The sequence below is a fragment of the Apus apus genome, chromosome 4 (genome assembly GCF_020740795.1).
Source record: "Apus apus isolate bApuApu2 chromosome 4, bApuApu2.pri.cur, whole genome shotgun sequence".
NCBI lineage: Eukaryota > Metazoa > Chordata > Aves > Apodiformes > Apodidae > Apus > Apus apus.
In genome coordinates, this window is record NC_067285.1 from 1233843 (window position 1) to 1305771 (window position 71929).

Here is a 71929-nt window from a genome sequence, read left to right on the forward strand (position 1 = left end):
GGTGGGGTAAGTCTGCTGTCAGCTAAGGCACAGCACGAGTACCAAGATACAACACATAACAAGAGCAGGTCCTCTGGTTTGGGGCAATATTGAGGTTCTGAAAGACACTGAAAAACCTGCAGGTAATTGCAAAAAATCAGAATCAGGAAGATTTTTTTACTGCTTTCACACTGACTTTCTCCTTTGATGTTCTGATATCTGGTTAGTGTGTAGTATTTGAAAGGAAAAAAAAAAAGCTCAAAAGGTACAAAATAACAAATAACAAACCACCAAACAACCCCATCAACAGAAAAAGTAGAGAGAAAGAAGCCAGAAACGTAAAAGAAGAGATGAGAGAAGAGTGAAGACCACATGAGAGAGAAACAGGAAGAAGTGACTGATCAGGTTGCCTTTGTGGTAGTTTTAGGAAGAGAAAAAAGTGTTGTATAAAGGATCAGCCAGACTACCTGCACTTCTGATCAACCTTCTCTTCAGAGAGACTACAGCAAAACTCATGGCATTAGCAATTCACTCTGTGCTCTGCAAGAAGCCTAATTACACTCACTGCTCCAAAGCAAGCTGGCTCTCCACCCAGCCTACCCAAGGAGCACTGAAACTCCTCCTTGCACGCAGCAGTTCCTCAGAAACTGGTGCAGGGCACCACTTACCTGCACCCACAGCCACTCCCTGGTCTTTTGAAATGTGGGTTCCTCAGCTCAGTTCATTCCTGTTGTCTTGCTTCAACAGTAATAGTTTCATTACTGCTAAGCTGACAAAACCAAATTGTGGGGGGAAACAAGGGCACCTGCATCACCAAAATGTTAGCTTCATGAATGATACTTAGCAACCACTCATTAAAGTCCCAGTTGTTTACATCCTAACATCTCACCCATCACCTTGACCTGACACAGCTTCTTCCTCACGGTTTCTCAGAACCCTTCTGCTATTTCTCTTTCCGTTTCTGTCCCGTAACCATTTTTTCCCTGGGCCTTCCCTGCTGCTGTGCAGCACATCACTGGCCACCAAAGAGCCCCAGATCTCAATCTGGCAGAGGAATATTGTCCCTGCATTGCCAGTGCCCTGACAGGGCTTTGAACTGCTGAGGGGCTGGCACACCCTGTAACATCACTCCTGCCCAAGAGCTGCTCGGCTCCCACCCCAGAATCCCCCGAGTCCAGCAGGTGTTCCCCTGAAAGTACATTTCCCTCTGCTCTTTGCTGGGTGTTTCTGTTTTTGACAAGAGTCAAATCCCTTCTGAAGTTCCCCGGCCCCTCCTGCACTGTCCTGCAGACCAGTCGCAGCTCCAGTCTTCTCTCCCAGCCCTTTCTGAGCTCCCTGGTGAGAAGGATGTGGACAAACACAGAGGTGAGGACAAGAGTTCCTTGTTATTCTGCCCTTCTCCATCCAGGTAAGTAAAATGCCTTGCCCCTAAAGCCCCTGGAGAGCTTCAGAAGTCCCCAGGGGAGACACACAGAGAAGCAATAAATTGAGCAGTTGTTCAATACCAACAACCCTGAACTCACCAATACATGATTCATCATCATTCACACCTGACCCTCAGTTCCTTCACTTATTTATTCCTAGTCTTCTGCCAGGAATAAAGTGCAAACGTGCACAGATCTCAGGAACTGCAATAGCTCCCTCTGTCACACTCCCTCAACACAGAAGCCATATCATTGTTCTCTAGAAATTAAAATCAATTAAGAGACAGCAAAGCCTTAGGTATTTTTGTGTTTTCTAGAAGTCAGAGAGTTTAGTCCCTCTGAGCAGAAAGGAAGAATAAATGCAAGTGGAATTAAATCCCTCAGACTATTAGACAAATGAAATGTCTTTCCCTGCTGTCAGCTGTGGTGGCTTTTCCTCCTTCCCACACCCTGCGTGCCTGAGGCCACATCCCTGCTGCTGGGAAGGAACCTGAAGCCATGGAGAGGGGAAGCTGGGCAGTTTGGCTGCTTAGGTCCAGCTCACAATATTCCTGGGACTTCTGCACCCTGCCAGGAGGGCTGATCACATGTTTTCATCCCAAATGAGAAATTATCCTTTTGTCAGCTTTATGAATCAGAGCTACCAAAGGTAATCTATTTTGTTCCCACAATACATCTTTCTTCTAAACAAGAAACTGTTCATCAGTCTGCCTCTAAAATCAGATCTGCTTCTCTCTCTGTTGGAGAAAGAAGACAGATCACTCATAATGGTGTCTTGTATCCCATTACAAAAGCCCTGGGAGACGTGAAATGAACAGAGCTGTATGGAACCAAGGAATGCACGGAGTGGGTTCAGGAGGCTGAAAAGAATTGCACAGAGCCTTCAGGATTTATAACATGATATGAGTATAAGGGAAAAGGAGAAAGTTAAGCCATGAAATGAAGGCACATCTAGTTAGGATAAATTTGATTTTCCTCTCTTCTAATGACTGGGAATACCTAAAGAGTCTTTAATGTGGATGACACATCCCTCCACCTAAGAAAAAAGGAGGGGAAGGAAATGCAGAAGAACTAGAGAGCGGAGATGCAAACACACTGGAGTCAAGACGAGATCACCTGCCCCATAGGGAACACCCAGTTCAACCAGTGGTACCAGTAACAAGCACAGAGCCAGGTTGGCACTCACATCTCCAGATGCCTTCATTCACTTGTCCACACAGCAGGAATCCAACCCAAGGTGAACTCACAGCCCTTCCAAAGCCAGTGGTGAAACTTCTCATTCCAGTAACTATTCCAACATCCGCACTGTGTTCAGAGATGTTGAGATGAGGATGTTTCAGACTTTTTGCTATAGCTTGTCCTTTGTTCTACTTATTTATCTTGCAGCTGAAAACCAACTAGTGGTTTTGCCTGCTCCTGTAAGGTAAAAAATATCAGTTTGAATCCCCTCTGTGCATGAAACTCCAAACAGCAGCAAGGGTCCTTGCCAAGGGCTCCTCTGCAGAGGAGAAGGCACAAGCAGGACTTCACTGGTCAAGTTAAGGCTGAGGTTCAAGAGAGCAACAATTAAGAGCAAAAATAACAGAAAACAGAATCAAAGCTGCCCCTCAAGAGTCTGGTTTGAACAGGCTGTATATATATAGCATGGAATGGAAAAAAATAGGTAGTTTTCAAGCCTGGCTAGAAAAGGTTTGCTCAAAAAATTTTTATGCCTTTAAAGAGGGGAAGGGGCAGCAGAAATGAGAAATCAGGCTGCCTGTGCTCAAACCACAGAGCAGGTGAGGTTAGAAGGGACCCCAGGAACCTAGTCCAGAACACAGCACCACAGTCATATTTCCTTCTACATCTCAGGTCGACATGTATTTTCTCTTTCCCTCAGAAGAACACTTCCAATTTTGGACTGTAACTGCCAGCTGATGATTCCCCTCCCTCTACCCCCAACCCAGGCACGAGCTGCCTCCTCTTTACATGTTCCCCATGGCTGGTCAGAGCTGTGTTTGCCATTGCAGCTTAACACCTTCAGTTCTAGTTCTAGTTTAAAAGCCTGTACACTTCTGTTAACTGTCTCCTTCCTTCCACTGACTGTGCTTTGTTGTTCGTGTATTACTGCAGGTTAAGCCTTCTTACATACATAGCTATGTATGTAATAGGTATCACCTATTTAATGAAGTTTTGATTGTGCCATAGTTATCTAATTACTTTTTCCCACCCTCCTGGTTTAGAAAGCTGCATTTTGAAGAGCTTCCTCCTCAAACATCTTGAATCACAGAGGGCCAGCAGATGGGTAGTCTCCTGCTCCCAAAATCCAGGGCTGGGGATAACAGCCTCACACAAGAGGACAGATCCTTCTTTATGCCACCCAGGTGTGCTGTGATGTCCCAGAGGGACACGGACTACAAGGGGTGCCACAACCCCACCCCCTGCATTAATGCAGTGTTTTACCACTAGAAAAGCCAGGGAGAACTCTGGCATTTTATGCACTGCTTATCTCTGCAGCACTGCCTCACAAGATGCCACTTTTTATGCCAGTAAAACAAATCATTGAACCACGACAGAGAATTCTGAGCAGCACAGATCCCCTTTGGTAACCCCTCTCCAGCCCCCACAAGAGGACAGTTTATTCTCACCAACTGCAGCAGCCACAAATAAAATGGCTTTTTCTCAAGCAGGGATCTACAGGGGAATGAACCCTCTTCAGACTTGGTAGCACTGGTCAAAAAAAAAAAAAAAAAAAGAAAAAGAAAACCCAGCTCAGAAATTCTCTTCATAGTCCCAAGTGTTACATTCGACTCCAGCTGCCTCTACATTTTTGAGGAAGGGGGAAAAAAAACTGCTTATATTTAGCTCTGTTTTTTTCCCAGAAGTCCTGGTGCTCAGTTCCCTCTGGCCTGATCTCAACAATTCCCAGCCCTAGAGCCCTGCAGCAAAGCCTGCCATGACCCTCTGCAAGGAGCAGGGAATCCAGAGTCACTGCAAAACACAACACACTCAGCAGGATCCCGTGGGGAACCTCATCCCTCCTGCCTCATTTTTAGGGAGATTTTGTGTCTTGGTTATTCAAGTGGTAGGTGACTGGCTTTGTTTCATAGAATCATAGAATGGTTTAGGTTGGAAGGCACCTCAAAGAACATGTAGATCCATCCCCACTGCTTTGGCAAGGACACCTCCCAGGAGACCAGGTTGCTTGTTTCTTGAAAAGAGAAAGTTTCTCAAAATAAGGAAGTTTAATGTTGGAGGTTGCTCTTGCCAACCGCAAAACCCACTTTCTATTGACCCTCTTACCATCCTTGAGGGATTACTCCTTCATGTATTTCAACAGGACTTCTAGAACTCATTAAGAACATATAAAAATCTTGAACATTGCATGAAATGTAGGGAACCGTAACCTCTTCTAGGATCTCAGTGCACCTGTAAGGCCCCCAGCCCTACAGGTGGAAAGGTGTTAACATTGACCTTTAGACAGGCTGACAGCTCCTCCCTGCTCAGCTTGGACACAAGTGAAGCCAAGTCCTCACAGCCTGTGAAGGCTTCTGTTGGCTCTTGCTTTTCAGCAGGACATTTACCTAGGCAAGCATTATGAACAAGGTATCCACTCCCTTCAGTTTCCTTCTGCAGACAAAAGAAATAAACACCTGATGCCCAACATTCTTCCAGTACAATATCTTCTGTGTACTTCCATGAGGAATATCAGCTCACAACAGCTCCAACCACCCAGCAATGCAAATATGCCAAGAATCACTGCATCCTCCAGGCTAGTTTCAGTGAGCTGCCTAACAGTGTTGTTTCTCTTTTAAACATCTCTATATTTTGCTAGGCTGATAAAGCTCCTCCTCGTTTATCCAGTCATGTCTCATACATTCTGCTCTGTGCACTTCTGCACATTTGCAGCTGTGCTAATCATCTCAGTCTATTCTCCTTTAGGCTTGAATGAGATGTACTACATTAATCAGTTGATTGTTATTAACCCAGTTACATTGTGTCTTTGCATAATGCTGCTCCATCTCTAAATCCATAGTCTAATCAGGTATTATGACATACATTTAATTATACTACTTGTGTACTTCATAATAATCCTCTTATTAAGTGATTGGGGGTTATGGTTTAAGCCTTTTGGAATTTCAGCAAACCAAAGGATGGGGAGGCTGGGTTATGGCTCAGGTACCTCATAAATAAGGCTGCAAAGAAAAAAACAAACCTTCATGTAGCAGATTCACAGAGGACAGAAAAAAACACCATTGCCTCAGTTGCTTCTCTACTCGGGCCAGAAAAACCTCTGCTCTGATTCTGCTGGAAACCAACATCTGGAGCTACTCACCTGAACAGCAACCCAGCCCAGCCTGCCCATGGGCAGAGACAAAGGCCAAAACACACATTCCCCCCTTAAATCTTCCCCAGGAGCAAAAGGGACCCTGTGAGTCTGCCCAGCACATGGAGAAACACATCAGGCTTTGGAGATGGAGGCAAATCCCCAAGAGACAAAAGCCACCAGCCAGAGCCAGAGCAAAGCTGTGCAAACCAGCAGGCTGGGAACTGGAAGGGAGAGAACACAGTGAAAGAGCATCCTGGGAAAGCAGAATAAACCTGCATCATTTATCAATGGATGCACTTCCTGCTGTCTGGAAGAGACCTGCCACTGCTGTGGGACCAGAGGACAGGAGACCTCTGAGGATCCTGAAGGAGCCAGGAGGCACCATCATGAGGCTGTTCTTGGCCGTGTCTCCAAGCACAGGGGCAAGGGGTGGTTGCCAGTGGCTGGAGACTGGCAGACATCGCTTCATCCCCAAACAGGGCCAGCCCCACCCCAGCTTCTGGGGATGTCCAAACCTCATGTGCCTGGACATGACATCTGTGAAAGGTAAAACAGGACAGGGATCACCTTTATCGTGCACAAAACTGCACCTGATGCTCATCAGCTGCTGGGATGGGATGACTGGACCCATGGGCACAGGCAAAGCAAGAGATGTCATGCACTTTGATTTCATCATCTGCATTTCCTGGTGAAAAGGAGGTGAACGTGGCATCTAACAGCTGCCTGTAAAAGAAGGTCATGGAGGAAACTCATTGAGAGGTGCTCAGTGACAGGGCAGGAGGCAGCCATGCCAGGGAGCAAGGAGGCAAGTTCCACTGAGACAGAAGGGGGAAAAAAATTGCTGTGAGGTTGGATGAGCACAGGACCTACAAGGTGCCATGAAATCCCCACGCTCCAAGATGTCCACAGCCCGACCAAGCAAGACCCTGAGAATCTGCTGACTCTGGGGCCAACCCCTGACTACAAACACAGCCTGGAGATTATGTGGCTGCTACTGCCCCTGTCCTTTTGGTGGCAGAGGAAACCATAGAGCTTTATTTTGCTGGGGTGGTACAAAACCAGGCTTGTCTCTTCCAGGGCAAATCACTTATTGAGAGAAGTTCAGAGCTGGGCTGTACCCATCAACAGCAGGGCTTGCACTGGGACAAACTGGAACTTCAGTAACTAGAGCTGAACCAAACCCAGGGCAAACTGGGCAGGGAAGGCACGTTGCTCCCAGCAAGGAACACCTTCCAGAAGGTGACACACACTGGAAACTAAAACATGAGAAGAAAAATCATGTAAACTGCAGCTAAATCCTGAGGAAATGAAAAAGGGAATGAACCACAGACCAGCCACCTTCCCACCACTGAAGCCCAGCCCAGGCTGGAGGACTGGGACTCCTTCCCCTCTTCTGCCTGCATTTTAACCTGATTAGGTACATTTTGAAGCACATGTGCAACTTCAGTCAGACAAACACCTCTGCTGCTTTGGATGGTCAATCTTCAGCACAAAGTCACACACCTGAATACAAGTTTCTAGGGTCAGAGTCTTAAATATATATACTATTAATTAAATAATTATTTGAACCAAAGAAACCTCTTCCTATACGTCTTCCCATGTCATTCAGACACCCTTGCAAAAAGCCTGAATTAAACTTGTAGCAGGCTTGGAAAAACACAGCTTAAGATCCACACAGCTTAACATCCACACAGCTCTTTGCAGGATTTTGGCATAGACAGGCAGTTTTCATGGAGTGATTTATCTTTGGGTTTTATTTCTCATAAATGGGATAAAGTATCAGAATAAAGTGAAAATCCATTTAAACTGTCACCCCTGTATATACATATATATATTTTATTTTTTTTTTACTCTAGACATCCCAGAAAGATCATTTCTAGCAGCAGACTGTTTTGTTACCTTGCACTTTAAATATTTTCTTTTTCATATTTTTACCTGCAGATCTAACCAGACTTTTCATGGTGCAGGGCCTGACAACAAACCATTTAGCCTCCAGACTTCTCCAGTCCCTCAAAAAGATTTTTAGAAAGTGCAAAGTGACTCATTAAAAAAATGTAGTTTACAGAAAAATCATCTCTATATGTTTTTTTGTTAAACGTACAGTTGTTGAGAATACACTAAAAATACACTGTACTTGGGAAAAGGGTTTGTAGTATCCAGATGAACTTTCTTGGGATCATTAATGTAGTTTAATAATCACTCCCACATCAACCATAGGCACGCTGTGCAACCTGGATACTGCTCAATTATTAATATGTTTATGACTTAACAAATAAGCTAATTACTACAACTCTGAAGTTTTCAGCCATCTGGAGCTGCTCACCTCCACCTCAGGCGTGGAGGGCAGAGGCTGGTTTGCACGCTCTGCACCTCAGGCAGGGGCTGGGGGGATGTGGGAAGGGACCCCCAGCCCCGGGAGCAGCCTCAGGGCCAGGCAGGTGGGCAGGGGGTGACAGGGACATCTGGTGGCACATCCAGAGCTGCTCTGTGCTCCCCAGCCACCCCAAAGAAGCCTCAGGACCCCACTTCCCTGGCTGCCCTTTACTTCTGCTGACTATTGCATTATGCCAGGATTTAGTAGGATTCAGTTGCAACTGGTGGCCTAGACATTCATCCCAGCTGTAAATCATTAACGAGCATCATGTCGCAGTCACCCCTTCTCAGTCCTCCACTGCCACAGGAGGGACTGAAATGGAAAGATTCACTGTGCTGGCTCACTCAGGGAACCTCTGCTGCCCCTGGGCTGCTGAAAATAAGTGTTACAGCACAGGTAGGGGTAGGTTTCATAGGATCATAGAGTGATTTGGGTTGGAAGGAATCTTAAAGATCATTCCCACTCTTCAAACTCTGCTAGTTTGCCCTGCAGGCTGCTAGGAAAAAAAAGTGGCCACAAGTCTCTTGCAAGGACTTAAAAATAGAAATAATATTATAAGGGCAGTCTGTAGGTGAGCCAAGGGGAAGAAATCCTCAGCAATCGCAGAGAGAAGCAGAGGAGATGGAGACTTGACTCACAAATGATGGTGATTACTGCTCCTTTTACAGTGAGGGAGAAGGGTGTTAATTCAAACCTCTTTAGTTTCACAGCATTTGCTGTCAAACCAAGCAGCAAAAAAAAAAACCCAAAAACCAAAAACCAACACCCACCTCTGGGATTTAGTACCAAATTTGGAATTACTTATGATTAATATAATGTGCTCAAGTTGATTAGAACCAATGGCAGTTGATTTTGTCCAAGTTAGTGTCTGCTGCACACTCTACTCTATGATTCTACATCCACCACACGTACCTGTTTTGCCCTGTCTATGCACCATACAGATATCAATTTGTAGACACACATCCCCCCATGTGCTCACTGAAGAGACTCATGAGTAAAAACCCAAGTGAAGAACTCAAAGAAACCTCCCTCAGCCTGAGGGTGCCAGAGACACAAGCCTCTCCAGCTTCTGTGTGTATTTCTGCTAAGCAATCCGCTCTACTGCACATCTGCTTTTCTTCCCTTTTCTTGGCTCAAGAATAAAGAAAACTTCCCTGTGCAGCAGAGACAGAGAGGAAAGCAGGCTGGATCAATGAACAAAGTACCCAGTGCCCACACCCATGTAGGGCTAATGCAATTTTAATACAGGTTCCTCACTCAGTTTTGGAGTTTCCTTTGGGTCTCATCACTTGTCAGGAACTCCTTTAACCCGAGTCAAACAAAACAGAGAGAGAGATGTGACTTAATGGCCACTCAGTGCCCCAGCTGGACCTTTCACCAGCCTCAGACACCTGCACAGGCTGCACAGATCATCCCATCCAGGCAGAGGGATGCAAGAAGTCTAACTAGTAACATGAATCAGAAAGACTTAACCTCATTCTTCATTAACCATTCATTTGATCCTGAGGAAGATGAGCACACCAGCATGGAAACCCAGCTGGAAGGGCACACTGCCCCCCCATGCAGCTGAAAGGCAACCCAGATCTCAGCTGAGAAGGTCTGGGGCTTCCAAAAACATCAACTTCAAGCACATTGTAAGAACTAACAAGCATAAAATGAAATTCAGAGAAGCTGGAGAACAGTCCCGTGTTCTTTCTCAGGATCATGGAGCAGAAACAAGACAGACCCAGTGAGTGCCAACACCTGGTGAGGATACTCTGCCCAACACAGGCACAAAATTTGAGTGAGCCAACACTGGGAGCTGGAGCAGAGGAGAAGACAGAAATCCCAGAGGAGAAGCACTAGTGAGCCAGGCATCAGGACTGACCTCAGGCACTTCACACGGATCCACTGCAGGTGATGCACATAAACCCCCCAGCAGGTGACTCTGCTGCAGACAGCCCAGCAACAAGGTACAACCTAAAATAAACTCATGCATTGAAAACCTGTAGAAATGCAGGAAACAAGGAGTGTTTGAGAGCACTGCCATCAATGTAAGGAGCGTAAGGGACCTCTTGGACTGAGAAAGCTCAAAAGACACAGAAGATGAAGTGACATCAGGCCTGCTGAGGATTAAAAGATACTCTCTCATTTAACTAATCCCCATAGAGCATTTTCCAAAGAAAAGGAAGAATGAGGCAGAAAGAGGCACAGAGGGAGTTACAGTACCAATTTATTCATGGGGCCCTCTAGAATCTTGTAGCAAAGACAAGTGTCTTTATCTTTGTAGTCCACAAGAGACACAAAGAAACCCTCAGGTCTAAAAAGGGTATTTTCTTTTCACCACTAAGATCAGTCCAGACTGACAACTTGATTTTGTCACATCCCATTCTGGATGACTAAAGGCCCAGAAATCTTATTACAGAGATAATGACCAGGATTTTGCAAAGCTCTTGGGAAGAAAAAGGCTGGTAGATGCTGTAATTTTAAATACTGTTCATGAGAGGGGGAAAATAACCCAACACCTTTAGTGACATGAGGCTACATCCTCATAACAGCTTGCCCTTCTGAGGATAGTAAGTAAATAAAAAGTTGGATGGAAGAAACAACTTTTGTTCTCGGAACATGGAGTCTATTTTATAAAAGTCAGCAAGGACAAGCCCAGAAGTTACAATGTCCTCTGAAACACCTGGCAGTGGCCACTGCTGTGGGAAGGACAACAGACCCACTGGTCTGGTCCTCCAGGTGGTGGGAGATAGACCTTCACCTTCCCATTGTGGTACTTCTGCATCTCCTTGGCAAGATAACATTTTGAGGAAAAGAGGAAAAAAAAACACAACAACACCTTTTTTGAAAACATCAGGCCTTTCCCTAGCACTTGTGAAAGTCACTTTTCCCAGAGCAGTGGGATTTGACCACATTGGAGCCCATTTCCAGCAGCAGCACTTGATGCTGTTCCCTGCTCCCAGCCACTTCAACCTCTTTAGCCAGAAAATTTCCCAGAACTTCCCCCTTTTCCCCTCGAGGCAGAAAACCTGCCCTCCCAGAGGGAACCCGTCAGGAGGTCCCTGCCAGGGGCCAAAAGCAATTTGTGCCAGAGCAGGGTGTGTGTCCCACCCCCAGAGCCAGCCTTTAACAGCTGATTGCTTCCTACTACTGGGGAGTTCATCGTGCCTCACAAAGCAGCAGAATTAGCTGAGTGCCAAGAAAACTTTCATTTCAATCCATGAAGATATAGGAAGGAATATCTTAAAATTTTGGGGGGAAACAATTATTATATATATATATATATATATCCATCTTGTCTCATGAAATGTAGAGATTGAATTAAAAGAGGCCAACTGCTCCGGTCTGTGTCTGCTCCCATCACCAGGGCTACTTGTTGGAGCTCAGGATATGTAGTGAGACAGGAGTTTCACCTTCCTGGTGGCACAGAAAGCTTCAGAGCAACAGTGTCCAAGGAGCAGGAGAATGGCTTCAGTTCTGTGGTCCTGATGACTCCTGCAAGGTTGGGGAGTAAGAGGTTTCTGGAAGCAAAATGTCCTTACCCACAAACCCAGGGGAATGATGGCACCACATGCAAGGACTGGGAAGTGGGGTTTTGCCTAAGTGATTGTCTTATTATTAAGATGCACCAGGGAAAGCACATTTCAATATAAAATGGGATTTCCATTAAATTCTCAGGTTCAGTTATTTTTAATGTTCAGGCTAAACTCAGCGAACAGCCAGTAAGGAGAGGGTCTAGTTCTGTTTAAGTCTAAAGCCATTAAACACAGTTTGATACACTCCACAGAAACCTGTACATTTTGCTTTCAGATGAGAAGCTACAGGCCATTGCCACACAATTACCTTCTGTCTGGGTGTGAAATCCAGGAGAAGAGGGAAAACAGGAAGGCTGCAAGGGGAGGGATGGGCAGGGGGTGCCATCCTCAGGAGATGCAGCCACCACCTTGCCCAGGAGCTGGGCTGCACTGCAGGGGATGCTTCCTGGGCTTTTAATTTCTTGAAATATGCTTTTCAGAGCTTCTTCCTCCTGTGCTTTTCTCTAATGGCCTACATGGGAGAAGCCACTTGCCTGGGCTACACATGGAAATCCCCCCTTGGCTATAGCATCCCAGCTGTGGAATGAGGGGGAATTTGTAGGGCCCCACCAAGCCAAGGCAACATGCACAGTCCAACCTCTGACTTCTGATGGGCTTCCTGCTAAAAAGCAAGGAAAATCTAGTGGGAGGTGTCCCTGCCCATGCAGGCAGGTTGGAACTACATGGTCTTTAAGGTCCCTGCTGACCATTATATTATATTATTCTGTTATATTAAGTGTATAAGCTTACAGGGCTCTGGTGACCCTAGAAGATATTGAGACCTTTGGGGTCCACCACCAGCTGGCACAGAGGACATGCTGCTGTCACCCCAGCAGGACAGTGGTGGTCAGCACCCAGGGCAAAGAGCAGAGCAACATGCCCCCAAGTTTTGAAGGAGACTGTTTCCCTAAGAAACACTAAGAATACTGAGCATCAGATTTTAATACCAGTTCCATGGACAAACATGCCTACTCCTGATTCTTCACCCGACCAAGCGCAGAGTACAGGATGAGAAGCCAAGCTGCTCTCCAGGACCATCCATCAGCAGATCTGCACAGAGACTGGACTGACAGATCTGTAAAAATATCAGGGCTTGGTGTGAATGCCACTGAGCATTCTGCAATGAGGCTCTGTAATTTTCTGGAATATTGTATTTTCCTCTGGCTAGAGAACATCCTAGTACATGAAACAATTTGTCCCTAGGAACTTTAATTGTTTAGCATCAGATTGTAATGAGCTTTCAGCATCAAAAAGAGAGGAATTCAGCCCCAGCAGAATTAACTTTCCACGTGCAGGAAATACACGTTGCCAGGAGAGAGTTCTGAAGGCTGAAATTGTATTTCCTTAAGCCAATTATTTCCTGACCTTGCACAGGGTACAGGGGTGTGTTGGTTCCAGTCTGCTGGTTTGGTTTTGGGGTTGGCCAACGCCCTGACATCAGCCACCCAAGTGCAGAGACTCTTCTCCCTGCACAAGGCACCAGCTGCCACACAGTGACGGGGGCTCCAGCTCTGCCATCAGGTCACTATCCCTTTGTTCCAGATTTTTTTAAGTATTCCAAATAATCTAAAATCTGAATTAATTCCCGTGTCTCACCTGGAAGTCCTGGATATGGCTGCAGTCCTGTATGGATTTGCAAGTGCCAGTGGATCCAGACTTCAGCAAGTGATGGATTAGTGAAATCCAGATCTCTGTCACTGGGAGGAAAACCAAATGATACAGAGCAGCATCTTTTTGACTGGAGATCTCAAGGTACTAAAATACCACCTTTCTAACTAGAAGTGGTGAAAAATCAAAGGTCCTACAGAGATTACCATTGCTCATTAAGGTCTGCAGTACCTCAGTGTCTCATGAAAGAGATACTCTATGCACAGATAGAAAAACAGGATTTAATCTGAGATTTCAGAAGAACAGATGGAATAAACATCCTGGTAACAAAGAAGAGAGATTCCCTGTGTTTAGACTTCATGTTTCTATTTCACGTTTTGCTTCTCCCAAATGCCTATTGTGCTTTATGTTTTTAAAACCAAGGTGAAGGTTTCACTGAAGGGAGTTCACCTTTTTCCCTCCCACAGTGTTGGTTTTCTGTTTCCCTGCTCTGCTTCAAGAAGCCACCTCCCAGCAGGTGTTTCCACAGCCAGATCCAGCTCTTCCCTGGGGCTGAGAACAACTTTTCAGGTGAAAATCTTTCATTTGGAAAAAGTCATTTGGGGCAGGCAAACCTGTTTGAAAATGCAAATTAGGTTTTCAGATAGTTTTTAGCTAAAAGATTGGGAAACATTTCCTGAAAAACAGAAATTTCAGCACTAGTTCTGAGTGACTGGAAACGAATCCTGGATGAAAGTTACATGAGGAAACAAAGTTGCCTTTTAAGACAAAACAGTTCTTGAAAATTACCATTTCAGGGGCTGAAACTGTGTTACACTTGATCTACTTGAAACTACTGAGGTCTGCTCAGTTATTTGGCTGATTTGTAAAATTCTTTGCACCATCTTCACTGAGCAGCTACATGATCATAGGAAGATGAGGACAAGAGATGTCAAAAAGCTGACAGATGCTCCTCGTAGTAGATATTTACCCTTGTGGCACATCAACCACTGCAAGCCTAAAATAGCCGTGCAAGCCATCCTCAGAAAGAGGAGCAGGACCCTCTGCACATGCTGCTTTGTTTTGCATTAGCACCTTTGAAAGACTCCAGATGAAGACAAAAATTCCATCACACTTTCATGGTAGAGAGCGCACAGGACCAACACACCACCTGAAGTTTTCTATTAGCTGTAGATGATTCCTGCACATTTCAAAGCCCAGGAATACTGCCAAAATTCCTACTCAATTCTCTCCTGTTTCAGGAGTCTCAGACAGGCCTTCCCAAAGCACTGACCCCCACCATCCTCAGCTCTCTCCTAAGCACTGAAGTGGCTTTTGTCACACTCAAAGTTCATGGCTCGTTTCATACAGAGAAGTTATTAATCTGTCAGACTAAGAGACAGTGCAGCAGACTTTCCCCATCCACAGGCCAGCTTCTCTGTTGTTCTGCTTTAAATTCTGGAAGCAATTAAACAAAAACATGGCATTTTAGAAAATAAAGGAACTTCCTCATCAAAAATGCTGGATATTTGAACTATCACAGGCAAATCATGATTTACCAGTTTGCAGTCTTCAATGACTTCAGGAGTTCTTGGTCACCCTTCTTATGACCAAGGTAAATTAGGACTTCACTACCCCCATACGTAACCTCCATACACACTCCCCTACTTGCTCCTCCTTTCCTTTCCCTGCATCCATCATGTCATGAAAGGGCTTTTTCTGCTTCCATTTCCAATGCAGTTTAACAGGAAACTGCAGCCCTTGTGTCCTCATTTTATTCTACATCACTTCCCCCGTTCTAAGTTTTCCTGTAAGGAGTCTCCACCCCAAGATGTGCAGGTCCCAATTCCAGGAAAACCCTTGTGTTTTTAATCACAAGAGATATGAAACAATTAATGGATGTGATCCCTTCAGTTCCTCTGTATCCTTCATAAATTAGTAGAACTAACTGAAATGCCTAGATCAATAACACAAGCTGGTACAGCATGTAAAAAGCTGGAAGTCAGAGAAAAAAAAAAAGACATTTTAAAAGGCAGGAAAACAGGCTCTGAAATTCCACATGTAGAACTGACTGATTCTGCTGGCACCTCTGAAATTCTACAAGCAGAATTCACCTAGGCAGGACAACAATACAAGGCAACCCAATATAATGTGTGGTCATACAATTGCAAACAACAGAATGCAACATAATACACTGAGTTCATCCCCTAAATGCAGCTGGCACCAGTGATGAGGTGTCAGACACAAGAAAACCTGCACCAACTTGCAATCTCTAATCTCCTCACAGCTAAAGCAGGTGCAAGATGATAAACCCAGGAGAGAGGTTGTATGGAGCACACAGGTGATTTCTTACTGGACAATAGTTGGGAAAGACCATGGTCTTGGGCATCGTGCTAACACCCTGATTTACAGGTGGAATGTGAAGCATTAATTATATTGACTTTTGTTCTTGCTTTGCTGGGACACTCAGGGAAGCTGAGACAGGAGATGCGGGTCCCCTCGCCCTGTGCCTGCCCCAACACATTCCCCATCCACAGCCAGCAAGAGCCACTGGCAGAAAGCTCATCATTCCCATAGGAATTATCTGCTTCCTCAGCTTAAATTACAATCAGGACAGTGAGAACCCCTGACATACTTTTAAATATGGATGTTCAGAGTGAGGGAGAAGCTACTTTAAGGATCACACGTTCTCTTCCTATCCACAAATTTTCCAACAATGCTTGAAAAGCTTTACCTTGCCCTCACTTCCAGAAGGCAGAATTCTCAAAATGATATCCTGAGACCAGCAGCAACAGGGATCTGCATCTCCTTGGCTTGTTGGGAGCCTTTCACAGAGCAAAAGAGAGGTAATCTAGAGGAGGACAGGGTGGCATGACCTGCTCATGTACTCCAAAGGCATTTGATAAAGTCCCTGCCTCGCTGCAGGCTGCAGGGGAAATGCAGTTAGCACCAGGTGAATAGGAAAGACTTGTCATGGATTAAAATAAGTTAAGAGACAGGAAAAAGAAGAGAAAGAACTAGACAGTTCTCAGCATGGAGAAAGGTTAATAGTGTAGTGCCCCAGGGATCAGTCTGCAGGCTGGTGTTTTTCAATATATTCATTAAGAGCCAGCAAGAGGTGGTGAGTAACAAGGCAGCACGAGTGCCTGGCTGGCTTGTTTCAGGGCAGCCAGCAGAAGGGAGCTGGGAAGGAGCAACCAACACACACTGAGCAACCCCCTGAAGGCAGCAGTGGGGAGCTGGCCTGGAGACACCCCAGCTCCTGCTGTGGCCAGGGAGTTCTAAAGGGACCAGAAAAGCAGCCAAGAGTCCTGTAAAAACTGACCTAATGCTGTACCTGGTATAATGCCACATGTCTGCTGAGGTGCAGGAATAATCCAGATGGACAGTGTAAGGAAAACACTCCAGAGACATGAAAACCATTATTCAAGACACCCCCCCTGCTCATTGCCATGAATGTCTTTTAAGTAGATGACAAAAAAAAAAAAGCTACCAGAAACAAACCTACTTTGAAACCTCATTAAATTATATTAAAGGGATTTTTTTACCAACCAAAACTGTTCAGTGGTTCTGTGAAACCTTTTGAATAGTTCCTCATCCTTTCCACACCTCCGACCTTCCGGGCTGCTTGGTGCTCCCTGCTCCCCACAGGCATCTTGCTGCTTGTCCAGAGGTTGTCCTTGGAAGTAATTTCTTGTCCTTGGAAGCAATTTCTTGTCCTTGGAAGCTATATTTCCAGCATTTGAAGCTCATGGCATTTTCTTCTGTATCTGCATTAGTGGCATCACTGTGATGGAATAAAGGCAGGACTTCATTCACAGGCATAGGAAGTGCAAGGAACATTTGATGACAATTCTGCAGTCTGAGCTAAGAGTCATTGTTGCTCACCAAGCCTTAGATTAAGGGAAGAAGTCACCTCCCAGGAGGAAACAGTGGGAATGAAAGTATTCCAAGCAACTACTGGGAATTAGTGCAAGGGTGGGTATTCAGCCAGGAAAGTAATTTGCAGCAAGAGCCTCTGAGGTGTTGGGAACAGGGGAGGTCATTTCATCCTGAAATCTTCATTCCTTGGAAAGAAGGAGAGAAAAAACATGGCCAGGCCAATGACCTGGTGTCATCAATACCCACAGGGCAGCTGATGTCTCCACGACACTTGCATTACCAGAGCACCTCAGCACACTGAGAAGGAGCAAAACTCCACCATGGAAGGTCAGAAAGAGAAATAGGTTATGTTAGGAAGAAGATGCCTAAGGAAAGGAGTTGGATTCCCAACTAGGCTCACGTGGCAACACCTCTGTTCCTAACAACATGCCCATATCACTGCCAGAATCACGAGTAACAGGTTTTAATACAAAGATAAAGTACATCTCATGAGCTGGCCCTGCTAACATCTCTTGACTTCACTACACAGCACAGCGATGGGCACCTGGAGCAGAGAGGGATGCAGTTTAGGGGAGAGGGAATGACTGTCAGCTTCGACAGATTACTTTTTTTCAGTTGGTTGTAGCAATCTTTTTACAGGCCACTGTCAGACCCCAAGCCTCATAAAAAACCCACGCTCACCTGAAAATTAAAGGAAAGCTACTCAGTTTCAGGGGCCTGCAGATCTAATAATGGCTTCTAGCATGCAACCAAGCTTAGAAAGGTACACGGTTAATTAAGGTGGTTTGGGAGAAGTATCCTTGTTCTGAATCACTTCTAGAAATTCACTGGAAATTCAACATCCTCTTGGTAACACATCTAATTTAGAAGACAAATTATTATACTGTCGATGACTTTGTTGTTTTGCTAGCTAGAATCCATCAACCAAAACCTTCTCCAGCCTTATTCAGTTTGTTGGTGACCAGGGGGGGCTACAGGCAGTGATTATTTTTCACAGAAGAGAGGCCATCAGCCCACTTCAGAGACCACTTGGGAAGCCTCTCCTGTTCCCTCTCTGTTGCAGCCATACAATTAAACTGGTGTCCAACACAGGATGTGAGCAAAGAGCACAAAGGCAGGACAACACTTTAAACATTGCTACATTTTTCTGTTTCTAAGCAATTATGAAGCACGTGCCTATTCACAACAGAAGAATTTTTCATGTCCTTCCATGTAGGAGTATGAAAGACTTCGTTATCTTTCAGGCTTCCCACTCAGGAGGGTGTAATGAAGCTATTCTAGTAAATTCATTGGGAACCATTCAGCTGAGCACAAAATCAAAGCAGCATGCATAAATATTTGCAAAATTAGGTCATTAACCCATCGAGGATCCTTTTCTGCAAGGTCAGAAACTTGTTGGTCACCTTTTGGTTCAGAGGATCCAGCCCTTGTGCAGCACCACATGTGCCTCTGTTGCAGTTTTCTGCAAAAACTTCCCTTTCAGCTATCAGTCTCAGTACAAACACATGTAATTTGCCCCAAATTTGTTTTGTATTTGCATTTTCTCAGCATCCTATAATCATTCTGGATGTCAGCAAGATGCACCAAGTTGTTTATGCGCAGTCTAAAATTTGCAAAGAATAATTAAGATGACACGGTTCATTTCATAATGATGTTGCAATTTCGTCTTCTTGGAAACTAGTTTCCTGTAATCTGCTCTTCCTGGGTGCTTTCAGAGGCTGGCTGTGTGCACAGAATGCTGACACTGCTCTGCTCCTGCAAGAACAACAGTGGAAAGAGCTCCCCAACACAAGCACGGCCACCCTTGCCTCGGTTAGAAAGACCAGCAGCCAAGGCACTACAGCTCAGCCACCCAAGCCACACTGTGATAACAATTTTTAAAATCAGCTTATTAAGAAAGTGTCCAAACTTACTTTGAGAAAAAACAAACAAACAAACGTATTTTGAATCATTTTTCCTGAGGAAGAGAGCTGCAAACGGCCGTGGGAAGCCAGCTGGCTGGAGGACAAACAATCCCAGGCTCTCACAGCCACAAGCACAACCCTTCAAATGACACGCTCGTGATCTTCGGTGCCACAGCCACCCTTAGTCCCGATGTGCTGTTCACGCAAAGAGAAACACCGCACGGTTTTTGCCCTCTGTAGGGCTGGGAAGGAATTTCCCACCGTGTTTTTCCCGTTGCAAGGCATCCTCGCTACCCCGGGCACTCGCACCAACGCACCTCGCAGGACCCCGCTGGAAGTGCTGCTGCTCCCTGCTCTTCCAGCTCCTCCTGCGCACTGAAGGCTCCATCTAGTGTTACACACGCACAAACCCAGGGAAAAGGAGGGAGGGGAAGCCGGTTGATAATAATTACTATAGATTTTTAAGTTGTGTTAGCAAAACGACTGGATTTTCCTGCCTGGGCTTTTCCAAGCTTGCTGTCCTCTCCACCTGGAGGCTTGGGGGTCCAGAATGAAAAGCAGTGAAACCAAGCAAGAGTAGGGAGCTACAAAGCTCTGCAGCCCCCTGCCTAAATCCCTCCACCTGTACAAACAACTGCATTTAATAACAGGATAACGGGAAAGGAGCCAGGATTTCCAGCGAGTGGGAATGGTCAGGAATTGGCTGGTCACCTGGTTGGGGCAGCGTGGCCGCGTCGTGGCTGCTCTCTCTCCATCCGTCAGGAGTGTCCCCTTCCCCTGGTGGCTGCAGGGGTGGTAAGGAACACAGGTCTCCGTCTGGAGACAGCCAGAGGTGGATGTTGTACCTTGAACCTGGCAGTAACCATCACGGATAAAACGCAAGGACCAGATCCTCCATCACGACTCGCGGGTGATGCCATCAGCTCTGCTGGTGCTGCACTGGGTCACCAGCAGAGCTCTGGGTGCCACAGGTTTCTCTACGAAGTTCTCAAGCACAGTGCTGGGCAGGCAGAGCAGCACCCACACCCCACGGGCTGGAGTGCAGCTCAGCTGGAGGGTTATCCCAGGAACTGAGCTGTGCCAGGCTGGTTCTGCTGGAGCCTGAACCTCCCTCGGCTGATTTCGGTGGCTCAGCCCTGGCAGCTTCAGCCAGACCGAGGTGAGGATTTTTAATTTTGCCCCAGTCTTCCAAGTCCCAAGCAAACCTTCTAGACCTTCCTTCAGAGGCAGGTGTGACACTGCCAGGCTGCGGGGAGCCCCCCACCAGCTGTGACACCGCTTCCACAAGGGCTGCAGTCACCCCCCCAATCCAGACCATGCTTCGGGGCTACCAGCCCCACCTCGGGAGGCTCAGCAGTGGCCCCCGTGGCCCTCCCTGCCTCAGTTTCCCGTGTACCTGCTCCCCGGCCCTTCAGCCACTGCCCCAGCCCTGCGGGTGCCCTCGGGGTCCCCTTGTCCCCAGCTTTCCTCATTCACATCCTTCCGCCCCCGGCGCTGCCCCCCCTGCCACTGCCCCTCCGGCCGGGGCTGCGAGTTCAGCCTTTACACCTTTCTTCCCACTATAACTGGGCACAGAAAACAGCCACGGGGGGACTGACCGCGGGAAGATATTAGTACTATTATATTGTTATGACAATCACTATTCACCACTGTTGCTGTTGTCGTTATTACTGCGATAATTACCCAGCACACAAGCTCAAGAAAAGCTGCAAGGCGCCTTGGTGAGCGGCTCCCCCCGGTTTGAGGCGGAAACGTTAGAGCCCCCGATTTAGCCCCAGCAGAGGCGGCTCGTCCTGCCCCTGCGGCCGCACGGGTCCATCCCCGCAATTCCCGAGCCCTGGAACCTCCGGCTCCTGAGCAACCAGCGCCCTCCAGCTGCCTCCCGCAGCCCCGCACCCGCAGCCCCGCACCCGCAGCCCCGCACCCATTTCACTCGTTCGAGGTGACGAGGGTGCAGCAGGACGTGCTGACCCAAGGGCATCACTCCAGCAGCCTGGGGCAGCTGCCCCTGAAGGTTTTGTCTTTAAGGTAAAGTCTGAGTACTGATTAAAAAAAAAAATGCTACCGTGAAATAAATAATCCTAAAGCAGGCAGCTGCAGCAAGGCGGCCTCCAGGCAAAGGCAGGACTTAGCAGAGGCAGGAGGTTCTGGCTTTTCTAAACTCTCCTCTTAAGGAATTCTCCAGAGCCTGTAGAAGTTACTGCATTTATCACAGACGTGGCAACAGGTGGAGAAAAGGAGGCTGAGGGGAGGAGACCTTCTCACTCTGCAACTGCTGAGAGGGGAGGTTGGAATTATGGGGGGGTGGGTCTCTGCTCCCAAGTGAGAAGTGATAGAATGAGAGGAAATGGCCTCAAGTTGCCCAGGGGAGGCTGAGATTGGATCTTGGGAACAATTCTTTCCCCAAAAGGGTTGCCAGGCCCTGGCCCAGGCTGCCCAGGGCAGTGATGGAGTGTCCATCCCTGAAGGGATTTCAAAGATGGGGTGCTGAGGGACATGGATCAGTGGTGGCCTTGGCAGGGCTGGGTTAATGGTTGGGCTTGATGGTCTTAAAGGTCTTCTCCAACCAAAAATATTCTGTGATTCCAAGAGACCAGTGAAAAGGATGATGCACCATCCCCCAGCACCTGCAGCCCCCAGGGCAGCCTGGGCCCAACCCTCCCACCCCACAGGGTGGCCATGGGGACGACAGCTCTGCTGGCCCCACATGCCCCATCCTCACACCTTGCTGGGGTCAGCTTTAGTGTTTGTGCCACCAGAAGCCAGATCTGGGGACTCTGGCACAGCCCAGCACAGGGACTGTGGAAGCTAACTCCACAACCAGACCTGCTGCTGCCTCACCTTGTGTTCAGTGTTCATGCAGGACATGGAGGAAGCATCTTCCCTTGGAAACACGTTTTCCTTTCATGTAGGAGACCTTAACCAGTTAGAACTGGTCAACAAGCAGCCTCTCACCACATGAACTCAGGCTGCACATTCCTCTTACACTGCTCTAGGATGCTGTAACAGTCTGATCCATTCTTCCCCTCACATCTTCTAAGGAAGACCAGAGCTTAAACAGACCTCAATTCAAGACAGGAAATAAGCTGGAAAATGGGTCAGCAGGAGAAGCATTTTGAGAGTGTAAGGCCATGAAGCACAGCAACCTGCTCACCTGCTGTGATGTTCCATCAACCATGTCCTGCCAGCCATACCAGCCACATCCTCACCTCTCTCACACCTCAGGCTACTGTGACCAGAGCAACAACCAAAGCTTGTTCTGCATCTCAGCCCTGTGTGCCAAGGCCTGGGAGCCCACCTGAACCCAGGGTGCCCACCAGGCACACCAAGGCCCTGGGCACTCCAAGAGCCTTGACAGGGACAAGGTCTGGTGGGACCCAACATGAGGGGGACACCTGCCCCTCACCTCACACATCAGGAGGAGAACCACAACCAGGCTCTTCACACCCAGATTCACTGACTGTGCTTGGAACAGCTCGATGATCTCAGCTGAATCACCTGCCTGGAACCACAACTTGAAGAAAACAGTCACTGCTTCCCTGCACTTCTGCCTCGGGACTGTGAAACAAGACACTGTCCTGCTGATGACTCCCTTGAAACACTCCCCTCATTAAAACCTTTAACAGCCTCAAATGGCTCCTTGGACTGTCAGAAGCCTTTCACCAATGTTCACACATTGCCAGATTAATTTTTAATTTAAAACCAATATGGTGTTATCTATCTCAGCAATGTGCCTCCTGCCTTTGAAAAACTGCCTGCCCCAAAGTGGTGTGTGTGTTTCTCACTCAAGCCCAGAGGAGGTGACGGGGTGGGGGGAAACATGGTGTGTGGCAGTTACCTATTAGACCAAGTTAATAAATATAGCTACTATCACAAAGAAGTTAATCCCTGGAGCAGGACCCTCCTTTTGGCCGTGGGTGCTGTTCCGTGCTCTGTTCACTGACACTTCTCACTATCCCCTGCTGTGTCATTTAAAAGCAGAGACTAGTCGAGGTTGGCACAGAGCTCTGTGTGTCGTCCAGGCCAACCTGTTGCTAAAAGCAAATCAATCAAATCAGGTTTGTCTGAGATTAATCCAGTGGAGTCCTGAATGGCTCTGAGGACAAAAAGCCCAAGCCTCTCAAGGTAACTTGTTCCCTCTCTGACCATCCTCAGGGTTAATTAGCTTTTTTCCTTACACCTTAAAGTACAGGGGATAAAAGAATCTAACTGAAACCTTGGGACAAGCTGGGAAAATAAAGCAAAGTACGAGCAGAATATGTGACATTACGTGAACTGCAGCCAAACAGCAGGATCAAATACAGTAACATGCCATCTCCAGCAGCCAGAAAAGCCCCAGCCCTCACCTCTTCATCTGGCAGCTGCAGCTCCCACACTTCACTGCCTTTTTCTGTGCAAAACAGAGTTTCCTTGGATGTCTCCTCCTAGTTCCAGGTACTCACCACGTAACTTCCACCAGCGCTTACTGTCCCTTGGGTACCTCACCCCCGGATGAATTTACCTACCTCATCTTCATCTCATGACAAGAGCTGATAAACTGCACACCATCTCTTCCACTCCATGTCCAGGCAAACTCTTCCCCAGCAGCAGCAGCCTCTCCTAGGGGCAGAGGGCTCAGCTACCCCTGCCGGGCAGCAGCAGCAGCAGCAGCAGCAGCAGCACACAAGCCGGTGCTCCCCGGCAGGAAGGTTGCGGCTGAGCTCGCTGTCCAACGTGTTTTCCTGCATTCCCAGCCCTCTGCCGAGCCAGGAGGGGGGTGCAGGTGCGTGCAGCGTACACCCTGCTGCCGCGGAGAGGCAGCCTCCCCACACACATGCTCCTGTGCAGCTCCTCAGACACCAAACCCCAGCCCCCGGGTCCCACCTGCAGGCTCAGCACCAGCCGCTCTGTGCCCCCGCACCACTACGTGCCACCTTCCCAGCAGTAACATCCAGATGCGATGCCCCATTCCCACCGTTAAACCGCTGGAGGCTGGCTGGTGCTGCACGTGAAACGCCCCAGCGTGGGGGGGCTCTCCCCACACCCCCCCGGTGCTCCAAAGCCAGCCCCAGGCTGCATTCCCTGCCCGGGGGGGTCAGCAGCGTGCCCCTCAGGGAGCTGCTGCTAACAGTGCTGCTGGCCAGGAACCTGGGTTTGTCCCCCAGCTTCCCCAGAGGGGGTGCACACCACATTCTGACACCAGAACTCAACACACCCCAGAAGGTGCTAGCTACCCAAGCTGGAGCCCCTCAGGTAGGCACCATCAAGAGAGGGTACCACAGCCAGCAAACACCAACAGCAGCACAGGAGCACTGGCCCTTCAAGACTAAATCCCACACTGCTCTGAGGAGTGCAGCAGAGGAATTATATGTGAAGTATATGGAATATAAACATGTACCTTGTCAGAGGAACACCCATACTGGTGGTCTGTTGCACCTCTATAAATGTATTAGCAGGACCCCATAAACAGGAAGTGCTTCATTTCCACCATAGCCAATTTTGAAGGAGAACTATTGCAGAAGAAATAGCATCTTGCACTTCAGTTTTGTTTCAACTATATCTTCCAATTCCTAATTTGACCACAGGGATGTTACTTTTTGCTTTGTTTTGTGGTGATTATTTTTTAATGAAGTAGGTTACAATTACTACTGATAACTGCCTGGATGCATTTGCAATTCACTCTGAGAGGTTAACTAAGGCTTGTTTTCATGAGAGATTCTTAATAGTGATTAGAATTGGTTTTAAAGTAGTGACATAAACTGTTTTATATTAAATGCTAAAATTACTCCCAGAAAATTAATACTTGGATTGAATTAAATATCAACCAGGAAGAATTCCACAACATGTAATTTTTTCTCTGCAGTCAGCCTTTACTAGTTCAGGACTAAGGCCAGTAACAGTCTTGCTTCAGGTTGTATTATATTTAGAATTTAAGCAAGAAAGCCCCAGACTTGCTTCCAAAACCGTACTGCTCAGCTTCTGCCTACACCTTCACACCATGTCAGGCATCTCTTCTCCCAGGCACAATTTGCAGAGCAGGTGGTCAGTCCTGACCCCTCCTAACAAGGAAGCAAATCCTCACAGGAGTTTGGGGCTGTGAATCTTACAGGTGTCTCCCTGCAAACACAGCCAACAAAAGGAGAAAGGAAAGCCTTCCTGCAACCCCTCTCTGCTGCAAAGAGCAGATCTGAAGTGCCCAAGCCACAGCTCAGAAAGCAAACCTGTCCCTCTAACTGAAGCAGAACTGACAACACACCAAAAGACTTGGCCTCAGCACTGTGTTTACTGGCTCGTTTCCACCCTAATTTAAATATGCCCAAAAAGCCATGTTAAAATAGGTTGAACATCTGAAATTAACAATTACTGTACCTACTTAGATAATTAAGATGCATAGTATACAGCTGAAACTCATTAATAACAGCTTCCTAATGGGAAACTGGATTAAGGTTTCAATAGTACTTTTCTTGCTCCATAAACATGAAAACAATTATTAACAAGGACAGAAAATTATGCTCCACACCAGACAGGTACACCCATTAATATTCACCTAATGAGGGCTGAGCCCCCTTCCAGAAAAGATGCAACTGAGTCCTATACAGTACTGCAATGGATAGTGGTGCCATGACTCAATTCTTAAACATCTAGGGGCAAACAACACACAGAACCAGTGCAAGAACAAGGCAACAGTTCTTTAGCATCATGTTTTAATTGAATTGGAAGATGCTGACATTTCTCTATCTTCAGTGGAAACATTTTCACTTGTAGCATGGCCTTGTGAAACACAGAGTACATGAGCTGTCTTTTTTTACTCCTGACTGGCTCCACAGGTCAGTTGTATCAGCTCCAGAACTATCTAGAAATGACTAATTGTTCCAAGTATTTCTGTTCCCATCCATGTCCTTTTCCATTAATTTTCTCCCTTCAGAATAGGCAACAATTCACCACTTTCCTTTAGTTCCTGTAAAAAAAATACATACACAGCAATTATTATCCATGTCCATGTTGTGATGATGCTGGCAGGACTGCCACAGGGACAGGAAGGAACTCAATCCTCTGGCTATGAAGGGAACCCACTAGAGGTCCCTCTTGACCAAGACACCGACGTTCCTAAGGTTGGATTTAAATTCTATTTCCTATTTAGAAAGAGAGGAAACTTTAGTGAAAAGATACACCTGGAAAAGAATGGGTTGTTATCAACCTTACCAGGTAAAGCCCCTGGTCTGTCTCCTCCTAGATGTAACTCAGCTCCTATTTTAGGCACACACAGAATTTTACAACACCCAACATGTCTCCCACAAAATGAAAAAATGACCAGGTTTCATTACTATAGCACACTAAAACAAACAAGACAGCATGAGATTTGTAGAAGTTATAAATAAAAGGTGCTTGCCCATATTATCTTGATGAGTTAGAGTCAAATTAGAAAGTTGTTAGCTTACTAAAGAGAGAGAAAACATCAGGAAATGGTTTTAAAATAACATGGTGTGGAACATATCTTCTTTTCCCACATCTCAAGAGAAGCAGCTGCCTCTTTTTTCCTTCATATTATGCTGTATCATAGAATGCATTTTAAAGTACTGACAACAATAATTTACCCACACAAGTTAGTCAGTGTGAACTGAATAGAGCCTAACACTGCAAACAGACAAATTAGACTGAAATTCCTGTGAGAGAAGCATTTTGCAGCATCTCTGCAATGCCCAAGACTATGCTTACTGATCACCGAAATAACCCACACACTTGTTAAATAAATAAAATTAATCTATATAATTTAAGTAATACTAGTATTTTTAGAACTAAATGAGATTTATTGATTGTATCTTCCCAGGAGTTACAGTGTCTGAGGAATTGGCTATAAAACATTCCGACACGAATGGGCTCAGGAGTATTTGGGGTTTAGAACACTGTGCCTGCTCTGTTACAAAAATCAAAAACCACAGTAACAGATGCAGATCTATTTTTGTTGCTTGAGGGTCTGTTCAAACAACTACAATAAACCTTACTTTCTTCCAGGAATGAGACTGTTTGCTAGGAAAAAAATGTCTCGCCCACCTTATTTGAGAAAAGCAATGTCAGAAGTAAAACTAAGAAGAGAAACCTGTAAAAATGCACCCACGGGGTAAAAATGGTCTTTACAGTAACAGTAACTGACTGCTGCCAAGAAAATACATCTCCCTTAAATCTCAGCAGAGGAGAAGGCTGCAGATTTAGAGCTCCTCCCAACCATATGTTGAGCTAATAGAAGCCCCAGTAAAAGCTACCAAGTAATTCAAGAGCAGAGATCTAGGGCCACTACTCAGGAGTTTCTGTGTGTAATGGGCAGAAAACATTGCTACAGTTTGAAACAAATGGTCAATTTACACCTCAAAAGACTCTCCCATTCCTACCTTAACAATATCCAGCCCTCCAACGAGTTCACCTTTCACATACAGCTGAGGATACGTTGGCCAGTTGGAATAGGTTTTTAATCCTTGCCGAACCTAAGAAAAATAACCTGAAATGTCAACTTCAACCTTTGTAAAAGCCACAGTGAAGTCCTCAATGATGGGAAAACTGAATTACCTCTTCGTCTTCCAGGATGTCAAATGTCTCGTAATCAACACTACAAAACAAAACGAAACCAACAAAATCAGCTGCTGGGGAGTGTTGCAGTGCAACACCCTCATACGCTGAAAAGGGGTTCACAAGCTGCCCAGTCACAGTTCACAGTAAGAGGAGCTAAAAGGTCAACCAACACCTTATGCACCAAGAAGTGAAATGTAAAAACTTTTAGTTTCATGGGAAAGACCTTCTAATGCAGATGGCAGCAAAATGCACTAAAAACTAGACCATATACCTTAGGCTCTACCTGGCCAAAATGTGTTCCAAGTAATTCCATTCCCTAACAGCTTAAGAAAACACACACTTTTGAGGTTTTTATTAGGGAATCAGCCAGCTGCAGCTGTTTCACCATCTTCATCTACTACTGGCCTAACAACACAAAAACAACATGTAAACTGGATTTCTGGCATGAGTTTTGGGATGCAATTCCAACAGCACCTTTCAATAACTAGCAAGTGTGTAGATTCCTCCCAGTGGCTGAGAGCCAGTAACAAGGAACAATGATCTGAGTAACTGCCACTCATTTCTGAGTTGTGTTTTGCTGTAGAGTTATCCATTGTCTCCCAAAAGCCCATGCTAACATCTAGTAATCAAGACAACTGCTTAACCTCTAACTAGCAGTACAACTGAAACAGGAGTTTACTCAAAGGAAGATGATACTAATCTCTCCCACTACAGAAACAAGGGCTTTGAAGAGGAAAACTGAGGCTAGGTAACATGAGAGGCTCCAGGATTAAGGAAAACAGATCAAGAGGGACCTCTCCTAAGGAGAGCTGCTTATCAGAGTGGAAGGACTTCTTTCATGTCAGCAATCACAGCCAAAGGAAAAAAAGAAAAGAAAAAAAAAAGAAAAAGAAAAACTTCAGTGTTGCAATAAGCTCCTCAATCCCAGCAAGACAGTCAGTGTGTAGCTGTGCTAAAACAGCTTGGTATCTCACACACCACCTCTGACTTGGTATCAAAGAAGTGCAGTAGTGACTTACACTATGGGCTTTTACATAAAGATATTTTAAAATACTCTTACACAAAGAAAAATACGTTTGGGGAAGACTTCCACTAATATTTTCCAAACCCTTTACTTATAAAATATAGTTTTTAATACAGAACTGGCTTTCAAGATTAAGTAATAAAGACTTACATACCCAGTGCCATTGAGGATTTCTATAATCTGCTTGCTGAATCCACATTTTGCCATCTGAAAAGCAAAATACACATGTTAAAAACATATCTGCTATAATTCATCCACAAAACTCAAATCTTCAAACTACACTAAAGCTATTACCAATTTATTGCTAGTGACGACCTTAATGGATGAGCAATATTGCTAATCCCTCTTTCATTCTTCTTCATATATTTTGAGCTGTAAACTGTATTGTAAGTCTCTTTCCTTATCTACTCCAATGAAGTGAAAAAAAACATTGAAAATATCAAAACACTTTCCTCAGTTGTGGTGTGAAATGATCCAAGGTGAATCTGTGCTCCAGGTTTGGCAACACTATCTGGAAAACTCATTAGGCTTGATTATTTTCTGAATGTTCAAAAGGCCAAAGCTGTGGGTAGGATGGGACAAACGCCTTAGATGCCTTTGCAAAGGAGATGTTTTACTTTGAGGCACATATACTACCCTTTCCTTTCCAGTCTGAAGTAAGCAGCAGCCCAGGCTCAGCTGGTGCACAGGCTGCATGCACAGCAACTCCCAACTGGAATTCATAATTGCAAGTATCTACTGCAAACTCTTCATATTGACAGTGTAAGGACAGAGCACCCATCATTTTTTAGACATCACATGCTTAATCCAGGCTATCCCATCTGATGGGCAATTTCACTCCACCAGCAGCACAGGCAAACCCAGCAGGTGTCAAGAAGCTTGCCCAAGTCCTGGTGCTCTGCAGGCAGGACCCAGGCATCCAAGGGCACAGATGAGCATCTGCTTCAAAGCCCTGAGCCCACCTCACTCACCCCCTGGTCCAGTCAGCACAACCCACAGGGTGCCAGGGGTTATGAAAAGGCTCCACAAAACAACCTGCTCCACTCTCCAATTAGCTATTGTTAATACACAGAGAAGTCTCAGGGAACAAACCACCCCACAAGTGACTGTTAACATGCAAGCACTAATACAACTGATGTTCAGGGTACACCACTCCAAGGAGAAGTCTGAGGTGGGTGCCACTCCAGTAATTTTGGCAGGAAGAACTGCAGTGCCTTGCCATTCCAAAGGGAACAATTTATCCCCTGGTTACTTTGTTTGAGCAGGCAACACAAAGCAACAGCGCGACCTTTGGTTCACAGTCATTTGTTACTGTTAAAATCCTGCCAGCAGTTGTCTGTCTGCAGTCACTACCTGTGTGCCAGTGAGCAAGAGAACCAAGTGCAGCTTCAAGACACCAGGCACAGACCATTCCATGCATGTGAGAAAATGAGTGGGTAATTTGTGGTGTGTGGCAATTACACTTCAGCCTTGAAAACATCTAGCAGCTTTTTTTTTTTTTTTAAAGGCAGTTGTGAAAGCTGAATAAAGTCAGAGAAATTAAACAGGATGGGATCCCAATGCAATTAGGTTAGCAGAGGGAAATATCAAGAATGCTGCACCCAGAGAGGAAGTTTTGGGCAACAGTCCAAGAGTGTGCCTGGAGCAGCACAGAGATGGGGGTGAGCACTCAGAACATCAGAAGAAAACCCATTATCTGCAAAGACAAGGAGTAACCAAGACCAAGTGGACATGCACAGTTCTTCCAGTCATTGCTGGACTGCAGATCAACTGACAGATATCACTGTAGGACACCAAGGTCTCAGCTTTCACTTCTAGCAACATGTTACCATCAGGTAAAACAGGGACTATAAAACTTACAGGAGCAGCTGATAAAAAGACAAATCACTAACTTCCCAGCACCATTAATTTACATTAAGGAAAATAAGGTAATGGTCTCTGTGTAAAAAATGGTTTAGTTATAATACATCCTGCAATCATCTTACCTGTTTGCTTCCCTTCATAAAAAGCATCACAGGAGCTTTGTTTATCAAGACTTTAAGCCTACAGAAGGCACAAAAAAAGGAAGATTTAAACAGCCTGGTTATTATCCCAAGCTTTGTTTCAACAGGAAAACAAGTGCAAAAATGAAAAGACAGCAAATAACAGCTTTCCCAAATGCCTTTACAGCATTATTGTAAGCAATTCTATTTGTTTCATTGCTGATTGTCACTAGTGAGTGCATTTGAGCCATCCTGGTAGTTTTAGAGCAGGACTTTCCTAGACTGACCTCTAAGTATCAAGCAGCAGGAAGTGTAAGCAGAACATTTTAGGCTATTTTAAATACAGTGTATTTAGTGACAACACTGCTTTTACATGTGTTTCTCATTCTCCATGTGAGAGTAAGAGCCACAGCTACTCTCCACCAGTCATAAGATTCATGGAGTAGAAACTCAGGAATAGGTCTGTTTTGTCTCACTGTGCCCTGTCCACTTCTGGTCTATCTGCACAGCCCTCAGACACTCCCCTGCTCTCCCTCTCCTTTCAGGAAAGGCTTTCTGAGACAACTGATGGGAAAAGCTGGCAAAGACTCCTATCCCACAGTTTCTTGCTAAGGACAAACTACCCTCTATAAAATGCCTAACACGGGATGTCACTTGGCAGGACTCACACAATGCAAGAAAATCCTAGACTGGAGAAACCAGAGTCTTGGCAAAATACAACTAAATGAAGTTGTGTTGGTGATCTCCAGCCCTTGAACGTGGAAACCCAACCAAGTGGTCTCTGGCTTAAAAAGCAACAGCCAACCTAACAGCTAGAGCACAGCTGAGCTCCAGTAACCTGAGCTGGTTCCCCAGCTGCCAAATCTGTTTTGTGAAACCAAGCTGATGTCCAGAGTCCATTTTCAAGGGTATTTTCAAGTGAAGAAGATGCAGTTAATTGATGGGAAAGGATTAGATATTGAGTAAAGGAACATAATTTAGCATTAAGTAGATTCAATTTTCACATTACCTTCTTTCCCCAAAAAGATTAAGCAAAGCAAAAAACTATGTATATATTCAATAAAGTTGCAGCTTATGAGAGTTTGCAAAATGGAAGAGACTAAAGAAAGCCTTCTAAAGTAAGTTTTTTAAAGGCCATATTGAGGTAATTTCATCTCTCCCTTTAATCTCAAGTTGCAAAAGGTAGCAGTTGTTTTTTGTGGCCATGGTGAAACAATTCACAAGTTACCCTACTAGAGTAACAAAAGGTAAACCTGAGCCACATACTAAATTAAAAGGGAATTAATGAATACACGAGTGTGGAAGTAAGTATAGACTGTCACCTCATTGAAATGGTTTGCATTAAATTGTTTCTCCACTGTGTCGAGGAGGCTAAAGAACCAGAACCAGGCACATCTAGAGCTCTGTAAAAGCTGCTCTTACCACCTCAGACAGCAGGAGGAAATCCATGCTAATGAATTTGCCTCCTAGGTACAGGCCACCTCCTTGGTAAGCCAGTCCCCTTTGCAAGGCTCAATGGCATCACTCCCAGAATAACCTGACAAAAGCCACACCTACTAGCAACTTCTCAAACACAGTGACTTGTCAGGTATCTGGAGCTTGGCTGCCTGGGGCACGTCAGAACTTCAAACACGAGTGAATCTTGACATGGGATGGTTAAAGGAGGACAAACTGGATTCTAGATACTCCATCTAATTTAGGAAGCAATACACTCCCTGTTGCTGCAGTATATATTTGTGTTGCCAAAGTGAAAGAAAACAGGAACTGAAGGACATGAGGAGACAGGCCCAGAAGTTTCCTCCAGAGATATCACAGTTATGAAGTGTACCCCAAGTAAAGCCAACAAAAGCTACTGACACGTAAAAGATTATTTTTCCCAGTTATTAAATAATAAATTCTTACAAAGAAAGAGTTGAGAAGGAAACTACGTATTTCTGCTATAACTAAATGTTAACAAACTACAAATATAAAGCCTACTGGAAGAGTGTAGCTTAAGACACACATAACAGTATAACTTTATATTAGGTGATACCTACTGTATAGAAAACAGAACATATTAAACAACTGCAGGAGTTCTTTAGTTAAAAAAAAATATTTACACACTTCTGATCAAGTGAAAGAACAGGTATTTATACAAGAGGTTCCCCCTGTGGAAATGAACATACAGAAAACCTTAAAAAAAGATACCCTTTAAATAAGGACATAACACACCACACCTGTCCTCCAGCTTCTGAGCCTTGGGACAGACTGTGTCCAGTTCTCCAGATGCCTCCAGTTCCTAGGGAGATTGGGGAGAAGACAAACCAGATGTAAAATGCAGCAAAACCACACTTGTGACAAGTAACAAGATTAAGAATGTCTCCGTTTCTAACCTTGACAATATCCAGTCCACCTATAAGCTCTCCAGATACATACAACTGTGGATAAGTTGGCCAATTAGAATATGTTTTCAGCCCCTGACGAACTTCCTCATCAGAAAAAATATCAAAACTGCTAAATGAAACACCATGTTTGTTCAGTATCTCCACCATTTGCTTGCTGAAACCTGCAGACACAAAAAGAGGAATTACACACAATTTTAAACAAAGCATTCCCATGTCTGTACTGAACCTCACTCATTTAAAAAAAGGCAATTCTTCTAGAGAACAAGCTCAGAACAGCCCCAGTGTTGAGGATCTCAGGATCCTCAAATACTATCAAGGGACATAAAACACACGTCACTGGGATCACAAAACCAAAGTACATGGACAGGCTGGTAAGTCTGGTTGGTGCTTCTCTGTTAGAGCACTACACAGTAACTAACCTATATGCCAGTGTCTCTGTGGTTCCAACACACTATTAAAGCAGGTTTTTAATTGGACAACCTTAGCAAAAAGTTTCTCCCTTCTGTAGCTAAACACCTTTTTCTTAAGAAAATAATCACATTATTTGTAGAAAGTTAGATGTATAAGAATGTTAGCATTATAGAATTTAAAGTCTATAATCACCTGAATCCTCCTCCTCTAGAGAGAAACCCACACAAAATTCCATTTTCAAACAATCCTCCTACTCTATTTTTAATTCAACATTCCCATTAAAGTGAAAGGTTAAACTGTTTTCTTTTTAAATGATGATAATTGTTTTTACAAAATGAAGTCTCTACAGAAACTCTTCAAACTCACTTCAAAAACCAAAACACCCACACACCACCCACACCTAAGCTGTACCTTTATGTCAACAAGTCCACCCAAAGGGAAACTTTAGACTGATGATCAAGGTCATCTTCATCTACACAACACTTCCACTGACACAGGTCCTCCAGAGAAGACACCAGCTACTGGATGTCCCCAACACTGGACACTTTTAAGACTCAGCTTGACAAGGTTCTTGTCCATCTCATCTAAACCACGTTCCTGCCTAGAAAGGTTGGACAAGATGATCCCTGAGGTCCCTTACAAGCCTGCATTCTGTGATTCTATGTTCCACAGTGTCCTGCAGGTACTTCAGAAGAGAAGAGGAGGCCAGCTGTACATTACAGCACAAGGCAGCCAATGACTTGATCTTTAGGACTGTTGATCAGATCTTGAGTCACAACCCACTGTTCCTCCACAACGTGTTTGCACTGCTAGGAAAGTTATGCTAATCAGGAAGAAAACACTAAGTACTTCACAGCACACAGAATGTTTGGGGAATTTTGCTCCATTTCTAGCACATGGTCTTTATCCTGAATTATTTCAACACCTGCCACTGTTCCTTTCATGCACATCCCTTTAAGGAAGTAGAAGTCTCCTAGACAACACCATCATATGGTTTGCAAAATGATCCAAGAGAATTTATCCATAAATCAATGTGATAATAAGGTGTGTTGCCAACTCATTCTAGTTGGGATTTAAATGCCCTTGCAATTCCCTCAAAGAATTCCAACAAATCTTGTACAAATGAAAACCTCTACAAAAATATTAAAAAAAAAAAAAAGGAGAGACAATGCTTAAAGGCTTTAATAAAGGAATGGAAAAATAAATAAGTTTTAAATGGGAAAAAGAAAGTGCCGTAGAAGAATGACCTTTGATTTCAGCTTGCAAGACCACCTATTAGTTTTTGAAATATGGATTTTTACTGCAGTTTTCATGATCTGAAATTTATTGAGACATGAAGTAGCAGTATTTATATGTATGGCATCTAAGTTGCTTTTCTTTCTAGAACTGAAGTGTTAAGTTCATGTACAGCCTGAAGTAAAACACAGAATCTGAAATTCTTCATCCATCTGGGAGTTCATTAGTAAACAGCTAAGGGCTGATTGCTGATGGTTATTCCATCGCCAATATATTAACTCATTTCTACTGTAAGGAACTGGGGGAAGGAGGGGGGAAAGCAGCTTTATTTTAGCTGTAGGCAATTACATGCAAAGCAGAAAGATTGATTGGTTGTGTTTCATTTGGAAGGGTTATGGTAGCAGTCTGCAAGCGTTATGCTCAGGGATAAAGTGCCAGAACAGCCTCGTTCTCGTAACAAAAGATTTAGGTTGAATTTCTGAAGAAATGCCATACAGGCATGACAAGGCATAACTAAACTGCTAACAGAATGTTTTAAGTGGCTATCTGGATGATGACAAATGCCACTGCAGATTCTACACCAATAAAATCAGCCTCAAAACATGACGATACTGAGGAAGCACAACCAAATACCCACTGCAGTAACACAAGGTAGGCAGTAACCACATCAACTGCCAGTGCACACACAGCCCAGGGGACAAACCTTCCTTTACAGCACCCTTAGCTGGCTTTTCCAATGGAGAACTTAGCAACTACAAGATCCCAAAACCCACTGCTGGACAGGGTTCGCTCCACCTGCACTACAGACTGCAGTGCAAGTCTATTCTCTGTATCAAAATAGATACAATTCAGAAACATCTTCTCTAAACAAACATGGCTCCTTTCTCTCTATTGTTATTACTACTACTGCTATAACAGAACCATACCATCTTTGACAAAATGTTAAATTATCTTCACTTTGAAAAAAACAGTCTATTCTAAGAAATTTGATGAACCCAACTTGCTAACATCTCTAAATACTGCCAAGAAGTGCCACAGCAATCTAAAGTAGACACGGTATTCAACTGCAAGATTAAGAGCTGTAAGTCCAGATGATTCCACATGTTGCACTACATTTTAAATACTTCCAAATGTAATACATACATCTATGTAGTTAAGTATCTCCTGTGCACTTTTCACTGGGTACTAGGGATCAAATATAAAACTGAAAGCTTGAATGTATAATTTAACGTATTAAGACATGCAAATGAACCTGCATTCCATATTGAGTTTATGATGAAGATCCTAACTGTCCTGTCTGAGTAATCTAAGCTGCAGACATCCCAAACATCCTCATTACCATCAGGAGCCTATCAGAGTACTGCTCTGTTACAAACAGGCATCACAGGATGTACCAATGGATGCACTTCACAAGTCTACTTCAGAATATACCCAAATTCCCATTCCTACAAAATGATACACGAATTCCCATGATGTAACTTTCACACACCTATAACCATATTGTTACATGATTACAGTACAGAATTATCAATAAATAGATGGGAGTTCATCAGCTCTTCATAGGTGCAAATGCCTGTGCACAAACTGCTGGAATCCCAAACTAACTGACAATAGTGACAGTTCACAGCCCAGTGAACATGACAGTTCTGAAATCTGAGGTTGTATTTGAAACTGCTTCTACTGAAGTGATTCTGAAACATATTACTGCCTTGAAATGAAAGAGCAGCCTTGAAAGAAGGAGAATAAAGATGTGAAGTGACCAGCACAGCAGAAGTCAAATACAGCACAGGAAGTACAGACACTGCAGAGGATCTTGCACTTACTCTGGCATTTCTACAATCTTTTTACAGAAACACCTGAAAGTACACTTCAGTACTGAGAGCCCACCTGGCAGCTTCACCACTGCTACCACTCTGCTCAGATCCCACTTTTCTCAAGCACTGGTCCTCACCCAAAACTACTTGCAGTTACTGAAAAGACCGTTATTTACCCAAACTTCCATTTCAGTAACTCTGCATCATGAGATAAGCTCTTTCCCATGACAGAATGACTTCTCAGATGCAGTGTAAACAGCATGGGCTGTCTGGTCAGTCATGCCTCTCAAACCTGCATTATTCTCACCTCACCAAATCAATGTGCTCCAGATCAATATCCTTCCCTTTCCCCCTTTTAACAGTACATGGTGATACGACAATTTGAATCCTTCCAGATGAAGATAAATGGACAGAACATGTAAAATCAGTTTGTTTTCAATCCTTCCACACTATTTCACCCATTTTCCTTCAAGTATTTCTCCAGTTTATTCAGGGAACTTCCTGGAGACACTCCAACAGAAAACACAAGCAGCTACATGGGGATGCCTGCTCTGGAAACTGTTAATTGAATTCAACAGGATCCCAGACTGGTTTGGGTTGGAAGGAACCTCAAAGATCCTCCGGTTCCAACACCCCTGCACGGCCAGGAACACCTCCCACTAGACCAGGCTGCTCCAAGCCCCATCCAACCTGCTCTTCAACACTTCCAGGGATGGGGCAGCCACAGCTTCTCTGGGCAACCTGGGCCAGGGTCTCACCAACCTCACAGCAAAGAATTTCTTCCTAATGTCCAACCTAAATCACCCCTCTTTCAGCTTTAATCCATTCCCCCTTGTCCTCTCACTGCAAGCCCCTGTAAAAATCCTCTTCCCAGCTTTCCTGGAGCCCCTTCAGGCACTGGAAGGTGCTCTAAGGTCTCCCTGGAGCCTTCTCTTCTCCAGGCTGAACACCCCAACTCTCTGAGCCTGTCTCCAGAGCAGAGCTGCTCCAGCCCTGGGATCATCTTTGTGGCCCTTCTCTGGACTGCATCCAGGAGCTCCATGTCCTTATTATGCTGAGGCCTCCAAAACTGGACAAAATACTCTAGGTGGGATCTCATGAGAGCAGACTATACTCTTAAACCTTACACTTAAAATCGTGGTGAGATGTTCCACTGCTGGAATACCAGCAGTGCCTACACAGCACAAGGGTATTTGGCAGTTATGTGAACACAGCATCAATACACCTCCACACCAACAGCTTGAACCACACATTGGTGGACTCATCACCAGACAGAAGCGCTGCTCTGTCTCCAGGCTGCACATGCTGAGCCCTTCCCAGAAGAGGGTCAGAAAGAACAGTTCTGAGAGTCCTCATTTCCCTCCCCAAAGTGTTTTAAACACATTTAAATCAAATGCATGTCTGCCATAATACAGAAAACTTTATGAAAAATCTTCCAAGCCTGCACATGCTGCTATAATTCATGCACAGATCAAAACAACTGTTTTCCTTGGTTTTAGACACAAACACCTGAGGCTTTGCATGACAATTTAATATTTTGAGCACTGATCTCTTTATTGGTTCTGTAAATACATGTCACAGGGCATTCAGCAGGAGCTTGGCTGTAAGGAGCTACCTGGTGCTAACGCTTGCCTTGTTCTGCTGTTAGGTTTTTTTTTTAAGGAATTCAATCTTAACCATCTCCTGAACAGAAGTAACTGTAGAAGTTGCAACATTTGATCTCTAGATCAATTTGCGGAAAGGAGGTAAAATAAGTCAATGCAACTTTTTTTGCCCCATTGCCTTTCCCCACTCTTAGTTTTACAATCTTGTAACTGTATCTTGTTGCCACCATCCCCAGAATAATTCCTGAAAAGGACTTCAAACTCAAGACTGAGAAGTCTTCCCATTGCCAGTGAAGCTCTAGAGATGAGGAACGGTTGTTTTCAGACACTGCTTTTTGGCCCCTGTATTCTCACAATGGAACACAGGCCTTGGGGAACGAGTGAACACGAAAAAAACAGCACAGAAACCAGCAGTTACTGTTCACTCCTGTAAGGATCAGGAGAGGAAGGCTGGTGGGTTAGCAGCAGACTGACAACTGAAGATAAACTCCAACAAAGGCAGGCAAGGATTACACTCAAAAGAGATGGCCTGAGAAGTGTTGTGTTAATTGCCAAAACAATGTCCCCAGAGCTACACTGAACAGCAACAGGAGAGCTGCCAAGAGTGCTGTTTGGCCAGGCAATCCCCATCCTACATCAGTGCTCTTCTGTTCACCTCCTGCAGCTCCCTACAGAAAGCCCTACAAAATCAGTTCTGCACTGCAGCTTCTTGAGATGGCATGAGCAGAGGGATGGCAGCTCCACAATGCTGAAACTTTGGGGTTTTAGCATTTGCTCATGTGCTTCCCACATGGACCAACACTTCAAGTCAGCTAGGAACCAAGTACTTGAAATAGTGAGCAAGGGTTAAGAATATTAGGTTTAAGAAGAGGGATTTCACTGCAGCAGAAACTCATGCTACTGGTCTTTCAATCTCACCAGCTTAGATAGTTTTCCTTTTCCAAATGGCAACAGTAATCCTGGATATTAGACAACTCATATTATTCCTTGAACTGAATTTCTCTCACCAGACTATTTTACATTTTCAGCGTGTGTAACTTGATGCACAAAATGCATCATGAATAAAGACTGAGCCAGCTCAGAACAAGTCCTGCTCCAAGGTCAGCACTGCATAGCACATTCTTTAGCAAATCCCTTCCATCTCTGTGATTCGATTTCCAAAATTTAACTAAGAGAACAGCAATTCAGGAGTGCACATAAGCAATATGGAAATACTGCCATTAACATTTCAGGGTGTACAAGATGCCCTTGGGATGTATCTCCTCAAAACAGAGTGAATTTGACAGCCAGCCCACAGGAAGGGCTGTCCCAAGGGACCCTCAAGAAACCCTTACCACAGCGAGGTTCTTTGGGAGAGCCTTTCATGAAGAGCATGCAAGGGGCAGCGTTGATGAGCTTCTTCAGCCGCAGATTGAGATCCTCTCCTGCAGTGTCCTTGGAGGCAGCAGAGAGGGAGCTGCTGGACGAGTGGCGTTGCACCTTTTTGGTCAGCTCTGGAGCATGTGCACCATCCAGCCTGTCAACTTTCTGGGAATTCTAAGGAAAGCAAAACACAGGCTCATGTTAAAAGATTAAATTCAGAATTTGTACTGTCATAAACAACTAGTAAGACCACCACATAAAGCATAGATTTTCAGATGCAGGGTAGATCAGTGTATTGATCTTTCAGTCAGTCTTTAGTTCTAAGACTCCCACCATTCTGCTGGCTGCTGCTCATTCTACCAAATTTGCTATTAGAAGAACACAAAATATTTTGAATGCTATTATCATAGGCAAATGTGACCGAAAAAGACCTGTCATTTCTACCAAGATTATTTACTTGGGTGTTTGCCACATTGCAGAACAACAGCTAGACAAGGAAACACTACTGAGAATATTTTGATCCAATACAAGGTACAACAACTACAGCAAAAACTATGTAAAATACCAAAGAAATTAAGGAAGCTCTGAAATATTATTTACAAAGTGTAAGAATAATTTCAATCTACTTTTCTAGGTTCCACTGGATAGACTTTAATCAGATACATAAGTGCTTCTTGACTGAGAAAGTTCTTAAGGTTCTGCTTTTCTGGCAATAGTATTAAAAAAGTAAATATATATTAAGAGTCCACGTGGAATGCATTTCTTCTTAAATCCATCTTCTCTTACCTTAAAGAATAAGAACGTTGGAACAGAACTAATTTCATATTTTTCAGATACTTCAGGCACAGCTTCTGCTTCCAGCTACAAAAACAAAAGATTATTTTCATAATCTTCTTTAAAGTTTGACTGGGGATGTCAATCCTGCCTCGAATGTTCTCCTAGGCATTTTATACATTTAAAAAAGATCTGATGCAGAAGTTTGTGGCACATTTGCATTTAAATGAGACTCACTGGGTTGGCGTGTCATCCACTGAGCCCACAGTGTCAAAACAGGTTCAGAGGTTTTTATTTTGTTGCACATTTCAAAAGATGCCCAGAGGCTGCGAATAAAATTTTTGGTGCACTAGTGACCTAGTAAATTTTCAATCATATGCAGCTACTACTATATTGAAATCCATAAATCATTGACCCCAGTTATGTCATGATTACAGTGCTTATTTTCTGCCCACAGCGGTTCTTTCTGTTTGTTCTATTGACTAATTTCAAGGGGCAGTACATCATGACTGACATTTGCAGCCTTCTGCAAATTATGAAGAAAAAAGGAGTGTTTCTTCAATAACCTATTGATGTCTAGTCAATTTGAGTTTTAACTCCTGCAAGGCTACTGAGCTTGTTGAGATTATTTGGTCTAATTTTATCCAGCATTCAAATGTTTACCTGGAAATCATACAATGTAGTAATTTGCCAAGAAAACATATTTTAATGACCTCAAATTTGTGGTTTTCTGTGCCCAGGCCAAAAGCTTACTCAAGTGACAGAAGATCCAGTACAAGGCTGTGTGAGACAATACATAAGGCTCTGTAACAACCACAGAGTTAATGGTTAAAAAAGTGGTAACAGATCCAAATGTTTCAAACAGACACCTGCAATCCAGTGCACAGCAGAAAAAGCCTTTCAAATTTTATTCCTCAAACCAGAGAATGAACAAGCATCAAGAGGGTTACTGAACAGAAGGTGCTCCTGCCCATCCCTGTCCATTCTTACGTGTTTTAGAAAACACCACGACTGTTCTCACTGTGAACCCATACGTAGTGAAGCTCTGAATATTTCAGTATTACAGCAGGTTTGGATTTGCTCCAGCTAGACAGGCTGGAGACAGGAGACAATAACTCACTAAATACAGAAGCAACTCAGTAGAAGTAAAAACTGAGAGCCCAAGCTTCACCTTTACTTCTGATAATCAACGCTCCAACAGGACCAAATGAGAGACTGAAGCTACAACCTGAGAGCTGTAAGTAGATTCTAATTATCTATTCTCTTTCAAGCGGCAAATGATTCAATGACTTCTACCTATAATACTAATTTTCTTTCCCAGTAAAATATCCTACTTACTTGGATAATCATGTTCCACTCTGGTGAGGTTCCCACATACAGAACAAATTCAATTTCATATTTCAGTAACTTGCTCTTATTGGTACAACTGTCCTAAACACTGTTTCTAACTATTTTGGGATATAGACACACTCACTTTAACCCAGCCAAGGATCTTAGAGTTAGGCTGTGTAACAACTAAAATTCATGTCATTACTCCTTAGCTTTGCTCTAGGATGTGACTGCTCACAACTTCCAAGGCTGTGCACTAGTCCTGGACACCTGTAACCATCTGATGGGTCTTGCCAGTGGAAAGGCAGACTGGCTATTCTGGAATACAGGCCAAAATCCCATAAAGAACTGACAAAATCAAACACATTCCTCATGAGGAGCTCTGCCCCCCCCCCCCCCAAAAAAAAAAAAACAAACAAAAAACTATCAAGAAAAGTCACTTAAGCCTTTCAGTAGCTTATTTCTCTAAACAAGTGTATCAGTAACACTGAGGGGGGAAGGAGGGGCCATTATAATTTTGCAACATTTCATCACTTTGGAACCTTGTTATTAGAAAATAAATTACAGCTGAATAATAAGGGCTATAATCAAATAATATATAAATAACAGAGACAACTGAGAGTTTTCAAACTTTCTTGGGCCTACTAAAAGCTACAGCAACTCAACATTAAAGTTAAGCAGCTTGAATTTTCAAAATGTTTAAAATTAGTCTTTTGAAACCCTAGGTAAACAAATACTACCATGAAAACAGTTCTGTCTTCTATTTTACAGGGAGAAATACCAACTGAATCAGTCAAAAACCCACAAAATCTAAAGACTGTAAGAAATCAAATCAAAATACTCACACACAGCTGGTTGCTCCATTACTCCCTGCCCTCATAATCACCAAAGTGCCCCATTAGCAAGATAGAGTTGTTCTAAAACAAATGGCATGTTGATGAAGTGCATCATTTTTCCCTCCACACTGGTTCTCCCACTAGGATGTGCAGAGGATCTGACAAGACTAGAGTATTTCATGTGCTTATACCATTCACCACTACACATCTGTCATCTTGGAGTGACAATGGTGCACACGCTTGCATTTATCTTCCTTTAAACTTCATAAAGATTGCTGTTCATCTTCAGTGTCAGACAGAAAATCTGAGCCCTGAGATCTGCTTGGCTAACCAGTAGCATCATGGGAACAAAGCACACCTTCAGCTCAACTGAACAGCGTTGCCAAACTAATCTCAAATCCAGGGATGAAAATCATGCTTTAAAAATATGGCTATTGAAGGACTGAGACACTGAAGGCACAGATAAATTAATCAGCCTATTTTTTAGATGCAGTAGCTACTGAAAAATACCCTTCATGGGATCTTAATAGATTGATACTTTTCTTTAAGCAGCACAATAAAATGAAGTTGTCTCTGAAAACTTTCATCTCCAATGTTTTTATGCATCTCCTGCATATGTTCAGCTCACATCCTTGAACAGGAATCCAAAAAGGTACTTCAAAAACAACTTTACCCATATTTTGTAGCACTTACACTTTGTAATAAAGGTTCTCCTCTGTTTAAACCAAGTTCAAACACCAGACTTACCTTGACAAATGTCACCTGCACGTGCTCCTTTGCTAGTGCTGCCATAACTTCATTCATTTGAGCACACTGAGGAGCCCATGGTGCCCAGAAGTGGACAACCACAAGGGACCTATAAAAATAAAAAATTAAAATTAATTAACTTAATTTTCCAAAGCAACTCTAGGAAAGTTTGGTAGAAATATAACAGGGTAGCCTCTTTTTTTTTTTTTTTTTGCCATCATGGCATGACCCAGAGCATGGTTCTGCTTTGAAAGCTGATTAAAACAGGCAGTTTGCAGACTGGTAAAAACTAAAATTACAGAACAAGACAGTTCTCTTTCTTACTGGAAGTGCCACCCTTGCAAATTTAGACGTGAGCTCAGGAGCAGTTCAAGACCTCTTCTCCAGGGCTGCCATCTGTACAGGTACTTCCATCACTCCTGTACACAAGGCACAGCAGCACTGATTCCCAAAGCAAACCATCTCTTCCTAGTTACAGAGCAGCCGTGCAGCCTTTGAGCCGACTGTGCTGCTCACAACTCACACCTGCACTTCACAGAATCAGAGTGGTTTGGGTTGGAAGGGACCTCAAAGATCCTCCGGTTCCAACCCCCCTGCATGGGCAGGGACACCTCCCACCAGCCCAGGCTGCTCCAAGCCCCATCCAACCTGCCCTTCAACACTGCCAGGGATGGGGCAGCCACAGCTTCTCTGGGCAACCTGGGCCAGGGTCTCACCAACCTCACAGGGAAGAATTTCCTCCTAATGCCCAAGCTAAATCTCCCCTCTTCCAGTTTTGATCCATTCCCCCTTGTCCTCTCACTCCCTGCCCTTGTCCCAAGCCCCTCCCCAGCTTTCCTGGAGCCCCTTCAGGCACTGGAAGGTGCTCTCAGGTCTCCCTGGAGCCTTCTCTTCTCCAGGCTGAACACCCCAGCTCTCCCAGCCTGTCTCCAGAGCAGAGCTGCTCCAGCCCAAGGATCATCTTTGTGGCCTCCTCTGGACTTGCTCTAACAGTTCTATGCTGTTCTTGTGCTGAGGACCCCAGAACTGGACACAGCTCTCCAGGTGGGGTCTCACAAGAGCAGATGGGACAATCCCCTCCCTGGCCCTGCTGGCCACATTTCTTGTGATGCAGCCCAGGACAGGATTGGTTTCTGGGCTCCAGTGCACAGTGCCGGCTCGTGTTGAGTTTCTCATCCCCCATCACCCCCAAGTCCTTCTCTTCAGGGCTGTTTTGGATCCATTCTCCACCCAGCCTGTGGGTGGCTTATTTAATAAGCCTCAAGGCTTATTAAAGTGATTTACTTTTTCCTTACAGGACATGATACAGACTTCTTGATACACCCAGGAGCACACCTCTCTGCCCAGTGACCATGAGCTGCAGAACTGTACCCCAGCAGGTTCCAGCAGTGCTCTTGGTGGGGCCCAGCTGGGAAGCCAAGAAGGGGCAGCCACAGCTCAGGTGGCTGGTGCAGGAGCTGCACCTGCCCGGCAAGCAGGCAGCTCTCCTGAAGCTCGCCCCAGCTGTCAGCTCACACAGACACCTTTTAATTAAGACTTTTGAGTCAGCAGGGACAGGCACCGGGAAGCGCTGTCCTCACACTGCAGCTGAAAGTTTTTGCCACAAAGTAATGAGGTGAAAATAATTAGGTAGGTAGGGAAACAGGGGGGAGTGATTTATATGTATGAGAATATCCAGTCATGACAGACAAAAGATTTTAAAATTTAAAAAAAGCAGCAGTAGTTCAATATTTAAGAAGACAGACCAAGCTCTGATGCAGAAAATTATCAAGAGCTTTGCTCCAGAACTGGTTTTCCTCTCCTTGTTCATCACATCCTTCCTTTGAAATACCAGTTTTGAGACCTCCCCTACCACTAAACACTCACTGTTTACTGACACCATTACCAGCTCAGAGAAGTTGTTAAAAATGGATCAAAGATAAACATAAATACCTTTTTTTTTTTTAAATCAGGTTTTACGACAAAACAGTTTAATCTACTGAGATCTACCACAGCTTTTAGAATTTCAGAGGATGAAGCTGTTAAGCTGTCATTGCACCTGTCTAGACATTTAAGAAATTATTTGGATGATACACAAATGATTGGATACATTTCCACTGGCTAAAAACAAACAGTGGCAGGAAGCAGAAAAGAGCACAAGAGCAGTCCAGTGGCTACAGTTCAGGCCAAAACACTAATAAATAACTTCCTGCACTCCCCTTCCATTGAGGCAGGAATCATAACTCTTCCCTGCTACACAGCTGATCACCTGTCAGCTCCAGAGAGGCACAGGAGGAATCAGCACATGGTTATTTGACCCTCATCCCACCAGAGCCAGTCCTTTCCTTTCCAACACACACCTGCAATGTACTTATCTCCGTAAAAAACATACTTTAATTTGCACCAGGGTTTGTTGTTGTTTGTTGTGGGGGTTTTTTTTGAAGTTTGACAAATTAATTCACAGACCAAGATTAATCTGGCAATTCAACTGCCCTCCTGGTCACTGAGCACTTTAAATTAAACCTGAAAAACAGCAACAGGAATTCAAAACATTAAGAAAGGAAGAAAATAGAGTGAGCAAAATGAAGCACGTGACTCTGCACAAGTATTTCTTGCATTCAATCAAGATGTTTGAGGGCTGTAACAAAAAAGCTTATGACAAGCCTCTAAGTTTCTCTTCCTATATCATTTTGTGTATCACATTTTGGAGCAGAAGCTGTGGGCCCAAAAAATAAAGTTAAAGGTAACTTTTTTCAAACTTCAGTAGCAGAAGAAAAATCAAAAAGCTCTATCACAGTTTCTGTGCAGGAACAGAAATCCCCAAGTCTTGCCTCTACGGTGCATCTAACAAAACCACCATGGCTGAGGCAGATTCCCAAAGTGTGCCTATAAAACAAGGAACCTGCTGACTGGAGAACCAAAACAGCAAGACATTCCCTGACAGGACTATCCAAACAATCATCACCCCACAGCTCACCTTCCTTTTGGGCCCAGATACAAGGATTTTGTGAGTATTTATAGTCTCTTGGGCAGGGAGCCCATGTTACTCAGTTTTATAAGCTGATTCTTACAAAAAACAGCCCAAGTACAACAACAGACTCCAGAGCAATAAGAGAAGTGGTTCCATAATTTTCAAGTCATTGGCTCAGTTCATCTTTTGCAACCAGAAAATCTAGATGCCTTTAAAAAAACAATTAAACCTTGAAATTTACAGTGATTCCATAGCACAAAGTTTACTAATAACTTGATGTCAGAAAGATGAATTTTCTGAAACAGGAACTGCCACAAAGTGTCAAAATAAAATGGTGGCAGTTGCAGTTAATTAGTGGTAATACTGTTACTTTGGGGGAAAAAAAAAACAAACACAACAAATCAAAACTCAAACAGTAAAACAGCATTAGACCTGAAAAATTCAGGACATTTATTGGCTTCAGCCTTAATCTGCCAAGAGAAAAATACTTGAAGAAACATTCTCCTTTCCCACTTTGTATTAAGGGACTGTTTACAACTACTTTTTTTTATACGATTAATTTTTTAATTCATTTGATAATTTAAATGTAGGAAGTACCTTAAGTTAGCCAATATGTATTTTTTTAAGTTCTACCACCAGCCAGAAACCAGCCAGATCATTAAAAAAAAAAAAAGAAAACAACTGGAATTCGGAGGATTTATGTGCTGCAAGACCAGGTTAGCTTGGTTTGTTTGCAGTAACAGAAGAAAAAAAAGGCTTTTTTTTTTTTTTTTTAATTGAGCAGAGGAAGATTTATCAGTTCTATCAAATCACCTTAGGACAAAAAGAATATGCATAAAATAATCGAGCCCATTAAAGAGAAACGTAGATCATGTTCTGTGAACAAAAAGAATGAGAAAATTACTGGGGGTTTTATTGAAAATAACTTTAAAATATGATATTTGCCAATATATGCGTGAGAGGGAAAGCTGCCTCTGGGATGCTCCCACACAACAACCGGGTGGAAGAATAATTAGGGAGAGGAAAACAGGGAGACACGCAGCGCGCTCCAGAGAATCTTAATTTCTTCTTCCCATCATCAACACTTATCAACGTTTCCTTGAAGGACACTGACGCTGGCGGCTCCATCAGCCTTTTAAAACCGCTCGTTCCATCACTTTTCTCTCCGCATTCACCCCAAGGCCACCGGCTGATCCAGCAGCGGAAGGACAGGGAAAGGTTTGAGGCACAGCAGCTTCTCTTCCCGCCCCTGACAAGCCCGAGCCAAGCCCATGCTCAGCCCGAGGGTCAGAGAGAACAAGTTCCTGCACCTTTCCCTCCAGCAGACAAACGAGGAACACAGTAAAAAGCAAAAGCCGCGGGCACGGCGGGAGCTGCTGCTGCTCCTCCCGCCGAGCCCAAACGTCCCCAGAGCGGCTCCCCCGAGGGAGCAGGGCCCGAGACCCGCGAGGGCAGCGCAGGAGCCGCTGCCAGCGAGGGGCAGAGGCGCGATCTGCTGGTTCCGGCTTCATGCCCACCCGCCCCGCGGGCTCCCGGCAGCAGGCTCAGCGGGACCCCCCCGGGGCTCGGTGCTCTCGGCCGCCGGGAGGCCGAGACAAACCCGCCCTTTTCCCGGAGGCCCTGCCGCGGCGGGACCCTGGCCGGCCGGCCCCGCAGCCCCGCCCAGCCCAGCCCGGCCCGGGCAGCCCCCCGGCCCCCCGGCTCACCCGTCCCGGCGCTGCAGCAGCTGCCGGAGCTGCTCGGCCGAGCCCGCCGCCGCCACCAGCCCCGCCGCCATGGCCGCGCCGCGGGTCCCGGGCGGGCGGCCCCGCGCATGCGCCGTCGCCCCGCCCCGCCCCGGGCGCCATCTTGGGCCGCGGCCCGAGGTCTGAGGGGCTGGGAGGGAGCGGGAAACGCCACCCGCTGCAGCCCCGCTGCCAGGCAGGGTCACCCGGAGCACATCACACAGGGAGGTGGCCGGGTGGGTTTGAATGTCTACAGCCCAGGAGACTCCACAGCCTCTCTGGGCAGCCTGTCCCAGGGCTGTGTCACTCTCACAGGAAAGAAGTTCTTCCTGATATTCACATGGAACCTCCTGTGCTCCAGTTTGCGCCCATTGCCCCGTGTCCTGTCACTGGACATCACTGAACAAAGCCTGGCTCTGCCCTCCTGACACTCACCCTTTACATATCTGTAACCATGGATGAGGTCTCCCCTCAGTCTCCTCCAAGCTCAAGAGCCCCAGCTCCCTCAGCCTTCCCTCATCAGGGAGATGTTCCGCTCCCTCCATCATCCCTGTGGCTCTGCCCTGGGCTCTTCCCAGCAGCTCCCGGTCCTTCCTGAACTGCGGGGCCCAGAACTGGACACAAGATTCCAGACGCGGCCTCACCGAGGCAGAAGAGATGGGGAGGAGAACCTTCCCTTCGCCTACTCACCACGCCTGGGAGCGCGGGAGGCAGCAACCAGCCACTCGCTGTTGGGTTTTATTCCTTCTGGCCGAGATTTGCCCCTCTGAAAGGAGGGTGTTCTTCAGGTTGTGGTTTTAGGGGTGCTGCTTCCCTGGTCCCTTCGCGGTCCCACAGCGAGGGACACGGGGCCGGTCCGTGAACACGGAATGTGATGCCGTACGCAGGAATGAAGGTGTTTTGTTATCGAGGCTGGTGTTCCCAGCACTCTCTAACGGCCCTAGATGGGTAAAACATGTTCCTGGTTAACAGCAGCCAAAAGCAAAGCCTTCAACTGCTTTATCGTTTGTGAATGAGGAAAACAGTCTTCGTTTATGTAAAATACACACGTCTTTTGCATGGCTGAGGTGTCTTTTTAAGTAAAATGAAAAAGCTTAGCCAGTGCTCTTCCCTAAATATGGAGATAACGCTAATATTCACAAAGATACCCCATTTGCAATATTACCAAATTAAGCCCACTTTAATTGTGGATAAAAATTTCCATAAAAGGTTCTATGTCGTCTAGGAAATTAACATCTTGAATAATCGCATTAGTTTTCTAGAATCAACCCATTTAAACAAGACCTCAGGTTTGTCTCTGAGGCTTCTGTTTCTCATGAAGAAAAGACTGTTGAGATTCCAAACCAATGTAATCTAGATAATAAAGAAACCCAAAGTTTATATGATACTGTGTGTTGGCACAAAGAGCTGGAGAAAAGACTGATCTGGATATTGGAGGACTCGGAAGCACCCGAGTCTCAGAGTGTCCGTGTAGGAATGGGAAGGCAGGCAGGCAGCAATGAAATCTTTTGCTTCCAAAGCAGTAATTTTTCCAAAAAAAACCTTGGCTCAGGAATGCTCACACCATGAACAGCAGGTAATTTATCCCCCTAAAAAAAAGAAACAAAAGGTACCACAGTGTGGGTTGGTTGTAGCTCCCACCATTCCCAGCTGGTTGCTGTGAGGGACCAACACATTCCCATTTTCCTTCACATTTGCCAAGATAGCCTGTGGAAATGAACCAGCTATAATGGCAACCTGGAATGAGATCTTCACTCCTCAGTCTCACTGCCCATCAATATGCAGCTGGTAACATCCACACTGGGACCAGGACTACCACTAGTGGTGGGGAACCACACTGTGCAGAAACAGAACAGGAGAAGAAGAGGGAATACTTTATGTTGTTCTGTCTCACAATACTCATGTCCTTTGGATATGGAAGGAGAAAGAAAGAATTTTATCCAAAATACCGTCGTATCTCTGTGCTGCTAAAAAAGATGTTCACAATGTTTACTGTTCTTATAAATGTAAATGTAAAACGTTGACACTTGAATCATCAAGAGTATTTTATCTGCAATCTCATAAAGCACAACAGAAATTAATCCGAGCTAAAATATTAACTCCCTTGACTTACTGTTGTTGTTGTTTTTTCCCACAGAATGTTTCTAAGAAAACAAAAACATTTAAGTACTTTTGAAGAAAACATAGAAAAAAGGTGTAGTAATCCATGCTTGATATAAACAAACGCATGAAGTCCATTGCAACCACATTGCACAAACTGCCACCCAAGGGAAAGGTGTGTGACTCCCAAATAAAAATATATCCCATTTTGAGATATATTTTATTTTAGGTAGTTTAAGTGTATTAAATTACCTAGAACCTCAAGCAAATAGCAGATAACCTGCCCCTCCACCTCTCCCATGACTCACGGAAAGCATGAGGCTGTGCAGGGCGGCACAGGACACAGCTCTGTGCCCTTAATGAGACTAAACCACAGAATTCCACAAACAAATCCATTTTCTAATGGTAATTTTTATTTGTTTCTGCCTGCCACACAAAATGTGCATTCTGTTTGCTCCGAGCATTCCTGCTGTATTTATTACAGACAGCTTTCTACTGTTGGAAGAGGCTGTAAGTTTTGCAGTAAGAAAGCGTGCTGCTGTAGGCTGATTAACTCTGTTTATTATTTATTGTCCAGATTGCTGGTCCCGTTGCCTGGCCTGTTTTCAACAACAGGAGCTGCTTGAGGCCCACTTAGGAGTGGCCTAAAGGCCGTTCAGGTCAGGGCAACACAGGACAGAGGGTGAAAGCAGCCCAAGTCATTCCCAAGACTCCACTTTGGGAATGACTCGTCCTACTTCATCTCCAGCTCCTGGAGATAAATGATCCTGTGGCCCATGCCAACCACAGCTATGCCTCATAATTTAAAACCTCATCCTTTAGGAAGGTTCACAAGACCTTTCCAAGGTTCATTTGGAAGGTAAAACCAAGGATTGCTGTTAAAAATATACAGGCCCACTGAGACGCCGGAGAACTAAATCTCCCGAACATCCGGCTGTATTTCTGGGCACCCCAGCTGGAGGGTTTGGCAGCAAGGTCCCAGGGCTTCAGCACCTCCAGACTGAACATCAGGCACTAGGCCAAATTCACCTGGCTGCTCTTGTTCCAGCCCCACCTGAATAACTCACTGTACAAAAAATTCATGTCTTGGCCTTACCTCTGCTAATTGCCAGGGTGTAGTGCCCTGCCCTGCATATTCCTTGCAGACACCAGCTTTATCCTGTTAGATTCCAGCTGGGAATTCCTCCTAAATTACCGCTGTGTTTTATCATAATTCTCCTTCTAGCCAGTCCCTGAAGCCACAATTCAGGTGTGGCAGAAAAGTTACAGGTGCTTTATACTGTTTTCCTGAGCCATGACATAAGAGATAGAGAGCCTGTGTAATTCCAGTTGGAAGAAATTAAAGTGCCTGGAAGCTGCTAAGTATTCAGAATATGTGTGTATATATATATGTGTGTGTGTATATATATATATGTGTGTGTATATATATATATACACACTGGGGGGAAAAAAATTAATAAATATATGTGTGTGTGTGCATGTAAGCTATATTTTCATACAGAAATAGTATTTACAAGAATGTAAAGTGACTAATACCTTTGGAATACACCCAAGCAACAGCGTTTCTTGCTTTATCTGGTTACATCCTTTCCCTAACCTGATACATCACCAGCTCTGCTTTTGGGAATTCAGTCAGGCCTTTGCTACAAAAGACTTCTTAGGATGCACTGATCTGGCGCCTTATTGAAGTGACTGAGCAGAGGATGGGTCTGCTGGTTCTTGAAAAACAGCTTCTTGGGTGTGTGAACTGGTGGGATTTACTAGGCTGTACAAATTAAGGCTGATCTGAGGCAAAAAAAGCACTGATTAAAGGAAATGGGTATTGAAGCATTCAAGGTAAAAATCAAATTTCTATTAAAACAGATGACTTTAGCTGGTAACATAATTTTATTTTTGAGTATTAGTTTTCCCCTGTGGGCCTGAGTTGTGACTGCTGGGTGATACAATTAACACGAGGTTCTCTCCCTCCTTAAAAGAACGTTGTAAATTAAGGCAGAATTGCTTGCCACGTAGCAGGAGGTACCCAGCAAGACAATCTGCTTCCTCTGAAGCAGAGATGGGATTCAGGACATTTGTGCAACAACCCATTTGCACTTTTCTTGTTGGTTTGTAGGAGATTTTCTTGCCCCTGTCTATTCTAGGGCCTCGGGGAACCTTGAACATAAAAAGAAATGTGAGAAGAATTGTGTGATACAGGAAATATCACAGATAGGATTATGAAGAGTGAAAATGACCGATTTAGAAGATGAGCATGGAAAACTCATAATAATTAGAGGGTAGGAGCCAGGAAGAGGGCACTGACAGTGGTAATAATCCATAATGGTTCTGGGAAAAAACCTTCCGTGGTACACAGACATATGGCCCAGCACTTTATTTTGACTTTGGGATGCATGACACAATAGAACACGGACAACACTTTGGTCTGGAAGAATGCATAGGTTTGGGAGGTGAAGAGATTGTGTGGCTGCAAAACAAAGAGCAAATGTTCTGCAACAAGGCAGGAATTCACTGTAAGACATGTCAGGTCTTAGTGGGAAAAGGCTATGACAGGTCACTAGTTTTCTTGATTAAATGTCAGTAGAAGCTGTATACACAGAGTAAAACAAAGTGAGGGGGAATTTAACATGGAATCAAATACAGCAAACATGGAAATACTGACATTTTCATCTCAGGACATGGTAAAATTAGGGTCCCAGTTGAAGACCTGAAGACACCAGTTAGCTTTGGACCAGGGACATAACAAAGAATGAACGTGTCTGTAGTTGCAGAGTTTCCACAGTCAGCTCTAGCAGCGCCCAGCAAGGTGTGCAAAGAAACAAGCTGGAAGGTGGGACAGGTTTGTGACTGCTCAACCTATTTACCAAGGGTAATCATAAACAGAAGAAAATATTATTTTCATGGTGAAGGCAGCCAACCTTCAGAGCAGGCTGTCAGAGAGGTTGTTGAGGCTGCACATGGGACATAGTCCTGGGAAACCTGCTCTAGGGACCCAGCTTGAGTAGGGGCTTGGACCAGATCATCTGGAGAGGTCCCTTCCAACCCAAATGATTCTGTGAAATTATTCCCCTTTTAAATTATCTGGTACTCCATGAAATAATGAAGTTAATGCACAGAGAACCTGGAGAAACACGTAGGAAATGAGCTTAAGGGAGGAGAGGGAAAAAACTGAGCAAATAGAGAGAGCAATGAGAAGACTTGTGAGTCCTCAGTTTCTCACTGAACACCAAATCTAAGAATGGGATTTTGGGGTGGTACAAAGCAATTTCTCTGAAGAAGAAAAAAAAAAAAAAAAAGGCAAACTACTTCAGATAAAAGTCAGAGGAGTCCTGAGAGGCAAAGGTTGAATTTAGCAAGTGCAAATACAGTTGATAGTCTGTGGATGGCAACCAGCTACCTCTGACAAGCAAAGCAAGTCTCCATTTCTTTGCTGGAGGGGCTGTTCTTTGGTCAGGTCTCACCCGAAGAAGACAAGGTGCATCCCTGATTGAACACCTAAGACATTGCATTTGGAGCTGTATCACTGTGGAGATCTGCATGTCTTTTGTTTGTGACTTCTTTAGTTCCCACAGTGTCTTGAAAAGTTTTATAAATTGTCTGCCTTTGTCACTGAACTCTTTTTTAAAGATTGTAGCACTTGGATTTATATTTCAGGCCATGCAGCCTTCACCTCATAAGCAATTCATCACTTCACAAAACCACCCATTCATATTTGCATGATTATTCCTCACAACTTACTGAAGTGAGCTTTCACACTCCTGATCATGCTCTTTACCAAGCTCAGCTTCTTCTTACCCAGAAAAATCTCCATGGAGGGAGAGGGCAAGAACTGACGCTCACCCACGGGTACCCCTGAACCCCACAATCTACTTGTCAGGTGAGACTCTCCTACTGCAACTGCTGTTTGCAAAGCCTGCCCTGCAGGCTCCCCTGCCACATGCCGGTTCTTAAAAGTGGATCCCATTGTTCTGAACCCCTGAATGTGAAGGGGAAGCCAGTCAGCAATGCTGGTTGTACTGGCAAGCAGCAGGAATAGGCTCCGGGGCTGGAACTGGATGGTGGCTTTGAAGTAATTAAGTAAAACTGATTCGACGTGAATGGATTTGGGTTTGGTTCAAACTCCGAAATTACTTACGCTTCAGATGTTCTGCAAACTGGATTACCTAGATTTAGGGTTCTTTTTCTATCAGCCGTGTCAAATGCTAGATTAAAGGAAAAAAGAATCTGTGGATTATTTTTGGTGAGACACCCTCAGGCTCAGGGAATGTGACAGGGCACAAACTGTAAGTACAACTGCATCCCTAGTGAAGAATAAGCTTTAGAAGGAATGAATGCCAAGGATAGCCTGACAATAGATGTTCTCTCCTGCAAACCAGCTTGATTTAGCAGGGCGGAAAAGACAAGCAGTATATGACACCCTCCTGACCGGGAAAAGCAAAGTGAAGGACTCAGGTATTATCTGTAATTTTAGCAGTGCTAACGAGGAGTGAGCACTGCTGAATCCTGCTCAGTCACATCTCCTCCCTTGCATTTTTATTTCCCCCTTTGGCAGGAGATGGAGGGTGCAGACTGGTCTGGAAATTGGACTGAAAGGCAGGTACTTACCCGTTACTTAATCTGGAAGAACAAGGGCAGTCTCTTCTTTTAGAGAAGGCCAGCTTCTGCAAAGGAGCCAAGCCAAGGTGTTCTCTTCAACCCTGCGTTAGGTCCTTGCTGCTCAGCACGGTGAGCTGCGCTTACCAAGCCAACTTCTCACCCCCTGGCTTTCCTAACACACACCATGCTGGGCACGTGTCCGTTTCCTAGCCGTCATTTCCACGTGGCTCATGATCTTTCCCGGGGCTCTGCAGAGGAGGTTTCGTTCTTTGGGAAAGACCTAACGACAAGAAATCAGCTGCGGTCCCCGATGGCCGCAGCTTTGCTGGCACCGCTCCCCGAGCAGCCGAGCTGCGCTGACACGCTCAGCAGGCAGCCCCGGGTCGGGTGCTGGTTTCTCTGACGCTCTCAGAGCGCACAGGCAGAGCAAGACCTTTTTACTCTTCCCCAGGAAGTACCTTATTCTCTTTTTTTTTATTATTATTTTTTTCCCATCTATTCTGTCAGCTCTCCAGCTCCCGGGTTTGCTCTCCCGCGTCCCGGCAGCCTGCAGGCACAGAGATGAAGACGGTGACCGACACCAAGACAAACACACAGAGGGGCTGGGATAATCTTGTCTTCGCTGCCTCTTAACGACACCGAAACCCCAAGAAATTCCAAGGGAACAACGAACCTACCCGGACCCCAGCACCGCTCCTGCCCAAGGGCGAGCAGGGGGGGGGGCGGTTTCCAGACCCTTGGGGCGTGCCTGAAGTTGCCCCCCCAGCCTCTCAGTCCTGCCCCCCAGCGCGGCCAGGACCCGGCACCCCAGGCGGTGTCAGACCGGCCAGGACCCGGCACCCCAGGCGGTGTCAGACCGGCCCTCCCCTCCCTCCCTCCCGCAGCTGCGGTTGCGCAAGGCCGCGATGTCACGCAGCCCGGGCCCGCAGCGGCCTCCCGGCCCGGCCCGGCCCCGCCCCGCCCCGGGCTGCCAGGCCGCGGGAGCCCGCCCGGCCCCAGGGCCGAGCCCGCCCGGCCGCCATGGCCGCGCTGCCCTCCCGGGGCCGGAGGGGAGCGCTGAGACCGCCGGAACCGGGAGAACCGGAGCGAGTGAGTGCCGTGCGGCGGCGGCGGGAGGCAGCGCCCCTCAGGCGGAGCCGCCTCTCGGGCCCGGCGGGGCCGCACCGGGCTCGGCGGGGAGGCCCGGAGCGGGGCTGCGGGGGAGCGGGGCGGGCCCCGGGGCTGCGGGGGAGCGGGGCGGGCCCCGGGGGAGCCCTGCGGGGCCCCGGGGCTGCGGGGGAGCGGGGCGGGCCCCGGGGGAGCCCTGCGGGGCCCCGGGGAGGCGTGAGGCGGGCGCTGCCCCCTGGCGGCCGCGGCGCCGGGCCCGGGGGCGGCAGCGGGAGGAGGAGGAGGCGGCGGGGTCTGCGGGGCCTCCCCTCGCTCAGGCCGCTCCCGGCGGGGCTGCCCGCGGGTTTGGGCCGGCAGGCTCCTTCTGCCGGCTGTCGCGAGCCAACGTTCCCCGCTGCCCTGGCTCCTCGAGGAGTGCGCTCGGCGTTTTTATGCTGCCCCCGTGGTTTTAGCTCAGCTGATGTGTCTGTGATCCTCCTCTGGCAGGGGGGTTGGACTAGATGATGTTTCGAGGTCCCTTCCAGCCCCTGAGGTTCTGTGATTCTGCCCCTTCCCACCCCTGAGGTTCTGTGGTTCTTTCCCTTCCAACCCCTGAGGTTCTGTGGTTCTGCCCCTTCCAACCCCTGAGGTTCTGTGGTTCTGTCCCTTCCAACCCCTGAGGTTCTGTGGTTCTGTCCCTTCCAACCCCTGAGGTTCTGTGGTTCTGTCCCTTCCCAGCCCTGTGGTTCTGTCCCTTCCAGCCCCTGAGGTTCTGTGATTCTGTCCCTTCCCACCCCTGAGGTTCTGTGATTCTGTCCCTTCCCACCCCTGAGGTTCTGTGATTCTGTCCCTTCCAGCCCCTGAGGTTCTGTGGTTCTGTCCCTCCTATCAGACTCATTCCAACAAGGTGTGTCTCAGCCACCACCTTGGAAGCATCTTCCTTCCTAATAAGTGCCGGGCTGTTAGCAGGAATTCCAAGAAATAACAGCCTGTTGCTCACACTCTTCTCCACCGTTACTCAACCATCCTGTTCTTGTGTTCAAACTTGCATAGCCAGGGGCTTTGAGGCTCCAGGCTTTGAGGTGAGAGAGGCAGTTAAGAGCTTTCTTCTGGTTCACCAGTTGCAGTTTGTCCACTGACAAAAGCATTAATGAGCCAGCTGCCTGGAGACCAGACAAAATTCTTCTCAAACTTCTATGACAGCAACTCCGAGTTGCTGTCACCACCACCTCTGCAGACAGCAGAGTACACGAGTCAAGCTCTGCAAGGTGATTTTTAAAAGAGAACTTTTCCTATTACAGTTCAGAACGTTTGCTACGTAGAGGAATCTAGACAAGATCTTAGAGGCCGAGTGTTTTTCTGTAGCAGCAGTTGTTATGGTCCGGATTACAAATGAGTCATCGGGGCTTAATGAGTTTTAGTGAACAGTTGAGCTGTGGCAGTCGCATTCTGTGTCACGAACAGGAGGCAAAACACCATCACCCTTTCACCCTTCGGACTGTTGGGGTGCTGACCAAGCTGTGCTCTCCATCTTCCAGTACCTGCTCACTGTCGTGCAGGGATCTTATATTTTAGACTTTAGCTGACAGCACGAGCCCTATGGGCAGCGCAGAGAAGGTGCTTTCCTGTCTCACTTGCACAGCTGTGAGGCTGTACAGAGTTTTGCGTGTTTTAGGTCTGGTAGCAGAACATCTGTCACTCTTCTCATAGGGGTTCTGTCCTTCTGAGGTTTAAGCCGTTGCCAGTACTGGGGTTTGAAGTCATTGCAAATACCATGGTGGCCTTTGCAAAGATGTTCTTGCTGAATCAGCTGCTCAGGGAGGGGAGCTCTGAATTCAGCTCTTACTGAAGCAAGCAGAGCCAGACTGATCCCTGGCTTTGGGGAGAAAACTATTTTGGAGTCTTAATCATCCTTTCATTTGATGCTGCTGTCATGCAGTGTCCTGTGCTGGTGCCTGTTGGAACTGGGGAAGATTTCCTATGGGTTTTTCTGCTCTCCCTCAGCTCCTGCTGTGTGTTTTATAAATGTACATGTGATTTCCTCCTGTTTCTTGATGTAGTTAGTTGCAGTATTTTGGAAACTTGCTTTAGGATGGAGCTCGTTGGTGTTGCACTGGTTTTAAGTCATTTGGAGGCCAGTAAAGAATGATAGATTTTCAAGGCTAGAGCTGTTCACGTGGTGTGTTCAGGTTTGGAGTGGGCTGCAAGCAAAGCTTCCCAGAACAAGGACCTGTGTGGACCTCATCTTCCTTCTGCATTCCCAGAGTGAGCCATCTGCACCCCTTCCAGCAGGGAGCTGGGTCCAAGGAACAGGGAGCATCTCATCTACGCATGGCCATCATTGTCCTTCCCATGAGGGATCCACTGGAGCTTAACTAAAGCTGGGCTGGATGGAGATCTTCTCTGCAGAGACTTGTTTTCTACCCATTGCAGAACAGTATCTGATTAAAATAGGTTTCCAAGCTGGATGTGGCACAATCATTCCCAAGCAAAAGTATTTGTTCTGATGAAATCCTTGCTTGCCTTTTGAACAGTGAGCTCGTTGGTCCTTAGTAACCACAGGCTCTTTGAGCCCTGCACTAGGTCTGTTCTGTGCACAGGCAGGACTGATGAATTGATGGTTCCCTACCTAGGAGGGAGAGGTGCAGAGAGAGGGGTCTCCCTGCAGCCAGCCTCTGCTGGAAGCTTCCCCAGCTTGTCTGGACATGGATACAACAAGTTTGTCAGCCACCTGCTCTGCCTGCTGAATTCCTGTCACTGATGCTGAGCATCTTAACACCCCCCACAAAAGAAAACCAATACCTTGAATTTATTTGTAATAAGCTAAATGTCTTCTGATGTGTGGCAGTAAGTGGATTTTCCCCTTTCCTCCTTCATCTGGCCTGTGGTGCTGGTTCCTCTGCTGCACCACAGTGCTGTGACTTTTAATAAAGGACAAGTTCTGCAGCAACAGAGGGGAGAGAACGTTTTCCCAGTGGAAGGCAGCCTATCTTTAGGGGACCTTCTCAGACTTTTTGTTGTTGTATTATTCACTTTCTTAGTACAATACATGTTTCACTTTTTGATTCACTTCCCATCCAAATATCCTGTATTTCTTGGTAGTGTTCTCATTTCAACTGTTTTCCTCTGAGGTTCCTGTTGTATTGATCCCATTTGTTTTTGCATAACATATTCCAATTTTAAATTTAGTTTCCGTGCTTCAGTAGTCTGTTAGTTCTGTGGCAACACATCATCTGCCTGTGAAATCCTTGTGAAAGAGACCAAATGCTGTTATTCCTTAAACAAAGTTTGTTCAGGAAGGCATCTGAACAAAATTTCAGAGCACGTGTATCTCTTTGGAATTCAGAGTCAGACCCCAAAACATCAGTGACAGTTTCAAAGAGTCCCATTAATTCTGTGGATTTGCTGTTACAATTTCAAGGAGCCCCTGGGATTTAGGTAGTCCTTCCACTGCATGGGAGAGCAGTCGGAGGCCAAGGATATTCTTCCTGGGGTTTCTGGTTGGTGTCTTCCACAGATGTGCAGCTTAACCTCAGCAGCTCCTACCCTGATTGTCACAGAGCAGCAGAGCAGGATTTCTGGGGACTGATCCTGGCTGGGGTTGCTGTGAGAACACCCCCTGCCCAGGCCAGCCCTTCTCCAGAGCTGCAGTGCCTTCGCTTCCTGGGACATCCCAGTGGCAGTCGGCACTGAGTAACAGCTCAGGTTAGAGCTTCAAGAGAGGGAAGTTAGTTGGTTATAAAGCCTTGGAGAGCTGTAAAACGGTGACAGCGTTCAGAGAAAGATCCAAACATCTCTACAGAATGGGTCTTCTTATCTGCTGGGCTTGGCCTCAGGGTTTTCCTTCCATTTCCTTGGTGTAATTAGTCATCTCACACAACTTCCTCTGCTCCCCTCCCTTGATAAACACCATCCCCAATTCCACACTAACAGAGGGTGACATGTGCTCCTTTCCCAGGGGCTTTTTATCCCCAGTGATGAAGCTGAGGCACAGACACATGTTGTAAGATCTGGGATTTCCCTGCTGGTCCAGCACAAGATAACAGTGTGAAATCCAGTGTTGGTGGTGTGGCCTGGTGCCTGGCAGGCCTGACTGACTGCTCTTCCAAACAAAGGCAGGATCCCCACCAGTCATGAACAATAAAATCCTGAAATCTGTTCTTCAGTGTCCTGTGCCTTGAGAAGACGTATTTATATATTATATAAATTATAATGTATATAATATATAAATACTCCTTTTGATTCTTTCAGAAGCGAGCATGCAAGCTGCTGGAAACCATTCCACATGAGGCTGGGGCTCACCTCAATGACTGTGCCATGGAGCTGGATTCTAAACAGAAAACCCCCACTGACTGTGGACCTTGGACTACAAAGACAAAGCAAAATTCAATGGTATGTTTACACTGTCAACAACATCTGTTTTTCAGAAGATGACATTTAAAATATATTTTATAATAAAATTGCAAATAATTGCCCCCCTCTTGTTTGTTTGTTGTTGTTTTTTTTTTAATTTTTGATGGCTTTGTTTGCTTTTTTTCATTAGATTTTTGAAAACCATGGAAGCAGAGGGACTGCCCAGCCTTGCCCAAGATGTATTGCTGGAGAATCTGTAAGTATATTAACCTTCTTCCTGTGACATAGAGTTGTTCTTAAGGATTAGACCCATAAAACATCAAGTTAATAAAACCTGCAATTACATTCCTCAGGAATAAAGCATGTAAATAAAAGGAGGCAGATTGATTTAGCATTTCTGAGGTAGCCAGCAGAGCACAAACTAATATGTTTCCAGCAGCAGCTGAAAAATACGGAGACTGCAAACACATTTTTCAAATTCACTCTAAAAAGCAGAGTTTAGGAAGTGACTGAAGCAAACAGTAACATACAACTTCCTCTAACCCATTTTTATACCTTCCTTGATTTACTGGATCATCCTGAAATATGCAGGAATCCCATGCTATCTCCTGTTTTTTCATCTAATTTGGATACTTCCTTTCCAAAGGGCAGACACAGCCTAAAAATGCTGGGCTGTGGACATAGCAGGGCCAGTTCTAAATGAGCTAGCTGAGAACCCAGCAGCAATCAGAGCTCAGCACAGACAGCCTGGCTTGTCTAAGAAACAGTGCAAGTATTTGGGCAGCTGGACAGTGCTGACTTCTGAGCTGGTTCAGACAGGCTCCTCTGGGCATCCCAAGTGAGCAGTTTAAAACCTGACATAGTTTTTTCTGCAAGCTGTGGTCAGAGCTGTGATTTGGCACTGTGCAGCATGCCACAATACTGCAGCAGTGGCACTGGGGTCTCTCACTGACAGATGCCAGTGATCTCAGCCCCTGGTTTTAGCCTTGGGTAGAAGGAAAAACCCTTCAGAGAGGATGGCTGGTAACAGTGAAGGAGGTTGTGGCCTTCCTGCAGTTTGACTTTTCATGCAAATTGTCTGACCAAAGTTTAGGAAGTTTCTGGAGTCTGTGGGAGCTACTCTTGGCTTGTGTTTGCAGCCTTTTAAATCACTACAGAGGAGGCCCTAGAGAGCCAAAAATGTGGAGGGGCATGAGGGAATGCCATGGGTTTCTTCAGAAAGGCCAAAGGTTCATGGCAGAATCTTGGATTTGGTAGAGTTAATGGCAAAGTTTCCATTGGATGCTGTGAGACAGGTTGCTGTTAGGAGTCCAGAGCTGTGAAAAGATACTTATTACTGTGTTAACTTATTTCTGCTCATCTCTAAAGATAACATAGAAACCACCTCCAGGGGTGACTTTAGAAATACAGAAACATACAGTATGACCATGGGTATGGATTACTAAGTTGGAGCTCTCCAGATGTGTCAGCATCTCTAGGGGGCATGGAGAACATCCCAGGGGTTGAGAATGAAAGGAACATCTTTGGAGTAAAACCTGAATTGGGACCTTAGGAAGTCAGTTTTGTTGTGTTCCAGAACTGCAGTGACAACATTAGAGTTTGTAAAATTATTCTATATCAGTGACCACTTCATTTTGGAAAATGATTTCTCTCTTTTAAGTCGTATGAGCCTGACATGTTTTTTCAAATGGCCTAGTAATGATCTTGAGATAAAAAAACTAGCTAACTTGAGGGGGTAACATTGACCCTTCCACTAACATGTATGTCTTGAAGTTTGGTGATAGTGGATGACCTGTTCTATTCACTTTTAAATGCTTTTCAGTGACAGCTGTAAGAAACAAGGAAAACAACTTGCTAACTTTACTCAGGGAGAACTGGAATCTCAAAACTAAACAATTTTTCTACTTGGCTGTCCCGTGCAGAAAGGAAAAGAAGCTCAAGGTAGTGTGATAAAACTCTGGAGATGTTCTGGAGCTACTTGCTAGACTTCTTGCTGAGTTAACCTCATGATGCTGAGTTGAAATGGCAAACACTTTGCTGAAAGCAGAGTGAGTTTAAATATGACTGATTTTAAATAGAATTCTGATTTCTATGATAAGTTACCCACTGGGAAGCTAGAATTGTCTGTCTTCTGCATGGGAATATATTGAATTCCTGTGGAAAACAAGTACCATAACCCAGTCACACTATGAATACAGATTACCCTGACCATTGCCTTTACTGTCCTGGCTTCCTAGTTGTCCACTGGTCTTTCAGGAAAAAAAGGGAGCATTCATGATGCGGTTAGTGGAACTGTTGGTTTCTTTTCAAATACAGTTTGAAAACATGTACTGAGGGAAAGACTCCTGGTTTTGATGAGATAATTTTTTTAGTGATGCAATTTATTTATTTTTTTGTTTCAGGGACACTTCAGTCACATCCTGAGCTTCTAGAACTTGGGAGACAGCAAATGAGCAGCACTGCTTTGCTTTTGGAGTTCTCAAGATGCACCTGGCAAGCCTGTACAGCTGGATACCTGTGCCCTCCGCCTCACAGCCTGGGTCAGGGTGGGGTACTCAGCACAGAGCAGCTGGCTGGATGTGATCCCTTTCAGTGCACACTTCTGAGCATCACTGCTTTTACACTCGGAAAAAATGCTTCTGCTTTTTAAGGTAGCTCAGTAGATGTTGAAAGTCCCAGAAATTACGTAATGTTTTAGAGTAGTTAAACTGATCTGACCTTTGGCCCAGTCTTCACCTGGGACTGGGCCAAAGGTTGTGTTGATACAATAGATTTTCCTGTCTCTCTTGGACACTTTCTCTGATTCTCTTGGAAAACAGTCTTTGCATTCACATTGCTACAGGGCCTGTGGTTTTAGCTCAGCCCTATGTAAGCAGGCAGAAATGGGAGGACAGAAATGGCTTCATTTTCAATGACTGTTCAGCTCTGCAACTGTGAAGGCCAGTAAAAATCCTCTGGAAACTTAGGTTTAAATCCAAAATATCCATCCAATTCAGGTATCTCACATGTTCTCCTTCCAGGTTGTTTATACCAACCAGAGTTTGTGAATGTGGCAGGTAAGAAATAGAAGTGGAAATATAACACAAATGTATTCAGAAAACAGGAGTATTAGTTGAACAACCCTCTACAAAGCAAAGATTAACAGGAACTCAGCTTTGTGGAGCCCTCCCAGAGCTGCTGAACTTGAGCTCTGCCCTGCTGCCACTCAGCTTTCCAGCACAGCTCAGCCCAAACCCCAGCAGGCAGCGTTTGTCCTCTCCTCTGAGAGCAGCCAGTCTAAATTAAAGTGGTAGCTCCAGAGTTGCAAAAATCTCATGGCAAGGCTTTTAAAGGGTGGTTTCCCAGTGGGGTTTATCAGAGTGCAAAATCCTTGGGTGCAGGTTTTTCAGAGCCTCCAGTGCTTCCCTTATTGTGTGTGGAGCTGTAGCTAGCACCCTATTGACTGTTAGTAAGAAGATATTCTTCCTAAGTATAGGAGTATCCTATAAATACTGAATTCAATGAAGGATGTTTTAGCTCCATGGAAAAGAAATGTTTTCCAAGCAAAGTTTTTCACACACTTCAAGATTTTCTTCAATCACAAGAACAGTATGAGGCAGTGAAAGATGGAATCTCAAAGAAACTCAGCAGGTTTAAAAATGCATTGTCCCTGTTACCTGGAAGATTTGAAACTCGTCTTGAATCCTCACCCTCCCAGTGCAGGGGGGTGTGTCTATCCACACTGCAAAGGAACATGTCCTCACTCAGAGTGACAGTGTGATGAGCAAAGTCCAGCATCAGAGCTTATCAAATAGTGCAAAATAATGATACAAAATGTTTTCTGTGCAAAATAATGATAAAAAATGTTTTCTAAAGACTGAAATTACATGTTTGTTATCAAGAAAACTAGATCATATTTTGGGGGCAGTTCATTTTTTTACAACATTTTCCAACCCTTGTTTTTTTAAAACTCCTGGTAATGATAGTAAAAAATAAAAGTTGAAGTAGCTGCTTGAAGACAAAAGACTGAAAGGTATCTGAAACACTTGTTGTATTTCATCAAGTAAAACATTGGACAAGTCATGATTAGCAGGACAGTGTGTGGTCAAAATTCAGGGTATCTAGAGAGGGGAATATCAGAGCAGAGTTGGACTCCACAGTGGGAGTTTCCTGCAGACATCCCAGTGAAGAATTAGGGCATTGTGTTGAAAACACAGGAGAGGTGTCTATGGTTTATCAAACCAGAAGGATGCTTTTCATTTAGATTACTCAAAATTTATCATGTTAAGAATTCAGATACCTGTATTTATATTTCTTCTCTTTGCCTTAAACTGAACTGCATTTTTATCTGGTATGGGATGTGGTAAAATGAAGAATTGCTGGTTTTCCTTGTGGTCCTCTTAGATTTTGTGCCATGTTCTCTTTAATTCTTATCCTTTTAGAGTAACCTTGACTAGTTTTTGGTGCCATCTCCTTGTACCTAATACCACAGGACTGGTTACAGTTCCTGGCTGCATTGCACGTGCTGAGGAAGTCATACCAGGGTTTGATTTTCATGGAATTGTTTGGTATTGGCCTTCCATGGTTACTGTCCAGCCTGCAGGTGCTTTGCTACACTGCCCACCCTGCCTCTCCAGACTGCCCCTGAGATTGCTGCATCTCCACAGCTGAACAGAACAGGAGAACCTGAGCCTGTCTGTCACTCTGTTACCTGCAGTGGGAACATGGGCCTGTGGTGCTTTTTTTGCACTCTTAGAAATGCTTTACTTTACACCCAATCTTAACTGATCAGCAGTTGTTATTCACATGTACACCTAAATGCTGTGCTATAGAAAGTAAACTTCACTGAAAGGGTCCCAAGTAGAGTTCTTTCTGTATGTTAGCTGCAGCCTTTTGCATTCTCCAGGAGCACAAGACAGGGCATAAATCTACAGTTCTAAATACAGTTCTACAATATTTAAATAAAAACCTCCCCTGTTTCCCCTACCCCCCTATCTAATCTGGGAAGGAACTCCAAAAAGGGGTGCAGAAATAGATCAGCTAGTGGAAGGGTGACTCCCCTGTGTTCAGCCCATCCCAGTTACCACTGTCCCATAGTTATACCAGTGTTGTCCATAAAATCCATTGGAATAGAATGAAAACACCTGGCAGTTACCAGCTCTGTAACCAAAGAGAGTGAACAGAAAAGGTTTTGACACAGAAATGTGATGCCTTCCTTCCTTCCTTAGCAAAGAGGTGTATGAAAACCTATCTGGATCTTCCTAATCCTTCAGAGCTTCTAAGTGTCTTGATAACTGAATCCCCAACAGTTCAGTTTCCAGGATAATCTTCCCTAGTTATTTAACTGCAAAATACCAGGCTGGGTTAAATGGGGTAAACCCAGTTCAATAACTAGTGACTGGTAGGAGGTGGACATGGGAAGAGGCCTAGGAACAGGACATGTTTTGAATGGGAAGACTTCTTGCAAACACAAAACCAGTATTTGATAGCAGGTTTTGTTGTGGGCATCCTTTCTTGCCTCATAGCTAAGCCTTGAACATAAAATATCACAGAAATTATGAAAATGTCAATAGTTTCTAACAGTATATTTTTTTTCTTTGCTATTGTTTATCGACATAATAAGTTTATTGGCCATCAGGAGAATGTTAAACTTGACTTTGCTCCCTTGGTTAAGCATTGGTGTCTGCAGTATTTGAGAAGTAGTTCTGTGCTCAAATTCAGCAAACTTCATTTGTGCAGTGTAAGGATGTTCTTCCTAGTATTTGTAGAAAACAGCAGCTGCCTCCTGTTTTCCCTGGGTTGGCTGACAATATAAAATAAATAAAATAAATCAATTTTAAAAAGGAAACCTCAGGGAGCTGCAGTTCAAGGCACGAGGCAGCAGGATAACTGTCCTCTACCTTTTTATTAGTGTTCCACAGCCTTCCTTGTTGTGGGAGGCTGTAAATCCTAACAAAATCTTGGAAAACTTAACAAAAACTTGAACCGATCTGTACTTACATTCCTGGGGATGCTCCTGCTGGGAACTCCAGCATTCCAAACAGAAGGACCTTCCTGTTACACCTGCATTCATGCCAGAGTGAGCTCACTGGTGAAGCAGCTGCTGGTCTTGCTCCTTCTGCAGTGTGTGAGCTGCCCTCTCCAGCTGCCTGGAAACACATTTAGCTGGTTAGAAACATCATTATCCCAGGTTTTTCCACAAATGAGAATCCCTGCACTTCTGGATAAAGTGACTCTCAGCTGCAGTGTGATTCCTTACTCCCTGATTTCTACTGGGGCAAGGAATGCATTTGTAAATCAGTCAGCATGCAAACAAACTGCAGTGTAATAGTTCAGTGTACTGGAGGTTTATTATCACTGCTTTTTAATCTAGATGGATTGTGTTTGTAGTTGGTTTCAGGATTTGTCAGCTGGAATCATAAAGCTGGTGGGTGCTGTACAGGCTGGGACAGGTGGGTATTTCTTTACAGCAGGTTTGTGTCAAATCTGCAGCAGAACCACAAAGTTACTTTTGTAAGACTTTTCTTCACCTTGTATAACTGTGAAATTTTGTTGTATTGCTAAAAATGATGGACACTTTATATTTCCTAACACTGTGGTTTGTACACAAAATAACCTGAGCGATCCTTGATCTCCATGTATATAGTGAAATAAGCACATGATCTGGTTCCAGTTCAGGTTACAATGATACCATTAATATTTTTAACCTTGTGTTTTGTAAATTGTTACTCACAAAAGCAGAAGCATTAAACACCCCCTTGGCTACCGACTGGAACGGGCTGGATTTGTTGTTGCATCAATCAGTTCATTGCATTCTGCAGACACTGGGCTATACAGGTGAATTCAGTTTGCACTGGGCAGTTTGATCTGTGGGGAGCAGCCCTCACCATGGCTGCCCCTCAAGGGCCAGAGGTGTCAGTGATGGGCAGAATGAGTATTTTCAAACCAAGGAATTCCTCCTCTGCAGGTTTGGTTAGTATTCAGTTTAATAATCAATAGCTGTTAGTTAAAGCATTAATAGTTTTCAACTCTGCATCCCCAGGTTTCTCCTCACCTAGTTGGCACACCTGTGGTAAGCTGGGAAACATCCCACATCAAGAGACTCATCCCTAGCTCTCTCTTCACAACTTGGTCCCAACTCGTTCACAAGCAAGCAGGAAAACCATTGACCCTCTTCTTTTTAAACACATACAAAATGAAAACAAAAATCCCAGGAGGATCAAACAGGCATTAGTTGATCTGAGCTCTGTCAAATGATGTGTCCTCCCCAGCTTTAAAAAACACATTTGCCCTTTCTTGAGTGTGAGGGTGGTGAGACCGTGGCCCAGGTTGCCCAGGGAAGCTGTGGCTGCCCCATCCCTGGCAGTGTTGAAGGGCAGGTTGGATGGGGCTTGGAGCAGCCTGGGCTGGTGGGAGGTGTCCCTGCCCATGCAGGGGGGACTAGGTGATCTTTGAGGTCCCTTCCAACCCAAACCCTTCTACAATTCCATGACAACACACAGTGAAAGGTCCCCAAGCTGACATCCCAATGAACACCCCTGGGCTGTGAGGTGCCCAAGGATATGTCTGAGCCTGGGCTTTCCCTTCCCACCAGGGAAACAGCAGCTCCCTCAGTGCCTGCCTGTCCCCTGAGACACACTCCCTGCCCGTGGTGATGTGCACACGTTCAATAGGTGGTGGCTCCTGTGCTGGGTGTCCCTGGCAGGAGCCTCTGAAGGCCAGACAGGTGGATGCCATTCCTTTCCCCAAGGGTGCAGGGATCTTGCTGCACCACCACCCTCTGGTTACTGAAACAACACGGAAATCACAGCATGGTATTTGCTTGCAACACGGGGTGTCATTCATGAGTTATACATAAATGGCAGCTTTACATATTTAAAAGGAACATGGACTGCTTCATATCTGAAGTATGTTTCCCCGGAGATAACACCACCATTTGATCTATTTTTGATTAAAATGTAAAAATTAAAAATTAAATCAAATGGTAGTATAATTCCTTTGGGAAAACATACTTCAGTTATGAAGTATTCCCCATAGTAACCTTGAGAATCTTACAGCTGTATTGTCTCATCTGTAGGTGGTCTTTTTATGTCTCACATAATTAAAATGAATTGCTCTTAGAGAACCCATACTAGTGCATACAGATTTATGAACCTTGAGGCACCTCCATTCACAGATAAACAGTGGTATCCAGAGCAGGCTGTGCAGATACACTGCACAGAGGCAGGCACTGGGAGGTGGGCTGGGGAGCCCTTCCTGCCTCTGCCTGCAAAGGGAAAGCAGGGAGCATCCCATAAAACAACACTGTGTTGCCAGCAAGGGATTATGGCTAAGGAAAGATCACGTGCAGCACAGCAGTGTTGTGCTGCATCCTCTTGCAGAGCACGGGAGTTAAAGTATTCAGAGAGCATTTTATATAGTAAGGAATGGCCAAGATGTCACCAGGAAAAGCTGATGAAATTGGATTTCCCAGCAAAACGTGCTCTACAAAATCTGATGCAACTTGTTTGTATCAACCCGCTTTATCAGGCTGCCTCAGACTATGGGAGTGTGTCTTTGGATACCATTAGGGAATGGGGGGGATGATCAGAAAAAACAAGACTATAGAACTTGCAGTCACATTTTCACATGTCTGAAGGACAAAAATGTCACTTATTTTTTGTTTGGTTCTGATTCTCTCAGTCCTGTTAATGCTATCTACAACAAGGACTTGTGACCATGCATTCTGTTCAGGATGTAATTAAAACTTCCAGACCACAAATTCCAGTTAAAAAAAAAAAAAAGGCATGGAAGTGAAATGCTCAGATTTAATGTTCAAATAAAGATAAAAATTCTAACAATGAAAATATAAAGTCTCAGAGTTCCATGGTGCCTTGTAGAAACATCTTGTAATAAGCAGCAGGAGTGTTTAAATTTCAATGTAATACTTGAAAGAAAATGTCTCTGATCTTTGAATTTCTTTATAGAGGGGCATTTTAAATGTATAATCAGACTAAAATCCTCCTGTAATTGCACAGTGAGAGGCCTGTGAAGTTTCAGGAAGGCTGCAGCTGGAACACAGACGTACAGAAGAGGATTGTCCCTCATCTCCAGAGCCAGCAGTGCCAGATCAGCTAGAAGTTTCCCTCAGATGTGGCTCCTCCAGCTGTGTTGCCACCCAGTGCTGGGCAGGAGGGGCTCAGGGGCAGGTGCCACCAGGACATGTGAAGAAGCAGCCACCATGGAATCACCTGCCTGGGAACACTGAGGCAGTAGGACAGAGCTGCCACTGTGCTCTACTTCCCTTTCCCATGCTCAAGGTCTGCCTGTCCAGCTCCTGAGAGTGTTCCCTCTCCAGACCAAATCCACCCTATTAACACCCACCCCTAATGAACCTGAGCAGCACACGTGGAGTGCCCAAAGCCCTGTGCTGCCTGTGATCCCTCATCCCCTTGCTCCCACCCCTGCAGCAGCAGTGAAGCAAACAGCTCAGCGGGGCAATCCCAGCCTTCCTCCTGCCTACAGGAAAACAGCATCTGCTCCACCTCCTCAGCAGGGAGGTGTGATACCCCCAGCCCCAGAGCTGCCCCTCGGCCAAGGACAAATGGGGGGCAGGAGGAGGAAGGCACCTGTGTGATCTTCCTAATTCCAAAGTAAAGTAGCAGTGCTCACGGCCACTGCAGGGCAGCAGCAAATCAAATCTACACAAGGAAACTGGTGGGAAGTTTGAGAGAGAGAGAACTCAGAACAGGAAAACTAAAACTGCACTCCTATTTTTCGTATCTATTGAGGAGAAAACAGCAGCTGGGCGAGAAAGCAGAACCCTCTCAACTGAAACTATTCAGATGCTCATAGTTCAGACCCTGATTCTGCAAATTACTTCCCAAGCCTGAGATGGGCATCCACTGAGGTGCTGGGTTAAAGAGTCAGTGTTAGGGATTGGACCTCAATTAACAAAGAGGTCAACACAAGCTCTTCCTCTCAGTGGTGCCCCAAGCCAGGCTTGCCCACGCCCTGGGAAAAATGAGACAAACCTAATGGAATGTGGTTATTCCTTTACAATGTGCCCTGCTGGCAGGGACAGGCTCTCTGCAAGAGCACAGCCAGATCCCTCCACGTCTCCCCCCTCACACCGAGGCTGCTGCTGCTGCCAGCACCTTCCTGAGCACCAGCCTTCATCCCCACCACCCTCACCTTCACACTCACAGGGACAGGAGCCAGGAACCCACCACCCCCAGCTCTGCCTCCTTTGGTCAAGTCATGAGCAAAGGTATTTTTTATCAATGTAATTGGAAGCCTTTAAATGAAGTTTCCTGGGGAAAACCCCAGCAAGTGGCAGATTTGAGGATATGGATCAGCAGCTCACAAAGGAAAGAGTCTACAAGGCTTTTTTCTGAGCCCAAGCCAGGAAGGACAAGGATTTTGAGAAGTCATTTTAAAAAATAAGGTTTCTAAGAAAAGGGAAATAGCTATTTTGAGTTATTGTGTAAAGAGAAGCTCTTTTGCTGAAGGTTAGCTAATTTAAAATAGTTACATGATATTCAGAATTTTTTGTCCACTTTTACTTGCCAGGGTGACAACCATTTGACAATTTTGTGATGATCATGTCAAAGCCATTCCAATTATCTTAAAAGTGGAGTCACAAAATCCCCCTCTTTGCAGACCAAAACTTTAAGTGCAGCAAACCACTTTCACAGAGCAGAGCCTGTGGCAGTTACTTTAGAAAAGGGGATAAGTTTCTCTCCCAGTTCTTGACAAAAATGTTGCTGAAGGTGTTGAAAAGCAGTGGGGGGGTTTGGTTTTAGTGCCAGCCCTGATGATGAGGAATTTGGGATTGTCATTCCTGCTTTGAGCAGAGGTGCTGGGGTTATGCTCCCAGAATAGTTTGGGGGTGAAAGACTGGATTTATTTGGGTGGATCCCTCCAAACCCTGGCTGGTCACCAAGGACCATGCATGCATGAGACAAGTGGGATGAAAATACCTCCTCAGAGTCATGGGGAAACTGCTGCACCTGGGAATGGACAGCTGGCCTTAAATAGAATTCTGAGCACTGAGAAAAGCTTATTTCAAACCAAGCAAAACAGAGAGATCCTCTTGGTAGCAACCATCAGGACACAGACAGTACTGGAGGAGAAAGGGATTGGTATTTTCCACTGTTTTATGTAGAAAATAGCAAGCACCTGCTTTTGCTGTCACTAAGGGGGTCCTCAGGGGTACCCCATGTTTAAGCCTGAAGGGAAAGCCTAACAGGAACAGTCCCGTAGAATTCCAGAATGAGGAGGTGCAAGGAAAATGACCTGTCTCTGGAGCTCAGCTCTTGGTGTAATTTGGACTGACTCAAAGACAGTTCAGTCCAGCTTCCTCATAGGGTAGTCTCAGCAGGTGGAGCAAGCTCTGTGGCTTTCCAGGTTTTGGAGAGCAGATGATTCGACAGCAGCATGAATAAATAATGAAAGAATCTGAGATTTTAAATTGTACTTCCTTATTTGAAAGGACTTGTCTCCTGATTTGTGATTATAAATGCATTACAAACTTCAGGTCATTTACAAAATAATAGAACACTTTAAGATTACCCTTAGCTTTATGTAAATGTGATTTTAATATTCTATCTTCATTAATTATCTAATCTTGGGAGCAAATAAACTACTGACACCATTCTGTAACTATTTTGCCAGCAGGATTTCCTTTGAAGTTGGTGGCAGTTGTAAGAGGAAGTGGATGACAGGGCTGAGCCCCAGCATCACTCCTAGAAGGAGAGAAACTTGAGCAGCAGCTGAAGATGCAGATTCTGTATCAGAACAATTCCTGCACTGCCAGAGAGTCATTAGCATCAGAAAACAGGTGGCATTTTATTCCCACTGCTGGGCTGGTGTGCAGGAGCCCAGGAGGGGTTTGCTTCCCTCTCCCTGTGGTTTTGCTGTCATCCCTGTGCTCTAAGGGCAAGGTGCAGCACCCATGGGGCTGGGTTTCCACCTGGGACAGGGCTGAGCTCCTGTACACACCTCAGTGAGCTCTGGCAGGGGCTCTGGGCACAGCTGTGCTGTGTGGAACAGCAGGTGACAGGCCAACCTAGCCCCCAGCCCAGCCCCATGGGCTCT

General features: G+C 45.3%; 1 protein-coding gene and 1 long non-coding RNA gene across 2 annotated transcripts; one reads left to right on the forward strand and one right to left on the reverse strand.

Moving 5' to 3' along the window:
- Window positions 1-25685: 25685 nt before the first annotated feature.
- GLRX3 (glutaredoxin 3) lies at window positions 25686-47816 on the reverse strand. Its single transcript, XM_051618643.1, has 11 exons — window positions 47723-47816; window positions 43067-43175; window positions 40167-40241; window positions 39353-39554; window positions 32942-33114; window positions 32786-32847; window positions 30573-30630; window positions 28742-28794; window positions 27561-27600; window positions 27386-27478; window positions 25686-25956 (listed from the first exon to the last, which is right to left on the reverse strand). The coding sequence occupies exons 1-11, from the start codon at window positions 47791-47793 to the stop codon at window positions 25906-25908; spliced, it is 987 nt and encodes a 328-aa protein (XP_051474603.1). The 5' UTR covers window positions 47794-47816; the 3' UTR covers window positions 25686-25905.
- Window positions 47817-59888: 12072 nt separating this feature from the next.
- LOC127384532 (uncharacterized) lies at window positions 59889-66626 on the forward strand. The gene is made up of 4 exons (XR_007889442.1): window positions 59889-59911; window positions 60063-60128; window positions 61695-61813; window positions 62275-66626. It is a non-coding gene; the product is annotated as an uncharacterized LOC127384532 (long non-coding RNA).
- Window positions 66627-71929: the final 5303 nt, after the last annotated feature.

Bases quoted from the DNA above. Each gene is read 5' to 3' on its own strand.
- GLRX3 (XM_051618643.1), bottom strand. From the start codon at position 47,793: ATGGCGGCGGGGCTGGTGGCGGCGGCGGGCTCGGCCGAGCAGCTCCGG. The intron at 32,848-32,941 runs GTTAGAAACGGA...CAATCTCCCTAG, and splicing joins GTGGACTGGATATTGTCAAG to GAACTGGAGGCATCTGGAGA. The intron at 27,601-28,741 runs GTATGTAAGTCT...TTTGTTTTGTAG, and splicing joins GAAATCCTCAATGGCACTGG to TGTTGATTACGAGACATTTG.